General features: G+C 44.3%; 1 long non-coding RNA gene across 1 annotated transcript; it reads right to left on the bottom strand.

Annotated features, from left to right (window-relative positions):
• Positions 1-20,769: 20,769 nt before the first annotated feature.
• LOC310848476 lies at positions 20,770-65,887 on the bottom strand. Its single transcript, XR_014566438.1, has 2 exons — positions 65,856-65,887; positions 20,770-21,033 (listed from the first exon to the last, which is right to left on the bottom strand). It is a non-coding gene; the product is annotated as an uncharacterized lncRNA (long non-coding RNA).
• Between the last annotated feature and the right edge of the window lie 6,202 nt (positions 65,888-72,089).

The following is a 72,089-nucleotide window of genomic DNA, read 5'->3' as shown; positions in this document are numbered from 1 at the left end:
TGAACACCAGCAATTTACGCTCCTGTTTCTGTTGCAATTTCCAATATTCTTTGTCCTCCCAGAAAACTACTTACATTTTGCCACGTCTTGCTTACATCCTTCAAATCCCGCCTCAAAATCCACCTCTTCCACGAACCCCATCTTAATACATCTCGCCTACCTTAGTCCACACAAATTCAAAAAAAGCGTGTAACTGCATTTGTTGACATCCAGTGTCAGAGGTGAGCCTGCTGTAAATCAGGCTATGCAAGTTGGAGTTAACTCTTTATTGGTAAAAACATGACTGACACAGGAGTGTCAGTGTGATGGCCTGGGATTCCGATTCTGAGAGTGAACCGGAGGAATCCCAGCTGACACAGGAGCCCCCGCCTCCAGGGCCGGCTGAGCTGGGGCAGGGCCTTGATTCTGAGGAGCCTGCACCTGGGCCGGATCCTCAGGAGCAGGCACCAGGTGAATCCATTCTGGCCCCAGAGGTGGTTGAGGACTCAGTGCCTGCAGGTGAGTCTCCCCCTGGGCCCAGTAACCCTTCAGCCTCTCCTGATCTGCAGAGGCTTAGGGCAGAGAGGCGAAGGGAACTGGTTTCTCCCAGGAGGAGTGCTCGCCTTAAGGCCAGGGGAGGCGGGGCTCCTGGGGGCCGGGACCGCCCCTGGCCTCAGAGAAGATAAAGGCCAGTCAGCCCAGTCCCAGGTTGCGGGAGCAACGTCGTCATTGAAGAGCTGTTTCGGCCAGCATCCAGTCCTGTTCCTCCAGTGTTCCTGTTCCCCGCCCGGCTTCCTGCTTCTGATCTTCGAGTGTTCCTGTCCCCGCCCAGCTCCCTGCTTCGGACCTCGCCTCGCACCTTGTGGACTAATTCCAGGCTAGTGACTCAGGACTGAACTTTGTCTTCGGTAACAGTAACCTTCCCCCCGGGACCAGCACAGTCAGGCCTATTGAGCACAGCCACCCATCCCCAGTAGGTCTTACGTCCATGAAGCTGTTGCAGAGACTGAATGCCTCCCCATAGCTGCCTAAATCCCCTCCCTCACCAGAGTTATTTCCAAGCAATTGGAGACTGCGTCTGCACGTCACCAATCCTCCGCCCTCTTCAAGCCTCTTCTGGTTCTGGGAGACAAGCAGGGAGGGGAGCTTGTCGCAACAGGAGGGGGAGACACCTGTGACTCTTCATCAGCCTGACTCATCTCTGCCTCTTAGCTATCCTCCTCTCCTGCTTCACCTTCTGTCTCAGATTCTGGACTGCTCTCTGCCATAGATTCTCCCTGCTCACTAAGCCCTGTTACCTCTGCAGCTTCCGATAACTCCTCCTCCCAGTATGTTTCTGAGCAAAATTCAAAGTGTTGGTGCTGACCTTTAAAGCCATAAACAGCCTCAGTCCTGTATACCTGAAGGAGTGTCTCCACCCCCATCGTTCAGCCCGGACACTGAGATCCAGCGTCAAGGGCCTTCTGGCGGTTCCCTCATTGCAAGAAGTGAGGTTACAGGGAACCAGACCAGAGGGCCTTCTCGGTAGTGGCACCCGCCCTGTGGAACGCTCTCTCATCAGATGTCAAGGAAATAAGCAGCTATCCTATTTTTAAAAGACATCTGAAAGCAGCCCTATTTAGGGAAGTTTTTAATATTTAATGCTGTATTGTTTTTAACACTCAATTGGGAGCCACCCAGAGTGGCTGGGGAAACTCAGTCAGATGGGCGGGGTATAAATAATAAATTATTATTATTATTCTCCTTCTGACCACTCATCATTGTCCCACCACCATTCCCCAGACTCTGATCCCTCTTCCCTTGAGGGTCCCCTAGTGGTTCCTATCACCATTCCTCTGTGTCCAACCAGTCCATGACAACCAGCTTTGCTTCTTGAATTTCTCTCCTCTCTCTCTTGATACTCTGTCTCGCCTCTTCCTTTCCCCTCTCCATTTCCTTCACGGTCATCTTTCAGGTTATAAAACAAGCCTCTTGGGACAAGGACCTGTCTTTTTCATTTATGTAATTTGTAGCATGCGAACATAACAGCAATGGTGCTGTGATAATAACAGTAATTAGGGCTGAGCTGGAACTGCTCATAACTGTTTTCCAGGAAAAAGATCAACAATGCTAACAAAATCCCTCCTTCCTTTTCCAATGGTTGTTTATGCTCCTTATGCAAATGGAAGTTTGCATTTGTTTGCATTGTCCTTACTCTTCATTTGCCTCAATTGCTATCACTCGCCTTTAGTGCAGCAATATCTGATTGGCTACCTATTGTTTACAATGTGATCACTGATTGGGGATGGAATCATCCACATGACTAATGCAGGAATGAAGAAACAGAAGCACCTAGAAGATTGTGGTGCGGAGACTTGAGTAATATTTGCACAATCTAAGCGTTGGGTCCAGATTGATAATTTAGTTGAATTTAGAATACCATTTAAATCAATGAAACCACTTATGATCTGTTGATTTAAGTGGAAACTGAGTATAACTAATTTAGCCTGGATCCAACTCTAAGTATATAAGGGTAAAAATTGTCACAACTTTCAACATTTTAGCCTTGACTGAAAGAATCTAAGGTGAATAAGATTTTAAGCTGTTTGCCATAATAAACATTCATTCATTCATTCATTCATTCATTCATTTTAAGCAGTCCGTAAAATAGTGCTAGCCATAATTCGGATGTGTTATTATTTCTCTGAATTATGTTGTAAAACTTATTTCAGTTCAAGTAAGGATGCATCTAGGGACGTGGGTGGCTCTGTGGGTTAAACCACAGAGCCTAGGGCTTGCCGATCAGAAGGTCGGTGGTTCAAATCCCTGCGACGGGGTGAGCTCCCGTTGCTCAGGCCCTGCTCCTGCCAACCTAGCAGTTTGAAAGCACATCAAAGTGCAAGTAGATAAATAGGTACCGCTCTGGTGGGAAGGTAAACGGCGTTTCCGTGTGCTGCTCTGGTTCGCCAGAAGCGGCTTAGTCATGCTGGCCACATGACCCGGAAGCTGTAGGCCAGCTCCCTCTGCCAATAAAATGAGATGAGCGCCGCAACCCCAGAGTCAGTCACGACTGGGCCTAATGGTCAGGGGTCCCTTTACCCTTTTTAAGGATGCATCTATCATTCCCTGCATCTGAATCCCCACCCCGCTTCTAGATTGTGGAGTCCCAGCTGAGTTCTTGAGAACTCAGAGGTCCAAATTATTTGCAGAGTGATGCTGCTGGGTTAGCAAGAGGCCATTCTTCCATTTTTGACTTGTTCAGCCAACTTCACAGATGCGGCAGTTTTCAGTTCCCATCTCCCCCCTCCCCTTTGCAGGTTTCCATTGCTTACAAGAGATTCAATGGTCGTGCAAAAAGAATTCCTAATGTGATTGTGTAATCTGCACCCCCATTTTTTGTTTGTGACGTTTTAATCTATGAACATCAGTAGTTTTTAAAGGATAAAAAGGATGCACACTGTGCACATTCCAATTCCAAAATTAATTTTAGAATTTCTCTCAAGTTTAATCCAAAGGCAGGTGCATAGCTGTCAACCGTCCCTTATTTGGCAGGAAACTCCCTTACTCCAGCACCATGTCCTGCTGCTGTCCCTTATTGATGATGTCCCTTAAATTTCCCGGGTTTCAAAGGAAGCAGCTCCTGTCCCTCTCTCCTTGCCGGCCAGGGAGGCTCCAACTGTGTTGCTCACCCAATAAGGAGTCTAAGAACGACTGGGGGGATGGAGCTTGCATGCCTTGGGCCGATCAAATCGGCCGCATTGCCTGGGGACTCGCCTTTGCTCAGCGCTTCCCAGCGGAGAGGTGACAGTGGTTTTCCTTCCTGCATCCCCCTTGCTGGGTTGTTGCACTGTGGGAACCACCACTTGAGGCTTCATTTGGCTGCTGGCTGGGCTTTTCTGCCTTTGGCTCAGAGGGGCTCAGAAGTTGAACATACCTGTGCCTGGAAAATCCCTTATTTTGGCTGCTGATCCCTTATTTTCGAGGCTGCTGGTCCCTTACTTTCAAATCTGTAAGTTGACAGCTATGGGCAGGCGATGTGGGACAGAGTAAAGATCCTACTCATGGCATAACGGCAAAATGGAACTGGGGCCATCCCTCCACCCCCAGATTCATTCTCTTTCTGCCCTTGCTCTTGTACCTCAGCAACCTTGTTCTTTTGCCAGTTTGGAATATATATATATAATTGTTGCTGTCTTGTAAAAGCTGCTGGAAAGCAGGGGGAATTTAGCTGCCAGGTCTGAACGGCAGGGGTGGAATTGGCAGTAGTAAAAACCAAATAAAGATTCAGCAAATAAAAGATAATATAGATTGTCCCCCGTTGAGCTTGTTTTCAAATTGCTGTGTTCAAATGAACTTCTAGCACTGCAAACTGTCTTTAGTCTCTTGCTTGCTCCTGCCATCAGTGCCCTGTTTCCCATCCGTCTCCTCTCCTCCATTTTAGTCTCATGATACTCCAAACATTCATTTGTCTCTCCTAGTGACTTGAATGGGAGCAAATGCAATGTGCACCCTTTCCTGTTTTAGATGAAGCTCTATCAGAGTTTCTTACTATGGGAGCAATCAAGCAGAATGGCTTCATTAGGCTGAGGATGTGTTTATTTGTAAACTACTGGCACTAACTGAATTTGGGGTGGAAAATGCAAATATTTAGATAGTGGGGCCTTGTCTTATTTCCATTTTACAGTGGCACCTCAGGTTACATATGCTTCAGGTTACAGACTCCGCTAACCCAGAAATAGTGCTTCAGGTTAAGAACTTTGCTTCAGGATGAGAACAGAAATCGTGCTTCAGCGGCGCGAAAATGTGAACCCCCAACCCCAAGACCATTCCATTTTGTAACTATCCAACCTCCCAAAATTCCAACACCTGTTTAATGGTTTGGCCCCTTTCTGTACAGATTCTGCAAATACTTTCCATATCTCCTAAAAAATCATTTCTCCTGCATATTCCCAGTCTTACCTTAAAAGTACATGTTAATTTATCATTAATAGCTATATCCCACACCTCTTTATATCAATCTTCCATTTTATATTCCCCTTGCCCCTTCCACTTCCTAGCTATAATAACTCGTGCAGCTGTCAATAAATTTGTGAGCGAGTCGTTCATAGCCTGCGAACCTTCCACCCCATCGTAAATTGATAATAATGCTACCTCTGGACTTTTGGTCAGTTTGAACCCAGTGATTTCTGTTATCTCTTTAAACACCCTTTGCCAAAAAAGTGTACATATTTACACCCCCATGACATGTGAACATAAGTTCTAGTTTTCTTCTCATTTTACTTTTGTCTGGTGTCATGGACTTGTTAATGAATGCAACCTGTTTGGTTTCATTATTATTATTATTATTATTATTATTATTATTATTATTATTATTACCATAGGAATCAACTCCTAGGGGCCAAGGTCCCTTTGGGCCCCCAGTAGAATATTTGGGGGGGCAGTGCCCCCAAAGTTGATGGGCATTGCCATTCAAATGGTGTGTGCTCACCACATCTTGTGATCGATTATGCAGGGTGGGTTTTACCTGCCCCCCCCAATTTTATTCAAGTTTGCACCCCTGATTATTATTGTTACTGATTTCATCAGTATGGATGGGGTATAAATTTGTTCTGTTTGCATTTTAATGTGAACCTGCCTAATTTTCATTTCTCAAACCAATGAGGCAGCCAAAGCACATATATTGTTTGAATGTCAGTCTCCTCCCAATTTTGCAATGCAGTCCTTCACTCAAAAAGAGATTAGGGTAGCCAGTAGCAGTAGGAAGAGGTGCGTCCATCTTCAGCTTATGATATATATACAGAAGCTGCCAGGTGTACCCTTTAAACTCTCCTCATTTCATATATATTTCCTCAAATAATGAACCCTAAAATTACAACAATTAGCATGTGGAGGCTTTATGGATTTTTAAAAACGTTATAAAGGGGTCCTCATTCCCATAAAGGTTAGAAACCACTGGGCAGTGCCAGATTTATGTATAGGCTAAGTAAGCTGAAGCCTAGGGCCTCAAAATCTAGGGAATCTCGCCAGCCTGCCCGCTCCCCAGCAGGCAACCTCCCCTCTCCCAAAATTGCAAACTCAAGACTTCATGCAAGGGCAGGGCAACTCAGGCCCAGCAGCTATGAAACTCAGGGCTAGCCAGTGGGTAACCAGCAGGAAACACTTCAGCTCAACCTTTGCACTGTTGACTGAACACCCCTGCTGTGCAGATGATGGAGAAAGCTCGTAAATTGTATCCCTTCTGGCATCCTGGCCAACTCTATTATGGTGGTGTAAACCCTGGTGCACCAGGAGCCCAGAATAAGGTAAAGGTAAAGGTACCCCTGCCCGTACGGGCCAGTCTTGCCAGACTCTGGGGTTGTGCGCCCATCTCACTTAAGAGGCCAGGAGCCAGCGCTGTCCGGAGACACTTCCGGGTCACGTGGCCAGCGTGACATCGCTGCTCTGGCGAGCCAGAGCCGCACACGGAAACGCCGTTTACCTTCCCGCTGGTAAGCGGTCCCTATTTATCTACTTGCACCCGGAGGTGCTTTCGAACTGCTAGGTTGGCAGGCGCTGGGACCGAGCAGCGGGAGCGCACCCCGCCGCAGGGATTCGAACCGCCGACCTTTCGATCGGCAAGTCCTAGGTGCTGAGGCTTTAACCCACAGCGCCACCTGCGTCCCCCTGCCAGGAGCCCAGAATAGCAGCAAATAAAATCCGCTCACACGTCAGCGACTGATAAGACTTGTCAACCAGTTATTCCAAAGTCTTCCTAAATTATAAAGCTCCAAAATACAGGCCAAAAGAGAGCAGGTCTGGGAAGAGCAAGCCATACAATGGACACCACCAGTGAAAAGGCCCTGCTCTGTGTAGCTCCTGCCCTGTCATTTGATAGGGTGCCCACTTGCCCTCCTTCTTGACATGGAATGCTCTCTATTGGAGTCTCCAGGTCTAATATAAAGACCATAAGAAGGGAGAGCCGGGACTTTGAAGTTCCCAACAACTGTTAAGCAAGCAAGCAAGCAAGCAAGCAAGCAAGCAAGCAAGCAAGCAAGCACACAGGTCACCTTTGTTACAGAACGCCTTTGTCCTGGCCAGGCCTGCACCCAATCTTGTTTTTGTACAATCTTGTTTGTCCTCAGTAACCAAAATTATATTATCAACATATACAAGCAAGAAAGTTGTTTTCCTTAATTTGCAAGGAATCGTACAAAACAAAGTGGCACCAATAAAGAAAAGTTCCAGGGTGGCAACAGAAAGCAAACTAAAAATGCTTTTGCAGTTCATTAGAACTATCCAGCAATATCAAGTTATAGGAAAACTGGTGCTATTAACAGTAACCCTTCTAGTTGCTTAATTGATTTGGCAACTTCCATGCACATGACATCTGCTGCTAATTTTCCCCCAAAGAGTTAAATGATAACACATTAGAGGCAGCTACAGTTGCAAATGGAAACAAAATATCTGTGAAAGGAAGAGGAGCAGGTTTGCGCAAGTGTGTTGCAGGTAGAAATACTATTTGTAATGAAGTGAGAGCAGTAGTTGCTCGAATTAACAAATAAGAAATTTTTGAGAATTTACATGCTAGATTAAAATTGATTAATTCATTGAGAAGGGGATTGTAAGAACAACACTGAGGCCTAATTTGAATAGTAGAGTGCCTGGTATCTGGTGGGCAATCTCCTCCTTTATTTCCACACTGTGGCTGCAGACCAAATTACCTGTCAGGAGAGCTATGAGGTTCAGGTGAGGGTCATATGCCTTGTCAATCCCAACAGGTATATAACAGGAAGACCCGGCCTGCCCAGGCCTAGAGAATGAAAGAGGCATTCATGGTGAGTTCCGGCACCTCTTTTTCTAGAAAAATAGCACTGATAATAATAATTTTATTATTTTTACCACGCCCATCTGACTGGGTTGCCCCAGCCACTCTGGGCAGCTTCCAACATATGCAAAAGCATAATAAAACATGACACATTAATGTATAGGTTTGAACTTGGAGATGGTGGTTGTAATTAACATCCTGTTATAGAGAGGGCATGATTTGAGCTGATGTGTGTCCTATCCAAGCTATAAGCATAACCATGAAAGAAAATACATTTTTATCAAAGAATTTTTAAAGCCTCTGTTTGGGTTGAAATATGTGTCCTAAATGGATTCTGGAAGTATTCTTTACACATTGCTTTTTCGCTGAATGCAGAGCAGAGGGAACCAAAAAATGAAGTGCATAGATACAATAAAGAATTATATCCAATGAAAAGGTCTAAAGATAAATGATTCTGCGAGGCAGCTTCAGGATAAAAAGAAATGGGAAGATTTTATTCAGTCCCATCATCACCGATAGTATTGATGGATGGGATATAAAGAAGGTGATCGTTATGTGTGAATAGTAGACATTATATGATTTCAAATGAGTCTTACTCTGCGTTTCCTTGTGGATTGTGCTAGTGGAGAAGAAAAATGGGCAGCTTTATGTATAAAAAGAAAACATATTCACCTTTTGTTCTGCACTATGAAAAGGAGAGAATGAAAAGCCACAAATGAAAGCACCCCTATATCCTTCTCTCCAAATCCTGAAGATTGGGAAGTGTCAGCCAAGAAAAACATCCCAGCAGAAACAATAAATAAATAAATAAATCAGCCGTGCTAAAGTTGGGGAACTAGGTCTGGCTATCGCAGCAGCTGAAATAGTCACCGTCACATTGCCATTGAAATGAGGTGACCCTATGTGATGGCCACTTTCTTCTGGATGCCCCAAAATGAGAAGTCTGCTCACCTTTTCTGGTGTTGCGGCTGGGCATCCATGATCCAATAGTGATCCAGCGTGGGGGGCGGAGATTGACGCCCCCTTGCTCGCATTGCATTGGACACATCGTTGGTGCTGGGTGGGACCATGCAGGGCATGGTCCTGCTGGCCAATCAGTGCTGGTTGTGGGCATGGCTGCAGGAGATTTAACCGCGGCACTGCCAGGGACCTGTCTTTGTGGTTAGCTAGTGTCCCCCAAAGCCTCATTTGCGTCTCGAGGCCCCAAGACCCATCCCCAAAATAAATACACACAGACACTTATATTAGTTTAAGTTTTTGGGCAAAATTTTTGGCCACAACTTTACTGAAATACAATCATGTGAGTGGTATTGGCTTAGGCATTGACTCCCCACTATAACTGACTCCACTTCTCAGGGTGATCGTCAAATGGGGTAAACCAAATGAGGGAGCTAGGTCGATGAGGACCAACCTAAGCTCACCCCGGGGTTCCTGTGGTCCTGGCATGGCCCTAGCCCCTCAAGCGGACTACAGATGAGATCCAGGACCCCCAGATTCCTTTAAAGGAATACCCAGTTCCTGGAGGGGCAGGTGATGGCCACACCTCCCCTCCCCACAAACCAACTGAGCCAATGTCTAACTGCCACCTTACAAGTTGTGACGATTTGCTAAGGGGTAGGCGAAAACCAAATGGCTAATGCCAATCTGCCAAATGGAAAAATTCCTACCCAGCCCCTGTTCCAAAACAGGCGACCCAAACCAAAGCAAGGCCAAGCGACTCTACCTAAACTAGGGAGGGTGGGCGGGTGTTCAGCAATGTGAAGCAAGTGCATCACACAAGTGCACCTTGCATCACACTGCTGTTTTTAAAGCCCCTGGGATCATGCCACCCACTGGCTATTGGCTAAAATCGCCTGGTGTGATCCCAGGGGAATGGCCAGGTGAGCTCTTGGGTCCCGCGCGCAACCAGGACCCTCTGTTATGAGGATCCCATTTAGTTCACACTGCGGAAGGGGTCAGTTCACATTCACTGACTGCCCAGAGGTTACAATTTCCCAGGGAGGGTAGCAGCAAACAAAAGTGGAGACAATGCTGCACCCATCAGATGCCTGCCTGCATTCCTTCAGGATTCCAGTCTGGCAGAGTGTGTGTCTGCTTTGTGTCTCTAAAGGTGTTCCCCATTGCGGTGATAAGCCAGCAGTTCTACTTTCCCAGCTAGATACTGCAGCCTCCATACTATGGCCTGGAACAGCTCAAGAAAAGATCAGCAACCAGTCTCATGTTCACTACCCTCACTCACTACTAACTGCCCTGAGACCTCTGGGTATAGGGCGGTATATAAATTCAATGGAGGAGGAGGAGGAACTTTGGTTCCTCTCAATTTTCCCAACCTTAATGTTCATTTTTCCACATTTCTGTGTTGTTTCCTAATCCTCATCAACATTCACCTACGTTTCAGTCATCTTTACTTGTAATTTACAGTTTTCTATGCCATTTCATAAACACATTTTAGCCAGAAAGTCTCCCTGCCCCACCACTGCCAGTTACATGCATTTTTCTACAGAATATTTGGTTGGAATAACGTGTGCAGTTCTGGTTGCTTCATCTCAAAAAGGATATTATAGAGTTGGAAAGGGCTTCAGAAAACAATGGGATGGAGTGGCTTCCACATGGAGAAAGGTTGCAGCATTTGGGACTTTTCAGTTTTGAGAAAAGGCAAATAAGAAGTGGCATGATAGAAGTTTTTAAAAAACCATGTATGCTCTGGAGAAAGTACATAGAGAAAGGTTTTGTTAAGTATAATTGTTTAATTGACACTGAAATGGAAAATGCCTCTGTGTATCACTGAAGGCTTTAACATGGGGATTTTCCATGGGGCTATATTGAAGCCAAGACTCCCAGATGGGTTAATAATTAAAAAGCAGAGACATCACCTTGCCGACAAAGGTCCGTATAGTTAAAGCTATGGTTTTCCACGTAGTGATGTATGGAAGTGAGAGCTGGACCATAAAGAAGGCTGATTGCCGAAGAATTGATGCCTTTGAATTATGGTGCTGGAGGAGACTCGAGAGTTCCATGGACTGCAAGAAGATCAAACCTATCCATTCTTAAGTGATCACTGGAAGGACAGATCCTGAAGCTGAGGCTCCAATACTTTGGCCAGCTCATGAGAAGAGAAGACTCCCTGGAAAAGACCCTGATGTTGGGAAGGATTGAGGGCACAAGGAGAAGGAGACGACAGAGGATGAGATGGTTGGACAGTGTTCCCGAAGCTACCAGCATGAGTTTGAGCAAACTGCGGGAGGCAGTGAAAGACAGGAGTGCCTGGCGTGCTCTGGTCCATGGGGTCACGAAGAATCGGACACAACTAAATGATTAAACAACAACAATTCTGTGTTATTTCACATGAGAGCATTAATCTTAGATTGCATGAGAGCTATTGAATTGCAAATTTGCCATCTTGGAAGGGTGGTGGCTGAGTCTTTTGCACTTCACGTGCATTTGCAATGTCGAACACAACGGGAATGAAAAGGCCTGCAAGTTGTATACTACAATACAATGGTATATATTTGATGTTAGTCGCCCTGAGCCCAGTTTCAGCTGGGAAGGGAGGATTACAAATAAAAGTTGTTCTTGTTGTTGTTGTTTATTAGGCAGTTGTTTCTTCTTCTTCTTCTTCTTCTTCTTCTTCTTCTTCTTCTTCTTCTTCTTCTTCTTCTTCTTCTTCTTCCGAACCAGCAAGTAGACCATGGGGAGCCTTTAAGCTGTATTATTATTTTTTTTGACCTTTTAAAAGAATTCTTTAGTAGGTTATGCCAACTGCTGGGCAATTTGGTTGTGTGCCATCTTCCCTGTTGCAGTGCAGAGCAACATTCAATTACATTGTTTTGTGCGATCAGATGGTTCAACCTATCAATTTAACACTTGAATTGTTTTCTCTTCAACTCTCCAAGCCCATCTTCAGGTCAGTGGAAGTAACCATGTCTCTAAATCATAGGCCCACTTCTCTTGGTTCCTTCAGAAACTGATATGCAAGATGATGAAGTTTGGGACATGAGGGCTCCGCCAAGGTCCTAGAGTACACCTTCTCCTTCCCAAAGCCAGGCAAGCACTTAATGGGCTTTGAGAAGGAGAAAAGGAGGCTGTGAGAGCCTTGCTTAAGCTGGTGCCACAAGGGCTGGGAGGAAGGCATCAAATGGCCTTGCAGAGGGTGGCATATCACCAAGGTCCACCCCTCTCAATGTGCCTTCAAAAGTGTACTCCTGCGTGCGAATTACCTTCACTGCCTTGGAACAATTGTGCTAGCCACTTCTTGTTTTCTGCTTTCTCCCAAGTCATTGTACATATGGTGTAAACTCCAACAGACCCAAACTAATTGACTTGGGCAATTATGCTTTAGGCCAGTTCCCTTTCGCATTGTCGCCCAACAGGCAGTGAATGCCAGCAAACTATATCTATTTGACAAATGGAAATTGAGTGAGGCAGTGCTGGATAATTTCATTTGGTGTGCGTTTTTAAGGTAAACCAATCTCATTTACATTTCCCAAAAGCGTAATATGTGGATCAGAACGCACAGTTGTTTTAATTTTGCAATGCACTTCTTGGCTCATAAATGAGTACACATATGTACCATATTTTTCGCTCTATAGGATGCACTTTCCCCCCTCCAAAAATTAAGGGGAAATGTGCGTGCGTCCTATGGAGCGAATGCAGGCTCCTTGGCTTCAGCGATAGCAACGTGAATCCTCCGAAGCGCAGAGGGAGCGCTCCCTCCGTGCTCCGGAGGCTTCACATTGGTTTCCCTGAAGCCTGGAGAGCGAGAGGGGTTGGTGCACACCAACCCCTCTCGCTCTCCAGGCTGCAGGGATAGCTGCCTGAAGCCTTGGGAGCGCAGCACGAGTTCCCACTGCGCTCCGCAGGCTTCAGATTCCTTTTGCTGAAGCCAGGAGAGCAAGACTCTCCTGGCTTCAGCAGAGAGGGAGAGCTGCGCAGCGTCCCTTTAGCCAAGCGGGAGGAGAAATGGAAGGGACTCCGTTTCTCCTGCCGCTTCGCTGAAGGGGTGCTGAGCATTGAGGGGGAGAATATTTTTTTCTTGTTCTCCCCCTCTAAAACTATGTGCATCCTATGGTCTGGTGCGTCCTATAGAGCGAAAAATACGGTATATTTTAGGGAGAAATGTTTATGATTCCTGATTATCTGCAGGATCTTTTCATTACGTAATCTTCAGCTGCTAACACACTGGACACACTGGGGAAAGCATGCTTTGCTCTCTCCTATTTTTAATGGAGTGTCTTCATGAAGTTGTGGTCAAAACATCCTTCTCCTATGTTTTCCCTGTTCAGTTTCCTTTCACTTTCCAGAGATCAGAAAACTCAATGGAACAGCTGCACAATTTCACCAGGTGTATGTGTCCTGTGGGGGTTTGGCTAGGGTTGCCACCTTTGATTGGGCAAAATACGGGACAGGTCAGGCAAAATAAAGGACAGATCGGGGAGAACTGTGGAGCTAAAAATTACTTTACCTAGTGCAAAAAAATGACTTCAAAGCAATCCATTGCAATGATCAAATGGAAGCTATCAGTCAGTTGTGGAGCAAGCCAATCGGACTCCTTGGGCGGCGCGCGTGCCTTGCACCCAGGGGCGGGGCCAACCACCTGTGGGGGTGGGGCGAGCCAGAGCAGGATGCTCCATGGGGCCTCTGAGGAGTCTGCCTGCCTCCTCCCACTCAGCCGCCCCTAAAGCTGAGGGGAAGACGGTGGGCAGACTGTTTGGGGCAGTGTGGAGCCTGTGGGCGCCCAAGCCACAGTGTCACTCCCAGAAGAGACACTTGCTTGGGCATGCTGCAGGCCCCCTGGTGAGTGCCGCCCGGCATTTTGTCATCCCCTCAGCGGTGACACCCAGGACAGCCCCCCGACACACACACCCTTCCTTCACCCCTTTTATCAGTAACTGCAAATATTCCAAGAACAGTATTGAAAAGAAATCTTCACTACCTGCTGAATTTCTGCCTTCCGGAAGGATTATAATTGTAGAAACCCAGCCAAGGTAGGAAGGAAGGGAGAGAGGGAAAGGGAGAGAGAGTGCAACAAATTCTTAGTTTTGAAGGGGCTGAGGCTGCTTCTCCAGAAAACATTTCGCTCATCCTCTTAGAGCCATTGGCAAGAGCTCAGCTCAACCCAGAAGAATCTACCGGCTGGCAAGCTTTATTGGCTAGCCTGGAGCATCAAACAGCCAGCTTTGGAGGGAGGGCTTAACTTGCAAGGTGCCTAGCAAGCAAGTTAGGGTGAGGGAACTTTAATGCCAATTTTATTTTGTTATGACTTTGAAAATGGGACAAAAGGCATCCCAACTGGGACAGGGGACACTGCTGTTTGGAAATCCTAAATTTTAAGGGATGGGTGGCAACTTTAGTTTTGGCTGATTATGGCCTGTATAGATTGCTCTAGTTACTTAAGGATACAAGGCCATAAGATCAGCCTGCTGCCTCAGGCCACCAACTCATCTAGTCCACCATCCTGTTCCTGTCAGATGCCTCTAGAAAGCCCATAAGCAGGACCAGAGGACAAGAAGACTCTCTTCTCTGTGGCTTCCAGCAACTGATATTCAGAAGCACTACTGCCTCCAGTCGTGGAGACAGAGCATAGCCATTATGAAAAGCCATCCAAGTTGGTGGCACTTGTGGAAGCAGAGTTTATAGGGGTGCCTTACGTCTGGGTTTCTCCGGACACATCTAGGATTCAGGCAGCAAAATGGCGTCCAGGTGGATTTTTGCTGAATCAGCAAAATATCCAGGAAAACTGAATATTTGACTGGATTTTCACTTTTCGGAATATGGCAACCCTAAGAATGTATGGGACTGGAGTCTGCAAGGAGCTAGGCTTATAATAAGCCTGAACCTATACAGGTCTTATATTCATAAGGCCATGTCTCTTAGGGTACAAGTAGAAAGTTGACATGTAGGTGGGAGAGAAGGTGGAACAATGAAGTATGGAATGTCGAAGATTTGGACTTCAGAAATGCTGCTTTCCCCGTGAAACTAGTTTATTGTGCTTTCTTATCGACTCGGTTGTGAGAGTTTTGTGGTGACTATAGAAGGCTGTTAGCTCTGTAGGTAAGCAGAACACCTTAATGATCAGTTCAAAATAGATTCTGACTGATGGAGGTCTTCTCCAAAGCAATTGTCTTATCTTAATAAACAGAGCCTTCACCCTATACACATTGTGAAGGCTTGATTTTCTTCCACACGCTCATTGCCTCCTGTCGAGTGAGTTCCATAATTCCGTAGTACTTTATTTTATCTGACTTGAATCTTTCAATATTCATCTTCATTGAATGTCCCCCTGAATATGCTTGATTTGACTCAGGCCTTGGATGAATCTGGTGGACAACCTTACTAAATTGCAAGGTTGCCATATCTCAGAAAATGAAAATCAAGACAGAGTTGTTGAGTTTTTTCTTTTTCTTTTTGCCCGAAGTTGTGGAGATTGTTGCTGTTGTTGTTTTAGGGAAACCAAAGTTGTTGGGCTTTTTTAGTAAAAGCTACAAGAATTTTTTAGTTTTAGATCTTTTTAAAAATAAAATTTTAACCCCCTATGCCTATATTCCAGGACATTTGCCTGATTATGAAAGATAATCCAGGGCACCATTTTCAGAGGCAAATTCGAGGACATGTTCTGGAAAATCAGGACATATGGCAGCCCGTGGGGTGGGAAGAATATTTCACCTTCTCCCCATATTCTGTGGTACAAATGAAAATCCTTCTTCTAATATTTGTAGTTGAGGAAAGGTGGGCTGTCCACTTGGCTGCAGAATGATATTAGGATTCCAGAAGTCTGAAAGCTAAGTTGCTATTCTACTTCCTGCTCAAAGTAGAACAGCAATGATTAGGTGCTGCAAAATCACCCATGTCTGCAAGCTCCCTTAAATCTACCCCAACACCTTATCACATCTATGTGTTATGAGGAAAATAGAACCAATGCTATATTATTCTTCAAAGCAAGTGCTATTGCTTTTACAGCCTACCTCCTTTAATTGTTCGACAAAGTTAATTATTATTTTCTGCATAGTTCATCCACCCTCATATTATTGCTTTACAATGGAATGCTGCCTTTGTTGTTCCCTCTGGCAGACTTTCACATTTGGACGGCAGTTCTGAGCTTCTTGTATGAGAAGTTTTACATTTTCTTTTATTTTTCAGTGCGGAAATACTGCCAAATGAAAATCAGCAATTCTCTCTGCCCGCCACCCAATTGTTCTGAGCTGGCAGGTATGAGTCGACCAGGAAGTCTAAAAACCAATTGTCTATGGGCCTTCCTGTGGCTATCTAAATTAGTATTTTCTCCCCTCTTTCGAGATGGCGAGCTTTCTAAAATAGCAATAGCATTCATCAAATCTGAATAGCTATCCAAATGTAAGAGCATCATATAAAATGCCTGGGATACACCGGCCAAAACATGCAGTATTTATTGTTTAAAGAAAACAGTCAAGACACGATGATCTACTCCCTCTTTGCTGAAGGAAAACTGATGGCAGAGTAGGCAGCTCTAAGCCAGTTATATACTTTAGCCTTTTGTGTGTGTGAAGGTGAGGTCTTTGGAGATGAGATTGGTTCAAATATTGCAGGGCAGCCGGAGTCTTTTCATGGTGGAACAGTGGGCACACAAACTTTCTTTCACCATGATTATGTGATAATGAACCATTCAGATCCTCAGGGGCTAATCAGTCATTGTGGACAAGCCTTCCCCTCTGTAATGATTATATGGGGTTGCTCGTGCGTACGTTGCCACCACTCCTGGCTAGGTTGCCTGGTTAAACCTTTTCCTGGCTGGACAGCCCTTCACTTTGTGGCTGTTTCAGTCGCTAGCAGAATCCGTCAGTGGGCGTTTCTTGAACTTCTTCCAGCAAAGAAGTTCTTTGACGCCAAGTCTACGCCTACTTTCCCTGCGTGGAAGTCTTCTGTGCAGGGTGGGTGTGGGTAGCGGAGGACCTGTGCTCTCCCCGCTGGTCTCCGGTGAAGAGTCCTGGAGCCCCCTCACCGATTCCCCCATCTGCCCCCCTTTATCCCTGGTGTTACCCTGATTTCCTTCCCCAGCCAATGAGTTCCCTCTCTCCCTGCTAGGCCCTTCTCCGGCATCGCTTGGGAGCCTTGCCTCCACTTCTGGCTCCGATGTCAGTTCCCTGACACCCTCAAAATAAACCAAAATAAAATACAGGGATAGGGTGCAGCAGGTCAGCAGTGGGGGTGGCTGCACACCGCATGGGCATACTGGTGCTGCCAATCTGGTACAGTGGTACCTCGGGTTAAAAACCTAATTTGTTCTGGAGGTCCGTTCTTAACCTGAAACTGTTCTTAACCTGAAGCACCACTTTAGCCAATGGGGCCTCCCGCTGCCGCCACGCTGCCTCCACACAATTTCTGTTCTCATCCTGAAGCAAAGTTCTTAACCCGAGGTACTATTTCTGGGTCAGTGGAGTCTGTAACCTGAAGCATCTGTAACCCAAGGTACCACTGTACTCCTTGGTGCAGCCACACATCCCAAACCTCACCCTGACCTAGCCTTGCATAGTCCCAATAACTAGCTGATCCTTTTGGAAGCCCCATCTCTTAATCCTAGGTGTATAGATGTCTAAGGTTTTGTGGTGATGGAAAGGCTTCATTGTCTTCATTACAATTTTGCACATTTTTATGTGTTCATTTATACAGTGGTACCTCGGTTTTTGAATGTAATCTGTTCTGGAAGACCATTCGAGTTCCGAAACTTTTGAAAACCGGAAACTCAAAACGGAAGCCGAATGGCATGTTCAACTTCCGAAAAGTGTTTGAAAACTGAAGCATTTACTTCCAGGTTTTGGAAACCAAAACATTTGTCAGCAGAGACCTTCCTGCTGGAGTAGTACCTATTTATCTACTTGCACTTTTTGGCATGCTTTCGAATGGCTAGGTTGGCAGGAGCTGGGACCGAGAAACGGGAGCTCACCCAATCACGGGGATTCAAACCCCCGACCCTGTGATCGGCAAGCCCAAGAGGCTCAGTGGTTTAAGACCATGGCAAGCCTAATGTGACATGCAACATAACTGCCATCCAGGCTCCATAGACACAAATCTATCAATTAAACCAGAGATTTCCAAACTGTGTCTCGACACATATGTTGGCTGTGTTGTGCAGGTATGTCATGCTAATGCTCCCCACGCTCCTCCAGGGGGCTGGAAAGGGGTTAATTTAACTTCCGGTTTGCTACTAAAGCTGAATTGCTATGTCACAAAATGATGCATGTCTAAAAAAGTGTGTCACCAGTATGAAAAGTTTGGAAAACTCTGAGTTAAACAATCAGTTTTGTAAACTCTGAGTGAAGAGGTTTGCGGTTATGAATATCTGGCCGCAGCTTTAAACCCTCATTCAGGTTATGACACCTGGAATCAGCTGTGTTTTGTGTTAACACAGTAGCATAATCAGGGAAGACCCTCATATAGAGCTTTTCCTTGCTTCCTGAGAGCTTCCTTATACACGCTTGATGCTATATTAAAAGCATTCTTTGTAGAGGAGTTAAAATATTCCCTCTCAATGCAGGTTTAAATTCAGCAGTTGTTCAAAGGTTATTTCTCCTTCAAGAAGAGATTACCTCTGTTGATTTTTTTTTGTGGAGGGGGGGTTAGAAATGTATTTATTTGTTCATTTGCAGCTGACGGAAGAGTGGATAAGAAGCAGCAATCAAAATAGCTATGCTTAGGAAGAGGCAATTGCCCTGAAACCACTTGGGCTTTGTGAGTGGCTCAATCAAACTCTTGAAGAAGCTGCATGGAGCGTCTGCTTCTTCTTTCTTCCTGTTCCTCTACACCCAGGACTAAAAACGAATGCATGTTACCTTGGTGCTTCCCAAGAAAGTACCATTTTTTATTGCTGGGGATTATGCCTTGACTAGGGACGCAGGTGGTGCTGTGGGTTAAAACACAGAGCCTAGGACTTGCCGATCACAAGGTTGGCGGTTCGAATCCCCGCGACGGGGTGAGCTCCCGTTGCTCTGTCCCTGCTCCTGCCAACCTAGCAGTTTGAAAGCACGCCAAAGTGCAAGTAGATAAATAGGTACTACTCCGGTGGGAAAGTAAAAGGCGTTTCTGTGCACTGCTCTGGTTCGCCAGAAGCGGCTTAGTCATGCTGGCCACATGACCCAGAAGCTGTATGCCGGCTCCCTTGGCCAATAAAGCGAGATGAGCGCCGCAACCCCAGAGTTGGTCACGACTGGACCTAATGGTCAGGGGTCCCTTTACCCTTTACCTTTACCTGTGCCTTGACTATGTCCCATGATCCCCACTGGGAACGAACACTCCCATGATCCTTTACTGATCTATGGTGGGCTGTCACAGCTCACCACAGATAAGGAAGGCACACATCTAGTTAACTTTTTATTGGCAAGTGAAACACTTACAGCTGCTTCCAAGGTGCTCTGGAGACTAGGGTTGCCATGTGTCCTCTTTTTCCAGGACATGTCCTCTTTTTCAGGGGTAAAATTTCTGCCCGGGTGGATTTTTAAAATTTGCTGAAATGTCTCTGCCTATGCTTTCTGGATGAGACATGACTGGTGGCTGGAGACTTGCTTTCCTCTTCTCTTCTCCTGCCCCCCTCAACAATATATCACAATATATCCCAACTTCTATAGCCTATATTGAGTAGGGGTATTAAAATGAGAGGGACACGGGTGGCGCTGTGGTCTAAACCACATAGCCTAGGACTTGCCGATCAGAAGGTCGGCGGTTCGAATCCCCGTGACGGGGTGAGCTCCCGATGCTCGGTCCCTGCTCCTGCCAACCTAGCAGTTCGAAAGCACGAAGTGCAAGTAGATAAAAAGGTACCGCTCCGGCAGGAAGGTAAACGGCGTTTCCGTGTGCTGCTCTGGTTTGCCAGAGGTGGCTTAGTCATGCTGGCCACATGACCCGGAAGCTGTCTGCAGACAAACGCCGGCTCACTCAGCCTATAGAGCGAGATGAGCGCGCAACCCCAGAGTCGGTCACGACTGGACCTGATGGTCAGGGGTCCCTTTACCTTTATCTTTATTAAAATGAGAGCCGTCATTGCTCTTCAAAATATGGCAGCCCTGGGATACAAACACACACACACACACACACACACACACACACTGGGATTCTCTCTCTCTCTCTCTCTCTCTCTCACACACACACACACACACACACACACACACACACACACTTCTAGCCCTATGGCCCAATTGCACCAACAATGGGGCTCCTCTCTATGTTCTTGGGGCTTCATAGCCTCCATGACAGCCATGGGGCTGTCTCAAGTTGTCATTGGCCCCACTCCAGCTTTATCCACTGGAAAATCTCCCTGAATATCCAGGAATTCATGAGGTTCCATTACTCTGCAGGCATGGACCATAAACAAGTTCACAACTCTAGTAAGGGGTAAACAGTCACTATATGCCCAAAGCTCTCCAGGAAGTCGTCTGTCCATAATCACAGGGTCACACACCTCCATCTCTGGTTCATCCCTTTTGAGGCTTGGACCAGGCCCAAATTGACAATACATTAAAGAGTGTCTCATTCCCTACAGGGCGGATAGATCACTGGGATAATAAGGTTGTGTGTTTGGAGGTGCCTCATGCCCCCCAAATCCACTCTACTCAGAAGAGAGCATTCAGCAGAGCAGTCCCTGCATGACAGAACATCTTCTCTGTGGAAGTGCGGCTTGGATACCGACATTGTATGGATTTTGGCCTGTCATGAAAACATTCTTATTTCGCCAAGCATTTCCACGGCATTAATTTTATCTAGTCACTTTGATTACTCTGCCGTTTAATTTACGGTGCAAGCTATTCTGTGTTTTATTTTGCGGTAAATCAGTTAGATCTATGATTATGGGTGATTCACAAATATTTTAAATAAATAAACACATTACAGTTAATGAGTGGGATCTGTGCAAGAGCACAACAGTCCCCCCCCCCCCAATCTTATTTTGTGCACCAGACAGGCACATTTCTCCATGTCCTACAGGCTGTTAGGAAATTCACCGTTGGTTTCCCTTTTAGGGCATCATCTTTTCCCTCTTTTAAAAATGTGTTTTAATACTTCATGGGAAGTATTTATTGCATTGTATTGCACTCTTCAAGAGCCCCGAGCACTAATTGTACTTCATCGTGTTCTGCGAAAGGCCCCCCCCAGGTCATCATTGTCAGCAAGTCTCATTCATCATCTGTGCCATAAACAGTACTATTGGGTGAAATGGATGATGCTCAGCTCTCTTTGTCACTGATGAACTTTCCACATGTTTCCAGTGCACATGCCCCACTGAGCAGCCTCTTCATCAGCGGAAACAGGAGCTGTGCCAAAAAACAAATCCATTCAATTTTGCTGTTATTGGGGGCCAGGTGTCCTTTTCTGGATGTCCTTATAAGTATTCCAGGAAAACATTTCTGGGTGGAATTCAACGTTACCTGCAGTGCAAGCATTTCAGCCTCCCAGACGGAATGATCTCAGCACTCCCCTCCCTGCACTGTTCCTGGGGTTCTCCAACCCACCCGACACTAAGAAGGGGAAGGGGTAGTAAAAGCCCCATTGCACAAGCAGACATCTTTACACATGCCTTCTGCTGATGGGGCTCAAAGTGAATCCTTCTCTCTATTTCTTATTTTTTCTTTCACCCATGGCTTACACAATATAGGTAGCTGTTTCCTCAAAGCATGGTGTTTTCAGACTTCGGGGAAATATTCAGAGGTACACAAACAAAGGGGGCAGGTCCAGTAGCGACTGGTCGGGTGGCAAGGATGGGGTTGCATTGCTGATCTGGCTTTGCAAGACTGATGTCAGGGACTGGACTGAGGGGGACAAGACTGAGGAGGAATGGTGGAGACTGCCCCCCAAAACTTCCAGAGAAGAAGAAGGCAGTATTGAATTACAGCAGTGGTTTGAGGAAGCTCACAGCTTAGAGACAGGTGAACAGATGAGTTGGGAGGAGAAAAGGGGGAAACAAAGGCAGAGCAGCCAGCTGATACATTATCACTGGAGAGCATTTCTGACCCCCCTTCTCCCAGAACCTAGCGTGCATTGAAAGTGGAAGAGCAAAGGCCACAGAGACAATTGACCCTGATTGCCACCATAAAGGGAAGTGCTGTTGCTAGGAAGGAAGGGGGGAGGAGCTCAGTTGGAGCAATGCCATTAAGAGGCAGAGTACATGATCCTCTTGCTGTGAATTACTGAATAAAGACTCGATAAGAACTTCCTCGTCTACTTTCTTGGATGTCTGCTGTGAGAGGGGAGAGGGTCGGAATTCACTGAAGCCTGACAACTATGCATTGCAGCTGATTGACAAGAGGGAGGGTACAAGGAGAAGGGGACAACAGAGGACAAGATGGCTGTACAGTGTTCTTGAAGCTACGAACATGAGTTTGACCAAGCTGTGGGAGGCAGTGGGAGACCGGAATGCTTGGCATGCTCTGGTCCATGGGGTCATGAAGAGTCAGACACGACTAAACGACAACAACCAAGAGGGAGAGGGACAAAATACATGTTTAACCTCATACCAATGGGAATCCCAAGTCATTACTGGTGATCCTTTATACAGATCCTGCTATATTGCTTCCTGACCTATTTGTGTAAGGTTATCAAAACCTGCTCTCCATCTTTGACTGTGAATCGTCCACTCAGACATTGGCAAGGACCCTGCAGAGAATGCATAATAAGACACAGATACAAGATAGGCTAGCATTGGAACTAGGTTTCTGGAGACAGTGGCTCTCCAGATATCGGTGGGCTCCAATTCCCATCAGTCCCAGCCAACATGGCCAACAGTCAGGAATGATGATGATATGATGATGATTTATTGAATTTAAATTTCCAATACCCAGAGGTGTCAGGGTGGTTCACAGAACAAAATCAAAATATGAAACGAAAATACATAATCAAAATAAAAACAACAACAATCCAATAGCCACATTTTAAAAGGGCATAGGATGTCGATCAAAGGCCTGGTTGAAAAGGAACATTTTTGCCTGGCTCCTAAAGGTGTATAATGAAGGCGCCAGGCGAACCTCCCTGGGGAGAGCATTGCATAGATGGGGAGCTACTACAGACAAGGCTCGTTCTCATGTTGCCACCCTCCGGACCTCTCGAGGAGGAGGCACACGAAGGAGGGCCTGAAAAGATGATCTCAGGGACTGGGTAGGTTCATATGGGAAGAGGCGGTCCTTGAGGAATTGCAGTCCTGAGCCGTTTAAAGCTTTGTTGGTCAAAGCCAGCACTTTGAATTGGGCCTGGAAACTAATTGGTAGCCAGTGCAGTCAGACCAGGATCGGCGTAAGATGCTCAAACTGTCTTGCTCCACTGGAAGCTGCAGTCTAACAACTGGAGAGCTACATTGTCTTCACTCTAGCTGGGTAACACAAGGACATACATTTTAAACTGAAGGAGATAGGGATGAGGAGCACAGTTACCCAGGTCGAAGGGCAGGCTCTGCAGCAGGTGTCTGCAGGTGAATAGTTCTCTTCCGGTGATGACATTGCCCCAAGAAGGAGAAAGCTGCCATTGATACCACTGCTCCCTCATACTCCTTGCCATGTTCCACTTGCATTCCATGAGCAAGAGACGATGCAAGGTTTCTGCTGCAGCAGCAGGCAAGGCTGCCAGATGTGGGAGAAGAATGGAGCTCTCTAGCTAGGGATGGCCAAATCTGTCATTTTCAGTTCCCCCCAGTTTCTCCTTCTTCCAGTCATTCACATCAGCCAGTGATTTTTTAAATAATAATAAAAAATCACCAGCATTTCCATGCACATTTTTGCTTGTTATTTTCATGGACTCTTGCACTTTTAAAACACACACTTTATCCCCGTATATGCATTCATGTACATATTATTTGGCTTACGTGGCATTGCAAATTTCAAATAAGTGTGAATTTTAAAGGATGGCTGCCTTGTGGCTCACGTATTGTTTCAGAAAGCGCAAATTAGGGAGCTTCGCCTTGAGATGCGAAGCAAATTGAACCCAAAGTCACAAGGAGTGCATGGAAGCTTGGGTAAATGTGTTGCCTTGTTTAGAGTTGTGCCGTACGGCCCAGATAATAAAGGGGGAGGCCGAAGCATCAACATGACCCTCTCCACTTTCTAGCAAAACACTTGGAGCAATCTTTGCAGAAAGGTTAAATAACATCAGACAAATACTCTGTAATTTGGACTCAGCTGGTAACTTTGTCTGCTTCAGCTTACACTGCCTGGGCTGATAGCGTCCATATAATTTCTTCTGACAAAAAATTGCTACCCTTTGAGTTGATCCTTGTAACTGAAATCCATTTCCCCCACCTCAGCCCTTAACCACCACAACAACAAACCAGGCACAATACACCACTTTCCCAGGTGGGTAAGTTGTAATTTTAGTGCTGAGAGTGCACTGAGAGTATCTTCTCGGGATAGCATACTTTTGTCTAAGTTGTATGAGCAGGGTACTCATAGGTTTCCCTCTTCCTGCAGAGCCACTTTTCAAAAAACTGGAAGTTGGAGTTCAGAAAAGTAATGTTCCATTTTGGGACCTTGTTGACACGTTGTGGTTGCAGGTGTGCAGTTCTTAAGTCTCCCTTAAATACAAAGCAGCGCTGCAACTGTAGAATGGTAACCAATCACCTGCCACCACGCTGATAAGGGTGATGTTATTCCCGATTCCTCTTATATAAAAATGCAGATCATGCAGATGACAAAAACATAGGGTTTCTGGTCAGATGCTTTCAAGATGATCTTAACTCATAGGCTTTCGGTTGTCATTTTGTTTTTAAATTTGTGTGCATTTAAAAGCACCACCGTAGGCAAATGTTGGTTGCTACTGAAGGGGGAAGGAATGGGTTCTGTGCAGTCAGTCTGAAACTGGACCCCAAATCCTCATTTTTCCTTCTCCAAGGGAGCATTTCTAAAATGCATTAACTCTTGAGTCAATGTATAAACAGAAACCCAGCTGTATAAACAAGTGCTCAAAGCCCTCTCCTTTATCAGTCCGTGACGGCAATGGATGACCTTGCTAGTTCCGTGGAGCAGGGATGGCACGTCTGGGTCTTATCTTACATCCTGACCACAAAAAGATGCACAGATCCTGTCAGGTCTGACAAGAGACGTGGGAACGGTGCCAGGAGTGTTCTTAGAGTTGGTGACCTCCTGTCCCAAGATAAGAGTGTAGGAACAGGAACAACCTTTTATGGTCAAGAGTACTGGAACAGGAATACCTGTTTATGGCCATGGATGTCAGCTTGCGTGTATGAGCTGACGTGGTTGGATTCCTGGGGAAGGGGGGAGAGGGTGCCTGGAGGATATATATACTGCATGAAATTTCTCATTTCTTTGGACTTGCTGTGAACTGACCACGCAAGTGCCTTCTGCTATCCGGACAGCAGAATAAACTCTTTCTCTGAATCAACCTCGGTGTCATTTGACTCCTTCCTCCCTGTTCTGGGAGCAACACTCACCCTACCATCGGTAAAGTCTAATAAGGCTACACTACTGCTCTCAGGAGAGATGCTTGGGGTTCTTCTTGGGTGTTTTCTGGCTGTTCTCTCATTTTGAATTTATTTTAATGCCTTCCATCCATGAGCATTTTATTTGTCACCAGGTGTCATGAGGGTATCAGCTGTAATAAATGGCAGTCCATAGAATTCTCATGTAGAGGTCTATAATCCCAAATGGTGCTACCTAATCAAGGAAAGAAAGCACTTTCTATGCAATGGTGTCACACATTCATGTAAAATGTCTGAATAGAACATCACGGCTCCATCACACTTAATGAACACCCACTGGTTGATTTGACTGTGCTGATCTTTAATCTTACACCTGAAAATTCATTCCTCCCTTGCTCTTTTTATCTGCACTGTCATGTGATACGAGATCACATTTATTCCATTTATTTATAAATATATTTACTTATTTATAGTCTCCAGCAGGCCATGGGAAATGTGCAAACAACGACTGAATTTTGTACATTCTTTGGCCATCATGCATAATCCCCAATAGGCATCACAGAATGTGCATATCTCGGCTGAATTCCGTACGTTTAATTTTGATGGGAGAAAGTGGAGTGGTAAACAGCAAGAGGTGCAAAAGATTATTCTAATAAGCTGTGCCGAGCTAAATCCCTGCAAGTTTCTAACTGAACAGTTCAGTAGCCAAGGCTAGCCAAGTTTGCAAACTGTGGCTTTTGAGCAAACAGCAAACAAGAACAGAATCTTTAATAGTTAAACAGATACAATTTCCTCCAAAGAACAATTTAAAACGTACAGGGATTTAGCTTGGTGCTGCTTATTAAAATCATATTTTGCAGCAGTGTGTTCTGTTCTGTTCTGTTCTCTTTACACTTGCCAACTATTTATAGGACCATATTCCTGACCACACTCTTCAGGCAGACGCAAACCTTTGCGTATCCTCTCTAAATAAACAGGCAGGTTAGAGCCGAGTGAGTTGTGGAGCTGCATTTTGTCGGATGCTTCTGAGATGTGTTTTCTCTAAATGACCGTTAGTCCCTTGAGCATTGCAGCGCGAGGCAAGTCTTTTCCTCTTTGCTTGCATTTCTGGCTAAAGCATCCCTTTATCATTCCTTCCTGATATAGAATGCTTTCTTTCAGTTGTAAATATTGCATGAAGGCATGAAATATGAGGAGAGAGGCAAAGAGAAACCAAAGCCACCTCTGCAAACGCAAACCCGAAATGGAGTCTGCTTGTCTGACTTCCTTTATTATGGTCAGTGGAACACGGCCATCCTACACAGGTATCGATTATTTCTGCTCTTGAAGCTGGAGATATCATAGCTGCTGGAAATGTATGTGCTGTATAGAAGATCTCGGTTAATTCCAGGGTTTATAAGGTGCTCTATGTCATCATCATCACCACCTGTCAGTTCCCCCCTGTTAAGTGCTGCAATCCCATCTAATGGTAGGGCCAGTCCTGCCTCTGGCTTTACCTTTGCTTGTCGACCCTTGTCGACCTGAACTGGAGCCTGTTCTTTAGCCTGTGTCAGGGACTGGCTGGACATGAAGGAGTGGTGGGAGGTCCTAGCCAGAGAACCCCCTGTGGAAGCGTCAGAAGAGGAAGGCTCAGACTCAGGAGAGTGGTGATGGGTGACTTAAGATAGGGCAGGAGATGAAGGAGTTGTCAGGATGGTTGGATGCTGAGCCACAACAGACTTGAGTGAGCAAGAGGTGCAATCTACACACATGTAAAGAATGCTGTGAGAATGTTTTTTATTAAAAAACGTTTTGAAAAATACATTGCATTTGGCATAGCTCACCATCGCCATCTGGTGTCACATTAGTATATTTACAACAGATTTAAACGTTTTATTTGGAGCTGTATAGCTAGTCCAGAGAGGAAAAAGAAGCAGCTGAGGAGGAGGTAGTGTCAGAGACTGGGCAGAGGAGGAATGGTGGAGACCTCCTCTCCATCCTGATCCTTCCAGGGAGGAGGAAGAGGAAGACAATGTGTTGGAATTTCAAGCCCTTCTCACGAGAAGCTGGAGGCAGTCCAGGCACCCGGCTTGAATTCCTGCTGACCTCCCTGGCTGCATTCCCCAGCAGAAGCAGGCAAGGTCTCGACCGGCGATTCTTCTCAAACGTGAGAAGAACACACCCCTCTTTCCTGCCTCCCCCAGGCAGGGGAAAGAGATAGACAGAAACATATTTACATGCTTTTATTTCTGTCTTTGCAGCATTACAGAAAACGTGACTGCTCTCTCCATACTCCAGCAGTGTTGTTACAAAACACTCCCTGTACATCCTGTACAGCTCATATTACACTGTGAGGTAATTCCGGTGCTGTGCACTGTGAAATGACTGCCCCTCTGTTCCCACAGCAGTCCCAACATTCCCATCATGTTTACACTTCAAGCTAGGACTTTGCAGCTGCATTGCTTCATTATTGTAACACAATGTAGATTTACAACAGGGGTTTGGGGGAGGTCACAGCTCAGAGGCAGAGGAGGGGGAAAGTTGGGAAATCATGGGAGAGCCAGAGCAGCTGGCTGACATGTTGTTGCTAGAAAGCATTCCAGACCTACCATCTCCCAGAACCTGGCGAGCCTTAAAAGTAGGAGAGAAAAGACCTCAAAGACAGAGGGCAGGTAGTAGCACCTGTAGAAGTAATGGATGAGCAAGTGGGGAGATGGAGGGTGGAAATTCACTCGGGACAAAGCCATTATCCAAGAGTCTGGGTTCTATAGCCTCTCTCTGTAAAGTTTGAAATAGAAAAGGAGTGTATGAAACTTTTCCTTGTCTTTATACTTTCCTGGGCAATGAGCCAGGATCCGCTGACAACACCCTAACAGCAGAGAGCAATAGCCATTCCAATTACATACCTTCCAACCTTTCTTGAGAAAGGAAATGTGGTTGAATGAATCCGTCCCAAAGTCACCTCTAAAGTTGATTATTTAATGGGTACAGGGTTGCAAATGTATATTTATTGGCCTCAGCTTGATGGGTTACAAACTGGTAAACCAATCTAAAACTTTCCCCCAATAGTAAAAGTTAATATATCCCCCAAATAAAACTATTCATCATCTGTTATGGAGATCCATCTTGACAGTGCTGAGATGCTGTCTGACTGTTAACTGCTTTTGTGTGGTTTTTTTTAATAATATTTTTTATTGATTTACAACACAAACATACAATTTTATCTTTAACAAACAAATTCTCTCTTTTTGGACTTCCCTCAGCTTCTCTGTCAATCATCCATCTTTACGTCTTAGTTACGCATTCCTTCTCATTAAAGCATATCCTCTTTGTGACATCACACATGACATCAGAATGGCCAGTCATCACACATGACTATCTCCATGCCAACAGCAATGGCCAGTAGACTTCTGCAGCCAAGTAACCATCAGCCTGACTACCCAGTAGCTTCCATCTCAACTATTAGATTTTTATTTATTTTTTGCTCTCATAATCAAAGCCTGAGGAAGAGCTGTGCACAATCTGAAAACCTAAACACTCTTGGCCCAGTATACCTGAAGGAGCGTCTCCACCTCCATCACTCAGCCCAGATGCTGAGGTCCCGCTCCAAGGGCCTTCTGGCGGTTCCCTCCCTACCAGAAGTGAAGTTACAGGGAACCAGGCAGAGGGCCTTCTTGGTAGTGGCACCCACCCTGTGGAATGCCCTCCCATCAGATGTCAAAGAGATAAACTACTATTTGACTTTTAGAAGACATCTGAAGGTAGCCCTCTATAGGGAAGCCTTTTAATGTGTAATGTTTTATTATGTTTTTATATATGTTAGAGGCCACCCAGAGTGGCTGGAGCAACCCAGTCAAATGGGCAGGGTACAAATAATACAATTTATTGTTGTTGTTGTTGTTGTTGTTATTTGTTATACTCTTGCTTAGCTAGGGCAGAAATGCATTGGCAGTGCACAAGTGATGCAGCAGCCTGCCATTGGGACATATCCGACTGCCTTTGAACTTTCCCAGGGCAATTGATTGGACCCAAATGATGGTTCTGTAGACTGCATTTCCATTTTTGACAGATCTGCTGAACCTGCCACAGTTGCATCAAGAATGGTGGTTAAAGAGATCAGCTATCCCTGAGTACTTGACAACAATGGCTTCCTGCTTCAAAGTGCCTAATATGAGGAATACATTGAATGGGTTTATACTGGGACAGCATGCTAAGCGTGTCAGGAAAATGCTGGCAAAATGAGCAATTCCTTACCCATTCGGCTTATGAACCTGAACTAGTCTCAGTTTAGATTGTGAACATGATGAGCTAGGAAAACACACTAATAATAATAATAATAATAATAATAATAATAATAATAATAATAATAATAATTTTATTATTTATACCCAGCCCATCTGGCTGGGCTTCCCCAGCCACTCTGGGCGGCTTCCAAAAAAATATTAAAATACTATAATACATCAAACATTGAAAGCTTCCCTAAACGGCTGCCTTCAGATGTCTTCTAAAAGTCTAGTAGTTGTTGTTCTCTTTGACTTCTGGTGGGAGGGCATTCCACAGGGTGGGTGCCACTACCGAGAAGGCCCTCTGCCTGGTTCCCTGTAACTTGGCTTCGCGCAGCAAGGGAACTGCCAGAAGGCCCTCAGTGCTGGACCTCAGTGTCCGGGCAGAACAATGGGGGTGGAGACGCTCCTTCAGGTATACTGAACCGAGGCCGTTTAGGGCTTTAAAGGTCAGCACCAACACTTTGAATTGTGTTCGGAAACGTACTGGGAGCCAATGTAGCTCTTTCAAGACCGGTGTTATATGGTCTCAGCGGCTGCACCCAGTCACCAGTCTGGCTGCCACATTCTGGATTAGTTGTATTAAGCCCATTAAGAAGAAAGAAAACCACAGCGGCAACTGGGGGACCACCAGTGGCTACTTGAGAATGTTTAGGGGGATTTTAACCACTCCCCAAAAAACTTCCTGATTAAAATAACACAAAATGCTGGAGTCTCAGGGATTTCTTTGAAGTTTCTGCCACCTACGAAAGTGGCAAACTACTTTTGAGTTTAAATTGAAAATTGAACATGAAAACTGCCTCGCCTGTGACTGCAGCAGGAGCTTCTAAGGATCACCTTCCAGCTATATGCCTGGTTTCCCCGCATGAAGAATACAGCTTCATTAGATTGCAACTACAGAGAAGAATTGCAGCAGTTGAATTTTAACTGAGAGGTTGTTTCCGTCGTCCTGCCACTTGGTTTCTTAAAGATACAAAAATGTAATGATGCCTGCTCCCTTGGAATTTAAGCCTCTTTCCCGTTTATCTGAAACGGGTGCCTTGCCCTTTCTCATGGAAACTGGTGAAATGGAAAGTGCTTAACGTTTGCCGGATCGTGCCCCTGGTTCACAAAACAAACAAACAAATTAGCAGGGCCATCCAATACAATAGGACTATTCAGAAGTAAAGCATTAAATGGTACATACTGTTTTACATACGTTTTTATTGTACTGTGAAATTACTTTGAGATGCTTCATAGGAAGCGATTTGTAAATCAAATGAAGAATAGCAATGAATAATAATATAAGCTGATGATGATGATAATAATTAATAACAACTAGGGCTGCCATACATCTGGATTTTCGTGGACATTACTGGGATTTCAAAGGCAGAATTGACGTTTGGGGGGACTTTTTGGCGTGTTTTTTTGGGGGGGACCCTCAACAACTTTGGGGTTTGTCTAAAGAAAGTTCAACAACTTTGGGGGGTGTACTGGTTTTAACTTTTAGAAATATGACAATCCTCTAATAACTGGACATCCTTTCAAATAAGTATGCACAGGATTGGAGCCTAAATCAGAATACAGTGGTACCTCAGGTTACATACGCTTCAGGTTACATACGCTTCAGGTTACAGACTCCGCTAACCCACAAATAGTGCTTCAGGTTAAGAACTTTGCTTCAGGATGAGAACAGAAATCATGCTCCGGCGGCGCGGCAGCAGCAGGAGGCCCCATTAGCTAAAGTGGTGCTTCAGGTTAAGAACATTTTCAGGTTAAGAACGGACCTCCAGAATGAATTAAGTACTTAACCCGAGGTACCACTCTAGTTGTTGTCAGTTCAAGAGAGCTGAAGAACCACTGGGGCAGAATTACAGAAACCAGCAAGGGGATTGTATTAAGCAAATGTATTTGTAAAACTGGGTTCTTTTAAGCCAGCCCGTGTGCCAGACATGTGCAACCTGAATTAAATATATAGTGACTGCTTTTCTCAGAATCGATAATTGCAAGTGAGATGGCATGCTACTATGTTTTATTTCACAGACATACACCCCCACCCCACGTACAAAAAAAAATGGTTCTTAACAGCTTTCCTGAAGGCTATGCTTCAGCCACCTGCTGTTAAAGTTGTTGCCTTTATCTTAGGAAATTTCTTCTTGCGCAACATTAAAACAGACAAGCAGGCAGTAGGCTCACTTGGGGCTAGAATTTGTAGATATTTGAAAGGCAGATTTCCTGATGAAGGCTATAACTTTCTGCAAACATCCTTACAGCAAATGGAAATGTGGGGGAATCTTGCAGCCTATCTCTTTGGAAAGGGTCTCTTCCCTACCCACCAGCTTCTTGTCTGAAATCAGAACCGTCTGCTTTGGAGGCAAACCCAGTTGATATTGTTCTTTTGATAGACTAGTGCCTTGGCTGGTGGCCACGTGACTAGGATAAGAAGGGAGAAAGAGGGAGAAAGAAGGGAAGGAAGAGAAGTTGTCGAGGTGCTGGGAAAACAGTTATCTCTGTCATTTGCATTTAAATATGATCCGTCGGAATCCATCTCACCTGCATCAAACAATCTTCGATGAAGGCAGAGTGTGTGTTTATCCAATCCCAACTTTTCTGGGTTGGCGTGCAGACACCACAGATGGCAGTAGGCAATGGAGAGGCAAAAGGCAATACAGAATTACCGTATTTTTCGCTCTATAAGATGCACCAGACTGCAAGACGCATCTAGTTTTTGGAGGAGGAACACAAGAAAAAAAATATTCTGAATCTCAGAAGCCAGAACAGCAAGAGGGATTGCTGCGCAGTGAAAGCAGCAATCCCTCTTGCTGTTCTGGCTTCTGGGATAGCTGCGCAGCCTGCATTCGCTCCATAAGACACATACACATTTCCCCTTACTTTTTAGGAGGGGAAAAGTGAGTCTTATAGAGCAAAAAATACAGTAATACCTGCATCTGTCTTTGCCACACATAGTCTATCCTGCATCCTCTAAATTAGCTTCTGCCCTCAGGTGCAGTGGCAGATTTTGTCTAAATCCTCACCGTACATTTCAAGCAGTATCATATTCCTTGAACAGTCAGGGTTCCCCCCCCCACCCAAAGAATCCTGGGAACTGTAGTTTGCTAAAGCTTCTGGTGGTTGTTCAGAGATATCTATTCCCTCTTGAAACTAAGAACAAGACCCAGATAGCCCTACTATTCTAATGCCCCCCTTTTTTTGTTGCAAGAAAACATTTTGGTTTAGTGAGGTGAGAGGGCATTTCTACCCATCTAATCTTTTTCAGATGCTCTTGTTGGTAAAAACCCCTCAAGGGTTTGCAATGAATTTCGCAGGAAACTTTCAACAAATCTATTTAAAAACATTTCTATACTACTCAATATTTAAAAGTCTCTAAGTGGTACACTGAAATACAGCATAAAAACAATGTTTTTGTGGCAAGGGGGCGAGGCTTTACATATTGGAAGCGAGATGCTAGACTGGCTGGACCTGGGGTGCTGTAGCAAGGTTCTTTTTTAATGTTCTTAAGACGGGCTCTGAAATAGAGTAAAAATTATGTGACTGCTAGGAATCACAAATGAAGAGGGCGCTGCTTTTAGGCCAGTGTGGTGTAGTGGTTAAGAGTGGTGGACTCGTAATCTGGTGAACCGGGTTCGCGTCTCCACTCCTCCACATGCAGCTGCTGGGTGACCTTGGGCTAGTCACACTTCTTTGAAGTCTCTCAGCCCCACTCACTTCACAGAGTGTTTGCTGTGGGGGAGGAAGGGAAAGGAGAATGTTAGCCACTTTGAGACTCCTTAGGGTAGTGATAAAACAGGATATCAAATCCAAACTACTACTACTACTACTCTACTTCTTCTTCTTCTTCTTCTTCTTCTTCTTCTTCTTCTTCTTCTTCTTCTTCTTCTTCTTCTTCCTCTTCCCATGGGAATGTGATTGGCTACTGTGAGAACAGGTTGCTGGAATAGATGGAGACCCTCCAAGTGTCCCTGTTTTCCACGGACAGCCCCAGATTTACAGAAGCCACCCCAGTTTCTGAGTTGATCCCAGAATGTCCCACTTTTCCTTAGGACATCCCTATTTTCATTGGAGAAATGTTGGAGGACATGCATTCGCCTAACCCAGCAGGCTGTTCTTTGGTTCTTATATCTGTGGCCAAGGGAGCAGGTGGCGCTGTGGTTTAAACCAATGAGCTCTTGGGCTTGCAGATTGGAACGTCAGCAGTTCAAATCCCCATGACGGGGTGAGCTCCCATTGCTCTGTCCCAGCTCCTGCCAACCTAGCAGTTCAAAAGCACACCAGTGCAAGTAGATAAATAGGTACCATTCTGGTGGGAAGGTAAACGGCGTTTCCGTGCACTCTGGCACTCGTCACAGTGTTCCGTTGCACCAGAAGTGGTTTAGTCCTGCTGGCCACATGACCCGGAAAGCTGTCTGTGGACAAATGCCTGCTGCCTCGGCCTGAAAAGCAAGATGAGGGCTGCAACCCCAAAGTCACCATTGACTGGACTTAACCATTCAGGGGTCCTTTACCTTTTTTACCTTTTATATCTGAGCATAACCCCTCCTGACCTCTGCATAAATGCATTATGAACAAACAATGTGGAGACTTAAACCCAGTTATGAAGGGTCAAAATAGTGAACTTCCAATGTGTTACCTCCAATATTTGGACTGATTGGGTAGCTCATTTGCTTGCTGCTCCCGTGCCTTCCTTCCAAGGCAATCCTGCATGGCCAAAATACATTTTTACACTGAATACAAAATGTGAGTTTACATTCTTTCTCTTCTCTTTGTGCTGGGACATGTGCCAGCGCTAGCAAACCCCCAGGTTATCCATGCCTGTTTACCTTTGCCACGAGTTCAAATATTGCTCTGCTAACGACCCTCAATTTTGTGTTTCACAAGACCTCCTCAGTTGCCATTGAAATGACTTACACAGGCAGAAAGAGAATGGCATCTATTACCATGCTACAGACGTTGCAAAAACTGGACTATTTTTGGAGTAGAAGGCTTAAGGGGAAACAAAAACATGCAGTTACAAGTCCAAATTGATTTTTTAAATAAATATATATATATAATGCATCCCAAGTATGGTTCCTAAGAAGAATGTGAATTGAGGCTGACAGATTGTAGACCAGCATGCAGTTTGATTTAATTTCAAGTGGCCAAGATGATCTGAAGCATCCCTTGTTTACAAAACAAAAGAGAAAAACAGGGGAAGATGCTTGCAGATTGCCCTTGACGTCAAGCCACTGGGTGTGCTTGGGTTATTGTCAATACCACATCCACACAGACTCAGGGGATACCTTCTCTGAGGAAGAGGCATATGACCCACAGAGAACCCCAGTATAACTGAGAACCTAGAAGCCCCAGAAAGTGGCCTGAAGTGCTTTGGTTCATGGATGCTTCCCTGAACCCAGAAAAGTACATCCTGAGTCCTAACTTGATCTCCAGTTTTCCCCCTTTGCCACCTGGGTCTCATGTGGGGAGATGATAGCAACACTTCTCAGATGGCCAGAGTTAGGGCAGATCTACACTCATGGTTTTTAACGTTAAGGAAGGGTTTTCATAACGTATTTGGACATGTCGTCCAACTTTTAATGTTATTAGAATGTGACACCAGAGGGTGACGCAGAGCAACCAGCAACTGGCAGTAGGAAAACAGCGCTGGGAAGAGGTGAGGCCAGTGGAGTTTTAACTGCGGTACGGCTGGGCTGGACCTTTTTGCCAGATCTCCCAACCCACTCACTCTCTTTTTATGCTGTGCTGTGATATGACATTGCTATGGACAACTGTTGGCCATAACAACAACAACAACAATTTATCATTTATACCCCGCCCATCCGGCTGAGTGTTAAAAACAATTGAGTGTTAAAAACAATACAGCATTAAATATTAAAAACTTCCCTTACCAGGGCTGCCTTCAGATGTCTTTTTAAAAAAACCTGGCCATATTGTTGGGGCCAGGTAGGAATATTTTTTTCCTCTTGGCAAATTGGCACCAGCCATTTGGTCTTCACCTGCCTGGTAGCAATTGCCACAACTTTGTGAGAAGCACTGGGTAAGCCATTGTTTGGATGGAGAGGAGGTTGTAGCTCTCGCCTGCTCCTCCTCAATAAGGTATCCTGTTAAAGGGACCCAGGGGTGTAGATTCTGTCCAATTCCCAGATGTGGGCTAGGGCCATGTCACAACTCCAATGGGCCCCCCCCTCTTTGATGTAAGTCATAGGGCTCCCCCTATTGGTGGTTCACCCTGAGGTGGACTCCCTGCAGACGGGCTGGAGTTGTGATACAGCCTGGCTTCACCCAATGCCTAAGCCAAACTGCTCACATCTGTAACTAATAAAGTTGTGGCCTGTTTGAACCCATAAACCCATGTCCGTGTAATTATTGTCCATGAGGGAACTGTGGGTAACGCGGCCTTGGCACGCAAGTGGCAGGGCTGCACATGTATTGGTGACTTTGCCACTCTATAAGGCCTGGCAGTGACTGCAAAGTCTGGATCAATCCCAGGGTACATAATGTTGTACAGAATACTGAATTTCTTTCTTTCTGTCTTTTTATATAAGATTTTATTAAGACTTTTCATAATACATTACCAAAAAAACCAACCCAAACTAATCTAAACAAAAATAAAAACAGAAGAGAAAACAGAGGATACAAAGTCCTTTCTCTCGGGTAAATCATAACTTGGAATCCCACTTGGAAAGAGATAAATTCTCCCAGCTCTCACCTGGGAGCTTCCCTTTCTCCTCCCAGCCTCCCACCCTGGGAGATCTTCCCTTCCCTGCCTCTCACACAGTGTCCTTCATCAATCATCCATCACCTTCATCCAAATGCAGTCCAACAGAAAAAAAAAGAAAAGAAAAACAGGAAAACAAAGGAAGGAATGAAATGAAGAGAGAGAGAGAAAGAGAGAGAGAGAGAGAGAGAGAGAGAGAGAGAGAGAGAGAGAAGGTACTCCCCCTCCTCTATCTGCCAGTTATATAGGTAAAGGGACCCCTGACCATTAGGTCCAGTCACGGACGACTCTGGGGTTGCGGCGCTCATCTCGCTTTATTGGCCAAGGGAACTGGCGTAGAGCTTCCAGGTCATGGGGCCAGCATGACTAAGCCGCTTCTGGCGAACCAGAGCAGTGCACGGAAATGCTGTTTACCTTCCCGCCAGAGAAGTGTAAAGTTGTTTATTATTTTAGTTGGCTGGTTGGCATTTTACATAGTTCTTCGGAGAGACCCTGAAATAGGCATGATATCTATCTTTCGGTTGGTGTGACGCAAGCCAGCTCTTCAGAAAATGCCAATAGACTTGTGCACTTTAAATAATCTCCATATATATATATATATATATATATAGCCACTTTTCAATACAGTGATTCTTAAGGTAGAAAACAACAAATAAAAAAAGGTACAGAGAAAAACACTTAGATGTGCTTTCGAAATGCTAGGTTGGCAGGAGCAGGGACCGAGCAACGGGAGCTCACCCCGTCGCGGGGATTCGAACCGCTGACCTTCTGATCGGCAAGCCCTAGGTTCTGTGGTTTAACCCACAGTGCCACCTGTGTCCTATCATATATAATATAATGCATGTGTGTGTGTGTGTATGTATAATGCAGTTATTTCCAATATTTAGCATATACTCCTTGCCATCATTAATATCTCACTGAATAGTATTTCCTCAAAGAACCAATTTTTCTTGAAGTAGGGTGCCAGTCCATAGAATGGTCCAAAGGGCCTACAGAATATGTTTTACTAGCCAGTCCAATATTTTTCCTACATTGCTTACTTTTCTAGTTACACTTTACTGAGGGCTCTCGAGCAATTGCTGACCCAGCCATTTCTTCAGCCCCTGCCTAGCAAATGCGAGAGGTCTGTTAACTTTATTTGAAAAAAATTAAGAAAGGGGGCTCAGCAGTTAGTTCTGGAAGTAAAACATTCCTGCGGCTTCCAAGAGTTTCCTGCCTGTTGAGAATTTTTTTTATTGTGCTGTTTGTGATGATGCAGAGGAAATGTGCAACCACATAGTGTCTGGAAATTAAAAATAGCCCCATAAATGGATAATACAAAGCTACCCATCTTGTATCAAATAAATCCACTTTGAAAGCTGCAGCAAGAATGTTACAGTAAAATTTAGAGACAAAAGACTTCATTCGAGGTGAAAGTCATGATTTAGTCGGAACGCCAAGTGCCAGTTTGCAAGGAATTACAGTGCGTGAGAAAAAACTAATTTAATACCTAAGGTTCCTAGGTATGCCTTGAAACACATCAGAAAGTTCCGTGTGACTGAGGAATACCTGAGAAGACCTGAACTGCCATAAATTCCTTCAGAATTCTGAACATTTTCCAAGCAAACCTGAGAAAATATCATCAATTGCCCATTATTTATGGCAATTAGGAAGAAATCTGGTCTTTGGCCGAGGAGGGCTTTATCAAACAGCTTGAAATTTTGGAGAAGGCTAATGGGGCTCTTTGTCTTAAACATCTCTTGTTTTGGAACACATGGAGGTGGCATTAAATGTTACTTTCGTTGTATGAAGTCTGCTTTTCCATGAATATGAACATGTAAGCCTAAAGGAGCTGTCACAAAATCCTGGAAATCTGAAGGACCACTACAGGCTTTTAGTCAATGGCCAAATTTATGAAGCTATTGGAACTGCAAATTTCTGTGTTGATACAGTTGATGTGGGGTGGGTGGGTGGGGGTTACCGTAGTGGTGAGAACAAGAGCACAATGCGTCTCAGACATTTGGAACAATGTTTATCGGAGCTGATCACATGGATAGGGGCTGTCTGTGAAGATCACAAGTAGCTCCCATATGGCTAGGGCCATGTCGAAAAGATACTTGAGTGGTGAACACATAGATGCATTACATCCATACAAGAATTTATAGTTCTTGATTGCTGCATAGCTATAGCCCTGGATTAAGGACCTGTGACAATTTTTTCCATTTTCCAGCAAATACCAGGAATTTGTAATATCTTCATTGCCCCATTTTTTTATTGGAAAATACATATGGGAAGCTTTTGCTGTAACTTTTTAAAATAATAATACAGTCATACCTTGGATCCTGAATGCCCTGAAACTCGGATGTTTTGGCTCCCGAATGCCACAAACCCGGAAGTGAGTGTTCCAGTTTGTGAATGTTGTTTTGGAACCCAAATGTCTGATGGGGCTTCTGCAGCTTCTGATTGGCTGCAGGAGCTTCCTGCAACAAATCAGAAGCCACAATTTGGTTCTTGAACATTTTGGAAGTCGAATGGACTTTGGGAATGGATTCCGTTCGACTTCCAAGGTACGACTGTAATAATAATAATAATAATAATAATAATAATAATAATAATAATAATAATAATAATTCTATTATTTACACCCCGTCCATCTGGTTGGGTTTTCCCAAAGACTCTGGGAGGCTTTGTTGTTGTTGTTAAGTCGTTTAGTCGTGTCCAACTCTTTGAGACCCCATGCACCAGAGCACGCCAGGCACTCCTGTCTTCCACCGCCTCCCTCAGTTTGGTCAAACTCATGCTGGTAGCTTCGAGAACACTATCCAACCATCTTGTCCTCTGTCGTCCCCTTCTCCTTGTGCCCTCCATCTTTCCCAACATCAGGGTCTTTTCCAGGGAGTCTTCTCTTCTCATGAGGTGGCCAAAGTATTGGAGTCTCAGCTTCAGGATCTGTCCTTCCAGTGAGCACTCAGGGCTGATTTCCTTCAGAATGGAGAGGTTTGATCTTCTTGCAGTCCATGGGACTCTCAAGAGTCCATGGGCGGCTTACAGCATATCTAAAAACGTACAAAAACCATCAAGTCTTATAATCCCGATACAGGACTGCCTTCAGATGTCTTATAAAAGTTATATAATTCTTTATCTCCTTGACAGCTGAAGGGAGGGCGTTCCACCGGGAGGGTGCCACTACCGAGAATATTATACATTTGCCATCATTTTAAATAATTTGTGCGGTAGAACATGCTATTTTTCTATTGAAATTAATCTTGCCCTGTTCCTTGATGCAGAGTTCAAATTTAATGGCTCCATCATTTAATGTTCACTTTTTAAAAATGGTGTCATGTACATTTTGCTCTGATTCTTTACTGTGAATGGGTTTCTTTCCTCCCTATAAAGTTGTCACTCTTTTTACAAATGACTGTCAGATGCGTAGAGCTGAAGTCATTATGCAAATTTATTTAGACCCGTGTGCCACTGTATGGCTTAGTCTCTAGGTGGCACAGGACTTAGCTGTCTCTGGGTGAAGTCAGGAGCTTTCTATTGCTGGTGTTTGCTTGTTTCAGAACGACTAAGTGTCATATTCAGCTTTTTACTCATAATAGACCCATTTAAATTAATGGACCTAAGTTAGTCATGGTCATTAATGCCAGATGGTCTACTCTTAAGTAGCACTTAGCTGAATACAACCCAATAAAGTTCTCACCCAGCTTCTTGGCTGGTGTTCTTCAATACTTTCCATGGTAAGTTCTGTTGAAGTGAATGGCAGAAAGCTGACATTAAATCTTCACATTTCCTTTTCAGCTGCTTTGTTGTTCAAGCTGTTTGCCTGTTCTGTAGCCTGTTCCCATCACAGAAGCCTCGCAACTACTCAACATTTCTAGCCCACTAATCTTTCTCCCTTGTGTGGGGTTGTCATACAAACTTTTAATCCTTTCTGGATCCCCCAGAATAGCTCTAGAAATAGGTGCCTGTTTTATACAGAAGTTCTGCCAGTGGATGACACCTTCACAAAAATATGAATATGTCTAATGAATACAGGATGGAAGGGGTGTTGCTGAGAATATTTCTGACTTGCAAAGCAGTGTGCTCAAAGGAGAACAGAAAGAAAATGTACAAAATACCTTTTGTCCATAGGATTTTCCTGCACATTTCTTTTGCCCTCATCTTATCCCCTTGATTTTAGAGAGATGCTATATGTCCACAAACCAGAATCCACTTAAGCTCTCTGATTTGCATTGCAGTCAAATTAATCCCATTGAGATTTGCAACTACAAATGGGACTAAGATGTATTATTAAGTGCAAGTAGGCCTAGCTGAATGAACCACGGATTGCCTGGCACTCCATCTGGGATTTAGGGATTAACTTGACTAGCCAGTCCCTGATTGACCCTAGCTCATTAGTGTAAAGTTGTTTATTATTTTAGTTGGCTGGTTGGCATTTTACATAGTTCTTCGGAGAGACCCTGAAATAGGTATGATATCTATCTTTCGGTTGGTGTGACGCAAGCCAGCTCTTCAGAAAATGCCAATAGACTTGTGCACTTTAAATAATCTCCATATATATATATAGCCACTTTTCAATACAGTGATTCTTAAGGTAGAAAACAACAAAACAACAAATAAAACAAACTGAGCCCATCCATTAAATGTGTGTGCATGATAAAACCAAAAGGAACATATCCAAATAGATCAGTTGTCATTTTAAAAGGCCAAGATATTGAATCTGCTCAATCCCAGAACTTGGGGATTGGTGCCAAGAACACCTGCTCTGCAACAATATCCAACTTCAAAGATCAGGAATGGGGAACCTCAGGTCAAAAAGTCATCTCTCCAATTCTGGCCCTCCAATGCTCTCTGCCTGGCCTTGGGATTTCCCCCAGACCATCTCCCACCCCTGCCATCCCCCTCTCCCCAGACTGTTCCTGTGCCAACCATGCTGTGCACCCTTCCTGAGCATTTTTGCATAGGTGGACAGTGCCCTTGAACACTTGATTGCCGTGGATGGAGGCTGTGTGCGCAGAAACTAGCCTAGGTAAAGGTTGCATTGGTTGTTCTGCCCTCTTTGGCCTCCATACCGCCCAACAATTCTCTGAAGAAACTATGGTCATCCTAAATAATAATAATAATAATAATAATAATAATAATAATAATAATAATTATACCCCCACCCATCTCCCTGTGTTCCTTCAGCCACTTTGGATGCTTCCAACATACAGTTGTACCTTGGTTCTTGAATGCCTTGGTACATGTACGTTTTGGATCTCGAACCCAAAAACCCGGAAGTGAGTGTTCTGGTTTTCAAATGTTCTTTGGAAGTTGAATGTCCAACATGGCTCCCATGACTTCCGATTGAGTGCAGGAAGCTCCTGCAGCCAGTCAGAAGCAATGCCTTGGTTTTCAAACGGTTCTGGGAGTCAAATGGAATCCCAGAACGGATTAAGTTCAACAACCAAGTTACCACTGTATATAAAAACATAATGATAAAACATTGAGCTTTAAAACATCTTCCCCATACAGGGCTGCCTTCTTCTAAAGGTTGTATAGTTACTTATCTCCTTGGCTCAGGGGTCGCGTAACTCCATACCTGTAATGGTTCTAGGGGTTGCTCGTGCGTAAACCGGCGCCACACCTGGCTGGGTTGCCTGAGTGAACCTTTTCCGTCCGGACAGCCACTCGCCCGTGGCTGTCTCAATCGCTGGCAGAATCCGTCAGTGGGCGTTTCTGGAACTTCTTCCAGCAAAGAAGCTCTTTGACGCCTAGTCTCCGCCTACTCTCCCTGCGCGGAAGCCTACTGCGCAAGGAGGGTGTGGGCAGCGGAGGACCCTTACTCTCCCCGCTAGTCCCCGGCGAGGAGTCATGGGACTGCCTCGCCGATTCCCCCATCTGCCCCCCTTCTCCACTGGTGCTACGCTGATTCCCTTCCCCAGAAGATGGGCTGCCTCTCCCCATCCCGGGACACTCTCTGGAATCCCTCTGGAGCCTGCTCTCTCCCTCTGGCCCTGATGGCAGTTCCCTGACAATACCCTCCAACATTTCTCCAATGAAAATAGGGATGTCCTAAGGAAAAGAGGGTCATTCCGGGATCAAATCAGAAACTGGGATGGCTTCTGTAAATCTGAGGCTGTCCCTGGGAAATAGGGACACTAGAAAATGGGTGCCTAGAAGGCTACCCAGACAGGAACCTAACCCTGTGACTGAAAAAGCTTCCCCATCCCTGTTGTAGGTGATGGAACCACCGAAAGGTTATCTGCAGTGGATCTTAAAGAGAGACATATGGGAAGAGACACTCTCTCACGTTTCCAGTCCCCAGATCATAGAGAACTGAAATGTAAGCACCAGCATCCAAACATATAAGTGAGTTATATGGGTTTATTTGTTTCCCAAAGGCAATGCAAAGCTTCCTTTATGCTCCCTTATGGCAAGATTCTGTGATGGGTAGATCTCAGAGACTATTTCTAATTCAGTTCAGGAAAGGCAAAAATAGTCAGAGAGCGTACATTTTTCGATTTCATTTTGCTTTGGACTCTCTGTATAATGCTTCTGCCATGCCTCAGAGCATGCACTCCATAACTTTGAATTCCTTGCAGTTAGATGCTGCCAACTTTATTATAAAGCCTGGCCATCTGTAAGGAGATTAGTTTCTGTGGCAAATTACACTTTACCCCCACCTTCCCTAACACTGACTGGGGGAAAAAGGAGGCCCTGGGAGCACAGAACGTTTCTGCTTTGCATGCAGAGTTATTTATTACTTACAAATTCATTATTTGAATGAGAAGCATTCTGGTATCCAAAGCGTCCCCTGTTCACTTGATATTGTGCTATGACCTTTCCCCCTTTAATACTCAGCCAGTTTTCAAGTTCCTCTTTGCAAGCTCCCTTCTTTAAAACGCCCACTGCAAAGTAGTCAAATGTTAAAATGAAAATATGTGCCACAATGCAAAAGAATGCTTCTTTCCACCAGTCTTCAAAAGTTTTGTAAATCCAAGTTGTTGTTGTTGTTGTTTGCATGTGAGGTTGTTGCTGTTTGCATGTGTGTGTTGGAACACCCCTTCCCTTTTTCTTTCTTTTTTGTCTGAATTAATCTGACTTGTCTTTTTACAGAGCATGCCTAAGGCCACACAAAGTCTTGGTGTCAGCCAGAATTAGACCTTAGAAATGTGGGGCATTCATTCTCTTACACCAAGCTGCCTCTCGTGCTGCTTTTCTGACTCCATGTATGCCGTGGGCCAGATTACAAATTGATCTTTAAAACCAATAAAAAGCATAGTGACACTGGGAACCAAAATACCTTTCTTGTACCACTAGTGGTCAAATCCGTCACTTTCTTTTTCAGGCTTAAGGAATTGTACACGCACAGACACACATTTCACCCTGTACTTGCAAGCAGCATTTTTAAAGTTTTAGAAAATTCATAGCTGTCACTACACAGCGGCTGGGACAACCCAGCCAGATAGGCAGGGTATGGGGTTGCCATATGTCCTCTTTTTCCAGGACACGTCCTCTTTTCCATGGGTCATAGTGATCCATTGTTTAAAAGTTGAAGTCTTTTTCGCTCTTCAAAATATGGAAATCCTAAATATACTAATAGTAATCATCATCATCATCATCAGAGTAATCATCATGAAGAAAGAAAACATCAATTTTTATTTTCCATACATTCCGCATACAAGGAGTGCAACAGCAATAACAGTACTAACAACACACTAGCGGTGTATGCAGGGCTTTTTTTCAGCCGGAACCAGAGCTTTTTTTCTGGGGGTACGCAGGGGTATGCATACCCCGAAACATTTTGTGAATCTTTGTGCTTTTGTCCATGTACTGTATTTATTTCCCCCCAATTTGAACTATAAAATGGTGATTTTCTTGAGTCAAAATGAGAATACCCCTAAACATTTTTTAGGGGGGAGCACTGGCCGGAACTCTCCGGAACTCAGTTCCGACACTTCCCAGTTGGGTTCCATTGTTATTCTAAGACAACAAGGGAGGCGTTCATGGTGAGTTCTGGCACTTCTTTTCCTAGAAAAATAGCACTGGGTGTAGGGGTAAAATAAAAAAAAGCCTTTTCCTCACCCAAGGCTTTACATACACAGAAGCAAGGGAGGTTAGTAAAGGTAAAGGGACCCCTGACCACCGTGGCCGAATCTGGGGTTGTGGCACTCATCTCGCATTTCTGGCCAAGGGAGCCGGCGTACAGTTCCGGGTCATGTGGCCAGCATGACTAAGCCGCTTCTGGAGAACCAGAGCAGCACACAGAAATGCCATTTTCTTTCCCGCTGGAGCAGTACCTATTTATCTACTTGCACTTTGTGCTTTCGAACTGCTACGTTGGCAGGAGCAGGGACCAAGCAATGGGAGCTCACCCCGACGTGGTGATTTGAACCACCAACCTTTGAACTGCTATGTTGGCAGGAGCAGGGACTGAGCAAAGGGAGCTCACCCCATCGCGGGGATTTGAACTGCCGACCTTTTGATCAGCAAGCCCTAGGCTCTGTGGTTTAATGGTTTAATGTACATGAGGTTTAATGTACATGAGGGCAAATGGGGCACTGCCCCACCAACTTGTCTTATCCTCAACCAGATCCTACCTGCCTATTGTCTTCCTTGCAATCTGCTTCCGTGTGGCCCTTCCATGCCCAGGCTACACACTCCCAACCTCCCTAATCTGCATAGGAATAAAGGGCACAATACATCTTAAATGGAGTCAAATTAGGCCACAACTTTATTGACTACAGATGTAAGAGGTTTGGCATAAGTGTCGGGCAACCGTGAACTTCTGGTCAACCCAGCAGAGGAGGATTCTTACTACTTCAAATAGGGGGACCCCTGCACCTGAGGAAAGCCTACCTGCTCCATCAGACCCCCCCCCCAAGGTGAGCCCTGCACCCAAGCCTACCTGCCATTGGCCAATATCTCACAGACGCTCCAAGTGTCCCTATTTTCCAGGGACAGTTCCAGATTTACAGAAGCTGTCCTGGTTTCTGATGTCACCCTGGAATGTCCCACTTTTCCTTAGGATGTCCCTATTTTCATTGGATCAGTGTTGGGAGGTATGGCGTTATCTGACCCCAAAGTTGTCTGGCGGCAATCCTGCATATAGAAGGGGGTTTTTAAATATGTGTGTGTGTGTGTGTGTGTGTGTATATATATATATATATATATATATATATATATATATATATATATCTGCCCAGAGTGGCTAGCGCAACCTAACAAGATGTGTAGGGTAGAAATAGTAAAATTACCATTATGGAATGTGGTGTCCCTATTTTCATCGAAGAAATGTTGGAGGGTATGCTGTTTTGAAGCTTTCTTGAAGTGGGCAGCCTGTTGGGGAAACATATGGCCATCGGAAGCTACTGTTGTGATGTTGCATTAACAAATATGCACACTTCAGGATTTTGATAGCAGAGAGACTGGAGGAACAATCACATCAGGAGGACTCTGAATTATCATAATTAAGGAACAATGACGCTTTTCACTAAGGCTGTGCATGCACATTGTGGATAAACAGGCATCGGTCAATTTTCAATACCTGTGTCCTCTTATCCTTTGGGATCTGAATCCCTCCTTAGCCATTACCAGCAGCTGCCAGCCACTAGTTCCTTTGGGGGCTCCCTTACCATCTCACCACAGCATGCAATTACTCTTTACATACGCAACTGCATATACAATAACACCTGTTTTGAAATAGCTGTGCTGTGGGTGAAGCCCAGGAGAGCCAGAGAGCGCCAGGAGGCAGCAGCAGCAGCTGGGACCAGGAGGAAGCTGTGATCAACAGGTAGACGTAGGAGTCAAGTCTTGAGCTTGCAGTAGACCTTGAACTAGTGATCTGAGGGAACTCATGCTTTGTGTGTCTACCAATGTGTCTAAAACATTTCAAATGTTTTAACTGGTTTTACATTTGTGGGGTTTAAAATTTTGATTTCTCTGTTTTGTTTTTGTTGGGTTAAAGGTAAAGATAAAGGGACCCCTGACCATTAGGTCCAGTCACGGACGACTCTGGGGTTGCGGCGTTCATCTCGCTTTATTGGCCGAGGGAGCCGGCATACAGCTTCCGGGTCATGTGGCCAGCATGACTAAGCTGCTTCTGGCAAACCAGAGCAGCGCACGGAAACGGCGTTTACGTTCCCACCGGAGTGGTACCTATTTATCTACTTGCACTTTGACGTGCTTTTGAACTGCTAGGTTGGCAGGAGCAGGGACCGAGCAACGGGAGCTCACCCTGTCGCGGGGATTCGAACCGCCGACCTTCTAATCGGCAAGTCCTAGGCTCTGTGGTTTAACCCACAGCGCCACCATTGGGGTTGGTTAAATGTTTAGTTGGGGTTGGTGGTTACTTTAATTTGGGTATAACTAAACTTCTTCTTCTTCTTCTTCTTCTTCTTCTTCTTCTTCTTCTTCTTCTTCTTCTTCTTCTTCTTCTAGTTTCTATTGATTTATCGGTTTATTTATAGTCTGTATAAGATATTATGTTCTTTAATGTTTGATGTTTTATTATGTTTTTATATATGCTGTAAGCCACCCAGAGTGACCATGGAAACCCAGCTAGGTGGGCAGGATATAAATAATAAAATCATTATTATTATTAAGTCACTGCTAAAGGAAAGATCTTCAGCAATATCAGCCACATAGCTAAGAGAGCTTCTGTTGCTAATGGGCCCAAGCCAGTAAGATAATACTCCTTGACCTCTATAAAAACTCATTGATCTTAAAAATCTGAAGAGTTCAGGAGGCATACAGCTAAGTTTTTCTCAGAGCATTATTAATGGACCCAACTTAGTCATGTTCATCAATTTCAATGGTCTGCTCTGAATACCTACCCTTGCTCTTGTTGACTACATCTTGGTTTTGCCTTTACTCCACCCCCTGCTGCATGGAAAGCAAGTGCAAAAACATGACACACCGTTACCTCAGGGACATGCCTTCTTGGGAAGGACCATAGCTCAGTGGTTGAACAACTGTTTTGCATGCAAAAGGTCCTGGGTTCAAATCCTTAGCGTAGGATGTTCTGGACCTCTAGAGAGCCACCACCAATCACTATATATGATACTCCTTCAGAAGACTAGGTATTATTCCTATTAATATTAGTTCTAGCCATCCATGCAGAATCCTATTTTGCATTAATATATATGTTATATATAATTAATATACCCCTCATGAGCAATACCACATGCTTGGACTAGATATTGGAAGGGGCCTTGTTCCCTGACTATAAGCTCTGCATCAAATGCTCCACAGAAGATCTAATAAGCACAGGAATGATCTCCTCAGTGAAATGTCCACACCCAATGGACCTTTATAAATATGATTTGTTTTGTAATAGAAGGAGTCGGAGTGGGAAGGTCCGCAGCTCAGTGGTAGAGAATGTACTTTGCATGCAAAAGGCCTCAGTCCCAATCTATGGCATCTCTAGGTAGGGATGGGAAAGTGTGTAAAGACATTGAGAGCTCCAGTGTAGACCATGGTCCAATGGTCTGGCTTTGCGTGAGGCAGCTTCCTCTGTTCCTGAGGTAGCCATCTTTGCTACTGAGGCAGCCATTTTGAAGCAGATTTTTTTAAAAAAAACACACACACAATAACAACAACACCTTTTTGATACCACAGACATTCGTGTGGCAGTATCAGGCCTTGGGCAGAATCTTTAGCCTATCTTACCTAAATGGGGGAGGGTGTGCAGCGGTGACCCACGCCCCCTCCTCTTTGCGGCGGCGATACCAGGGTTCCCCGTTAAAGGGGTTGTTTGAGGGGAGGCTTTGGCCGTACGCCTAGAGGTTGTCATTGCTCTCCCCTGTGATTGCAGCGTAACGGGGGTGGGCTCTCTCTGCTTGAACATATGTTCTCCAGATCCAGCCCATCCCCCCCCCCCGTATAACTCTGATGTTCCCCAGATCCCTGGCAGGGGACTGGGAGGGATAAACGCCCAATGCCTGAGCCAAGATCTACCCACATCTGAAACATAATAAAGTTGTAGCCAATTTTAATCCCATAGCATGTTGTCTTGAGTTGTTATTCCACACGGGGGCCGCCCAGGGTTTGGGGGACTCCGTCTGTCCATGCAATAGTTGGGTGCTGACTACAATATCCCTCAAAACTGGAAGAGGAGGAGAAAGCTGTACATCATAGCACCCTTTTTTGAAGTTGAAAGTTGGTGCCCTCAAAATCTTGTCCATTGATGTGACACACTCACTTATGACTCAATGAGCTGGTGTCATGGGGGAAGCCATAAAACGAGGATGTGAATTAGTATTCAGAGCACCATAATGGATTGCACTATGAGAGAGGGAGAGAAAGTGTATGTGTATATCATATATCATACATTAAATTCCAGTGACTTTGTCTTGGGGTCTCCTAACTATTTTGTATCATCATGCACCAGCAGAAAGCACAGGAAGTCTCTTTTGATAAGTTAGCTTTCATTTACCAATGTAATTCTGCAACGAGCCGAACTTTTTGAAAGGAGCGACTTATTAAACATCTACATTATTCTAACAGTCTTAAGAGCCACCCATTAAGCGCAGGGCTGTATGGAGCTATAAATTGTGCAAACAGCAGAGATTCTGTAGCCCTTGCTGTCTAAAAGATAGTTCAATAAAACTGAGGTGCCTAGGGACATAGCAGCTCCTCTTTCAATGCCACAGGGGGTGGTAGGGTAGAAATGCAGCCATTTCATATTCTCTACAGGGAATCCAAACACAAGCTGGTATATACTGACTTTCTCTCCATTATTGGCAAGGTGGGACCTACACACATATAAAAAACCCGCTCTGAAAATGCTTTTTATAATAATAATAATTAATAATAATAATAATAATAATAATAATAATACATTGAATTTTCCATAAGGCTCACCATCGCCATCCAGTGTCATGCTGTATATTGCACTTAAGACACACTCAAAACGCTTTATTTGCAGCTGTATAGCTGAGTCCCAACCGTATTAGAGCTACAAAAGCAAGGAGCATTTCACTGAAAGCAAATTTTCAGGCTTCCTGATTCCACCCCTCTGCTGGGATACCCAACTGAAACGGTTTTAAGAAGCTTTAATGGCTGCCATTTCTCCACTTCTTTCCCTTGCTACCTTTCGCTCTCTCCTCTCCTCTCTCATTCCCCCCCCCCCATTGCCTACTTTATAATGTAAGTTCTTTCGAAGATGGGGAACTGCAGACGGTGGCCTAGGCTGGGCTGCCAACGCTCACCTGAACTCCTGACAGCTGAGACACTGCTTACAGGGCAGGAAAGGGGGAGGTGAGGAAATGGGGCATTTGTGCAGTGCAGATGCTCTCATGGAGTACATCCCCGGTTCCTGCTGTTGCATTTGAACACCACTGACATCCCTACCAGCTCACCCTGGCAAGCAGCAACGACTCAGCTGTCAGGGAAAGAAGTTCAGGGGAGTGCTGGCACTGCCATCTCCTACTGCGGATCTGTCTATATTTCATTTCATTTTGCCTCTGAAAGGCAGCATGTACCCCAATCTCACTGTATAAATAAAATAATAATTATAATGCCAACAGAGACCGCGAGATATATATGCATCCATTCGTGCTCTGAACTGTAAGCCTTTTGGCATCCTGTTAGATTGCTCTTCTAATTGCTTTGGGCAAAGCACGATGTGAGGGCTTGTAGTTAAGACCTGTACGCGGCGCGAACTCCCAGAATCCTCTGCTGCTTAGCTTCTCGAATGTGTCAATTAGTATGCCCCAGCAGCTCTTCCCAGTTTGCAAAAGAGGACAGTCCGTGCTAGATGCACATCGTCGCTACTGCATATTAATATGTGTGCTGAATCTGCGATTGGGAAACCTGTAAAAGTTTAAATACCTCTTCAAGTAAACACAGCCGCTACCCTGCCTGCTGTAATAAATCTTTCTAAATCATTGTCATTGCTGGCTGTGGACTTTGTTTACTTGGCGTGCCAGGAATCCTTCCACTAAGGCTTCTATCTGACCCATTTTCATCTCCTTTTGATTGCTGATTTTTAACAGAGAGAACTCTCTGTACTGATCCGTGACCCCCTGTTGTTCTTTCTGTTGAATTTCTATAGGAATTGGCAACTGTATGGCCAAAGAAGGTTACACAGAGTCCTAGCATCCCTTGTAAGATGACTTTAAGAAGCGTTCTCACCTCATCACTGCCTTCAGTTGGGAAGGAGCCAAATTGCTCACCATTATATTGAGCACAGGGTAGCCATCAATCTTCCCAGAGCAGGTCTATTCAGCTATTCTTTGAGGCCGGTGCCAACTTTGGAACAAAATGGTATCTTAAAGTGTCAGCCAAATTTCTTCCAGTCTTTCTTTTATTGTCTTGTGCGCGTACACACAGTGAGAGAGATTTTACAGCCCTCACAGCTTTAATGATGATAACAGAAACCCAAATTTGCATGTTAGGAGCAGGCTTAGTGAACAATTCTACATGCATTCATGATACTTCTTCTCTGGAACAATAAGTTACATTATTAGGTTGTGGGATGTGTGTGTTTCTTTTTACAGAGTAAAATTCAGCGATGTGCTTTTCGGAGAGAGGGGAAACACAAAACAGTCACTGTTTAGTTTTAAAGGGAAATGTAATGGTGGGTTTCTCTGAGTCACTCGATGCAGACTTTTGTCTGTGCATTGAGAGAGTCTAGCTGTTAAACAAATGAAACCCAGTAATCTGTGTGTTCTCTTTCTCTCTAGTATTCTCTCCAGGCAGATTCCCACCTTATCCTTGCAGTTGCTTGCTGCAGGGTTCTCCAGCCTCATTGCTGCCAAACCGTGTGATAAGCCATTTATGTGTAATAGTGCCTACTTTTTTTATCTGAGTTGCAGACAAACTCCCCTCCTCCCCAAATCTGTTCCTTTTCTTCCCCTCAGCAAGCACCTGGCAGTGGACCTTGGGAAAGCTACATTTCCCACCTGGTACTTGTGCATGGCACATGATGCCACAAAATGAATGCTAAACACCAGAGGAAGGGAATGATCTTTTTTCCATTCCTTCCTCCCACTGGCTACTACTGGTGCATTAAGAAGCCAGGTAAGCATAATCGCTTGTTAACATGCATTGCTTTCCTTTCATAGGGGAAAAAAGGATTTAGTTCAACCACTCCCAGTTCAACATTGTTGACTGGGCATTTGAACTGGAAATTACATAATAAGCACTTATTACAAGCTGCAATCTAAATTTGCCAGTATTTAAGGGATGATAGGGCATCTGGGGATATGCAAGCCATAAGCTCACTTGCCTTTGCGAAAGGACCAGGCCTGCCATATTAGATAATTTGCCCGTAACATCCTGCTGGCTAGATGCATGCAAAAGAATACTTACGTCCTCGGGAAAACATCGTAGGAGTCTTGAGCCAGAAGTGGCATTCTGTAAATCAGGGCAGTCCAGCATTTCATACCAAGTGTGTTGTTAGGACATGTCGACACGGAAGCTGTGGGCTGCACACAGAGACGTCTTTCCAATAGGGCTTAGAGGTGCATCGCGCTATGGCGTTGGCCTCTCAGGGCGTCCTGGCGAAGCAGGGAGTTGCGCAACTTTGCTGGAGGTCTCCCCTTTCCTGCACGCCCACCAGCTGTGCCCCACCAACTATATGGCTGGCAGGCTTGCAGCTTCCCTCCCAAGCCTCCTCGAGAGGAGAGCAATCCCCACAGAGGCTTAGGATGGAAACTGTGACCCACCAAACATATGGCTGGCAGGCACACAGCTTCCCTCCCAAGCCTCTGTGAGGATTGCTCTCCTGCAGTGGCATGGGGGAGTGTTGCACCCCCCCATGGCTGGCAGTGCACAGCTTTGCCCCCGCGCCCACTATCCGTGGTAATTTGGAGGCACTGGGCAGATATTTGCACCCCGGCGCCACATCTGCTAAAGACGGCCCTGGCAGCACACTGCCTTGTTGCACGACGGGAAGGGAGGGAATCCAAAATTTGACACCCACCATGCAATCCTCATGCTGCCTTCCCAAAGCCAGATAAGTGAGGCACTGGGCTTTGGGAAGGAGGCATGGGGCTCTGGCAGCGTCCTAGAGCCTTCCCACCTTCTTCCCAAAGCTGGGCATGGAGGCTGCTTCACTGAAGCAGTTGACTAGGTGACTTGGGATTTGCAAAGGGATTGTGGGATTGTGGCAACAAAATAAGGCCTGTGATTGAGCTCCCACAATCTTCTGCAGGAAAATGGTCTTAAAATGCCACTGTGCAGAATAGGAACCTGTCTCTTGGAGCATACATTACACACACACACACACACACACACACGTATGTATTTTTATTTTGTACTTTTCAAGTTTATGCGTTTCACTGATTTTATACATTTCACTAATTTTACAATCATTTTGACATTTCAAAACATGACTTCCTCCCCCCCTCTTTCTGCTGTTCCTTAAATTTATTTTTAATATCTTCTGCATATCCAAATTAGCTTAATTTGCTCATTTATTCCTCTTCTTTAAATATATACTCTAATAAAACTGCAGCTTATTACAATAACCCTGCCAATGTTTTTATTTTATCTGTAAATATTCAATATTCAATCTGTTTTTATAATTAATCTGTAAATATTCAATAAACCATTTCCATTCTTTCATTTAAAAATTGATTTCTTATTCTTCTGGTAACGTTCACCATTTCTGCATACTCCATAAGTTTTCGTATCCATTCTTCCTTTGCTGGGACTTCTGCTTCTTTCCATTTGGGGGCAGGTAACATTCTTGCCACTGCAGTAGCATACATGAATAAATTTCTATACATTTTAGGTAGTGCTGTCCCTATAACTCCCCAAAGAGAAGGTTTTTTTATTCTTTTACATTCCTTTAGTAGCCAAATATCTGCACCCACAAGAAGTTTATTTTCCCTCGCAAGCCACTCTGGTTTCCTTCAAAGCAAAAACCCCATCCAGGCATTTGAGGGAACGGGTGAGTGCTTTGGCTGCAGAGGGGAAACGATCGTGTCCATGTAAGTAAGCTGTGTCCCCAACCCCATGTTCCTATGCATCCTGGTTCCACTTCAGACCTTCATGCATGAAATGGTCCAAAGCTGACTTTCTAAGTGTGTTTAACTCCCTGCAGTCAGGAATCCTGCCTGAATAGTGCAAAAGAGCCAAGGCCATTTAATTGCACAGCAAACTCTTCAACATGATATGAAAGGATGACACTTGTTTGCCTTCTGCACCAACTATTTATGGCTATCTGCATCCAAAGGGATAAAACATGTAGGGCACTTAAGCCAGGGGAGAAAGAGGCTATCAATCCCAGAGGCCAAATGCAGCCATGCAAGCTTCTCTTATCTGACCCTTGGAACTGTCCCTGGGTCTCGTGGTTCTCCATGACATCAGCTCGCCACCAGCAGTAGCAGCTCTTCTCTGCCCTTGAGCTATGCTAATGCCTCTCGCCTGGTTGGGTGGAGGGTGGAGAGATGCGAGAGCATAGAACTCTCTGGCTTTTGCAAAGCTGGAACACAGCCTACAAGACAAAGGTTAGAATCACATCTCTGCCTACATTTGCCCCAACCACCACTGGTATACAGTACCCTAAAGGTTACCCATAAAGAATGTGACCTTGGGGGAGACAAAAGTGACAAACATACTTTTGGGGGGTGGGGAGGAATACACTTAATTAACATGCACCAGGGGCAAGTAAAACAGTCGGCATAGCTTTTCTGGTGCATCATAAGAAACGGGCTCTAGAGCTGAAGCTCAGAGGGTCATTGGTGTTTTTCAAAATATCTTATTTGGGTACTCTTTATTCTCAATGCAACGTTTCAAATGTGTGTTTTAAATGTGGAGTTTTACCTTGCAATCCAAAATCTGAGTGGCCTGAAGTCCTGGTACCTCTAGGTTAATTTGGCTGGCATCATATATGAAAGCTCATACGGTGCCCTTTGTCAAAGTAAAGGTAAAGGTAAAGGGACCCCTGACCATTAGGTCCAGTCTTGGCCAACTCTGGGGTTGCGGCGCTCATATCACTTTACTGGCCAAGGGAGCCGGTGTACAGCTTCCGAGTCATGTGGCCAGCATGACTAAGCCGCTTCTGGTGAACCAGAGCAGTGCATGGAAAAGCCATTTACCTTCCCGCCAGAGGAAGGTAATTTACCTATTTATCTACTTGCACTTTGAAAGCACGGCAACTGCTAGGTTGGCAGGAGCTGCTAGGTTTGTCAAAGTACTGTTAAATAATCTCATGTGCTGCCGTATCATGCTAATCACCATAGATCTGTCAAAGACAAGTAGAGCTATCAAAACTCCCAATTTTCTGAGTTGTGGGGCACAGGGAAGGGCAGGTGAGATGAAGTGGAAGAGGTATCCCTCTGTTGGGATCTGCTAGTGAGGCAGCTTACCACAAAGGAGCAGCCCAGTGCTGTTATCTCCCCTAACAGTAGCCAGCTCAATGCACGCAGCCCCCATGGGTCCTACATCAATCTTGCGGTCATCACATGATGGCAACAGGCCTGATCTGGGTCTCCACTGCACCAGCATGGTAACTGGGGTAACAAAGAGGCATTTTCCCTGCTCCCCACCTTTCGCTCTGGCTGGCGTGAGCAGCAGGGGTTGTTCCATTTGGCCTGCCATTTCTATCCACGGAGTTTCAATTGTGACTTAAATGCCTGCCAACCATCAAATGTTGTCGGGTGTGAACCGCAATGGCATGCCACTTCTCAAAAACCGAAATTGAATTATCAGTCAAGTATCTAGTCTCACACGATATCGAACACAGATGTCCACTTACGAAATAGTTGGCCAATGTTTGATCTCACACAAGCGTTGGATATTTTTCAGCACTGGGGTTTTCAGAGATAAATCTGAGGGGAATTTTGGGGGACAAATCAATCTCAGCCCTTGAAAATGCAATCTTCTGACAAGTAGCTTAATGGGTGGCCTTGATTCTTCAGCGAGAGGAATTACATGACATTGAGAAGTTCATGGATACTTGGGGAACCATTGTTCTAACCACTCATAAGAAGAGGTTAAAAGCAAGCTAAATTACTATGTCTCTCTGTCGTAATTATACAGCAAGTCAAGAAGTCCCACCACTGACCCTCCGCCTCCTGTGTCGCAAGGCTATCGAGGAGTTAAAAAAATGAAGTGTTCGCTGGCATCTTAGCAATTTTCATATATTTTGCCACAGCAGATGTGACTTTTCAGATTAGCAACAGCCTTTCAGGGACAAGCTCAGACTGGCACACACAGAATGCTTCTAAGGCCAACCTATTTAAACAGGGGGAAATGTGCCATTCATCCATCTTGAAAAAGGCTTCTTTAGTGCACTGTGTGTCTCTCAAAATATACGGCCGGCAAGCCAGTACTCCACTGTGGGAAAACAAAGAAAAGTCGGGGTATCACTGCTACGGCAAGATCCAGTGACATGGGCAAACAAGAGAGATGCCACTGAATTGAGGAGGCTGGGAAGTTGCCAGATAGCAGGCAAATATACAGAAGTCTTGCCTAAAGTAACAATTTTTCCTACCACTAGTTCGGTGGCATGCACTGGTGTCAGAGGTGGGGATGTGTTTGTGGTTGCCATAGTGAGGAAATCGCCTTGAAGAGGTAACCTCCCCTCAGATTAGTTCTTAACAGCATTTGGATTTCTCCTCTTCCTTTCTTAACCCTTTAGTCCCATTACTGGTAGCTGCCTGGATGCATATTGCTTCTGTAGCATCACCTACTGAGAACATGAGCAAGAGACTAGATGATGCAAGGAAGAAACACCAGAACCAAGAGAATAATTTTTTAAAAGATAATTGGACACAGGGGGAATGCTTTCAGAGAGACAAAGAATGCAGTTTTCTGGATCTCAGTCGCTATGCATGTCTGCATCTGTGAACACACCACAACAGCATCCAGGTCAATGATGTCAGGTGGGGGGAAGAGTGAGAAAGCTCTATTTCATTCCTCATCAGCAAGATTTAAAGAGAGTTGCTTTATTTTGATTGATGGGTGGCACCTACTCCTCATACTCTGAGCAGGATAACTCATAGTGCCAACCCAAATTGTTGGACGGTATGTGGGGGGCTAATATATATAGTGAGGACTTGCCTAGCAATTGATGAGTTTTTGAAGGAAGGTTTTCATGAGCTCCAATAGGGCAGCTGTTGACACAGATCCACTTCTGGCACTGTTGCCCCTTTTTGAAGATGGAGACGAAAATATACTTTATGAGCTCACTGCTTCCCTTTTTTCATTGTGGCCTCTTTGGTTGCAGCCTGAAATTAGAAATTAGTAACAGCTAATTAGACGGAGGAGTGGAATTCTCAGATTTGGTTTTATGGAAAGACTTGCTTGTCAATTGTCAACTTTATTTTACTAAATAAACTGTTTCAGTCAAAGAGTATGACTGGCTTCTTCCATCAACTCATGTGGTTTATGTAATGATATTATAGACTGAGTTGTTTTTATTTCTTTATGTTTGGCTAGTTCATTTGGCGAGACAGCACACAGTGAACATTGCAGTATGTCTTTCTGTAGGGTAGCAACGAGAGCATTGTTATATCCCAAGACCTGAACTGGGCAGCCAGTTATCATAACCTACAGTATCACCGCAATCAAGTATACCACTTATGAATACGATTGGACAAAATTACACTTTGAAATGCAAATTTAGGGCTGTTAGGTCATATTTATCTTAAAGAACCTGAGTGGCAGACAAATCCTGCTGGATTGCTGAGATCTAGAAAGGAACACATTTTGACACACACCCCTCCCGGCAAACGTTCTTCTCCCTCCCTCTTAACACCCCCTCTTTCAGCAAGAGACAAAAAAAAAAAAAAAAAAAAAAACTGCAGCAGCATAGCTAAAACTTAAGATGCCTGTTAAGCCAAGTTGAGCTCACATCATTTGCATCCAGGATTTCTGTATTCAATTAACTCTTAAACCATTTGATTATCACTCGGCCGTTTTTCTTCCTCCTGATAAATGAAGCACATTCACTGGAATGTGCTAATTAATTCATTTGCATTCAGTGCTCTTAATGAAGAGGAGGAGGCCAAGAAACGGCTATCTTAAGTCCGTCTGGACGTCTGCATCACACATGGGGTTTGCAGAATACAGCTCCCAAGGCAAAGAGGCAGACAAGCCAGCCTCCCAGCCAGAATCAGGGGGATTATCTTCCCACATGAAGGCTTGTCTTGATTTTCCAGAAGAAAAACAAATATTATCTCTTGTCCCTAGACTGCCAGGAAGGATTTCACGTGCAATTCCCATCTGCCAAACACGCACATATAAATTTGTTTGGTGGATTTGGTCAAGCTATGTTTCAGCTGTTCTGTTCCTAATTAAGTTAACTAGTGAGATGTGCGGCATAATTTGGCAACAAAACCTGCTATTGTGGCACTGATTCTTCCATCACAAAAGCAGGACCTTACGGCGATTCCTGTAAAAGCCAAGAATTGATCAACTGCCTTTGAAGCCATTCCTACTTCCAAGCCATTCCAACTACACCTTAGAAACATGGAAATGGTAATGGCATTCCCTCCGACATTCTTCAGATGAAAATAGGGACACCCCCCTCCAAATGACCTTTCTCAATCCCCCATTTTTGTCCCCCCCCTTGCAGAGCATTTCCTATCAGAAGAAGGGCGAGTGCCATCACCACTTCATCAATGGGACCCATGCCCTCCATTGTCCTGAGAAAACCCCTTAATCCCGATTTTATTTTATTTTACTCTTTGGCAGATTTACAAAAAGAAAAACACACACCAAAAATATATATTTTAGAAAGGGGCAAGATTGAACAAAGCATGGATGCACAACACACACACACACATTTATATGGGACACAGGTGGCGCTGTGGGTTAAACCACAGAGCCTAGGACTTGCTGATCAGAAGGTTGGTGGTTCGAATCCCTGCGATGGGGTGAGCTCCCGTTGCTCGGTCCCTGCTCCTGCCAACCTAGCAGTTTGATTCCGTGCGCTGCTCTGGTTCGCCAGAAGCGGCTTAGTCATGCTGGCCACATGACCCGGAAGCTGTACACTGGCTCCCTTGGCCAATAAAGCGAGATGAGCGTCGCAACCCCAGAGTCGGCCACGACTGGACCTAATGGTCAGGGGTCCATTTACATACACACACACACACACACACACACACACAGACATGCATACATATATATATATATACACATACACACACACACACACACACACATATACACAAGACTCCTTGGTCTACACTCCCTCTTTCTTTCTGCCCAGGGTGGCCCTGCCCTCTGTCTGTCCATCAGAGCTGGTGTGTCACATGGAGCTGGGCCTTGGTGTGGCAGCCTCTCCTCCTCCTTACCTGCTCTCCAGCATCCACTGCAAGCTGCACAAGGAAGAAGGCTGGCAGCAGCGGCCACAGAGAAGTCATGGAGAGCAACGGGATGCTCCCTCGCAGCCTCCACCACCACTTGGGACAAGCTCCAGCTCATCCTCCTCCCTGAGCTCGGAGGCTGAATTTTCCATTTCCATATTTTAGAGTTCCACTCGTGTTGACTCTGATATTAGCATTTGATGGGTTTGTAAGCGGTGCGCCTACATATCACTGGTAAACACCATCTCAAACTCCTTGAAAGAATCCACCAACGGTGTCTCCGAAAATTTTTATACATCACTTGGAAATACAAGCAAACTAATGCCAGTGTATAGTGGTACCTTGGGTTAAGTACTTAATTCGTTCCAGAGGTCTGTTATTAACCTGAAACTGTTCTTAACCTGAAGCACCACTTTAGTTAATGGGGCCTCCCGCTGCTGCCGCACCACTGGAGCACGATTTCTGTTCTCACCCTGAAGCAAAGTTCTTAACCCGAGGTACTATTTCTGCGTTAGTGGAGTCTGTAACCTGAAGCGTATCTAACCTGAAGCATATGTAACCTGAGGTACCACTGTATTGGAAGAAGCAAAGATCACCAGTGTCAAAGCAATGATTCTTCAGCATCAACTTTGTTGGACAGGTCATGTTGTTTGGATGCTTGATTATCGTCTTCCAAAGCAACTACTCTATTCCCAACTCAAGAATGGAAAGCATAATGCTGGTGGTCAACAAAAGAGGTTTAAAGACTTTCTCAAGGCAAATCTTTAAAAATGTAGTATAAACATTGACAACTGGGAAACACTGGCCTCTGAGCACTCCAACTGGAGAACAGCCTTTACCAAAGGTGTCATGGGTGAAAAGGAGAAATGAGCTAAGAGGAAGGCACATTTGGCAAACCCTCACCATGATCAACTCCTGCCCAGAAAACTATGTCCCCACTGTGGAAGGACGTGGGGATCCAGAATTGGCCTCCATAGTCACTTACGGACTCACTGCTAAGACAGTGTTCATGGAAGACAATCTTACTCGGCTACGAGTGATCACCGAAGAAGACGACGACATATCACTGGTACATTGATTTATAGTGTCTCTGTGCCTAGCAAGATTGATTCAATCATTTTTCGTATGTTTTCACATAGAGTTTGCTTAAAAAATAATAATCATGGCCATCCCGCGGCCCAACTCTATCATATGGGAACAAAATACCTTGCCGCCAAGTCTGAATCAAGCCTATCACTATCATCACACCAAGAATAAAATCTATGGGCTGTTTTGTTTTCGGTGTATGAAAGGACCTTGCTAATGCAATTTTCAGCATCAATAAGCAATCTTTGTCGCAGTTACATCAATAGGATTTTTAAGTATGGTGGTAAACAATAATTATTTAAATCAACAGATTGCTTGATTCGGATATTTTAGACAACTACAGTGATTGCCCACTTCTGTCTTAACCAAAGGCAATTCTCCAAAGCAGAACTTAAGGTTACAATTTAGAGGTGCTCAGGTTGTCTTTGATGGATGTATTCCACATGTATAATATGATTTTTAGGCAGGCAGGGAAGTTTCATTATAATGCAAATTAAACCTTTCATGGGTGTCATTTGTGCCACCCATACCGACAGGATAGGGACATTTTGCTACCATATCACTTTTTCACTCTTTCCAACCAAATTGAATGTTGGATCATGCCAGGAAGCTTAGCACATGTATTAATTATTTTAGAGATTAACAGAGCTTGTACCTCCTAGAGAAAAAGTGAAATGTTCTGTCTTAGCCAGTCAAAGTTAAACATGCTTTTAAGTGACCCTGGTTTCACTGGGAGAGTTAAGCGTGTCCTCAGCTTCATCCCACTGAAATCTATAAGGTTTTGAAATGCTTGATTTTGGATTACACTTATAGTTTGCTTTTTTTCTAATGGGCTTTAAGGCTGCTGACCAGTCAGTGGCCAAAACTGCTCCAATTTTTTCAATGTATGCATCAGAGTCTACAGGAGTTTTTTTTGGCCTTCAGACCTTTTGCTTCCTTTGCTCCCTGCCACATGCCATCTTTGCTGGGTTAGATTCACTGTCAGAATACTCAGAATAACTTTCACTAGTTTTTTAATTAGTACAAAGCCGAAGTATTTTAGCAGAGTTCCAGAAATGTGCCCCTTGTGTTACATTAGCAATGGTTTTGATGAAAAAGATTGTTGAGGGCTGTATATCCTGTGATCTACTCAGTGGGTAGCAGAGCCTTGACACTAGGGACTCAGCTACATTAGCAAAAACAACTATTGAATGTGCTATTATAAACTTGCAACACCAGATGGCAACAGAGAGCAGGGAATTTTTACACGTTTTTCCATAGGTTTTTTTGTGTGTTTTTTAATAAAATTGTTATAATAATCTAATTCCAGACTTATTTATAGCGTTTTTCCCTTGTGTGTAGATCCACCCTAGGTCACTGTTATGATAATAGACAAGCTACAGCCCCTTCATAGTTTGTGATTTGAATCTGAAACAGCTATTTTGGTATTTTAGGATTGATATCTGTTACTTCATTTCCATCCCATAATTGTAAATATTTTTGTTTTCCACTTCTGAAAATGCACAAAAGCCAATGTAGATGACCACTTTATCACATACATAGATCTGGCACACTTGGCATAGCTGTCAATGTTTTCCTTTTTTTAAGGGAAATTCTCTTATTCTGAGTAGGATTCCTCGCAAGAAAAGGGAAAAGTTGACAGCTATGACACTTGGAGGGCCAAGAGATCTCAGGGTGAGGAAGCTAGTTTTGAGCTAGCTTTGTTAATTTGTATGTGCTCAACATTTCAGTTTAGCATTGGGTGGCAAAATCAGAATTCTGCCAAAAAATCTCAGCTCTTGTGATACCTACTGACAGATCAAATAATTGTCCCCACAGAGGGTGGGGTTCACCTAAATAATTGCACTTGTGCAAGGATTACTGCTAGTGCAATGGAACTTTCCCCCCACTCCATGTGCCCCACATCATCCCCAAATCTGCTCTGGAGCTTGGGGAAAACCACAGAACAGATTTATGGGACACACAGTGGGAGAAGAGGGAGAGAATATTCCACTGCACAATGATAAATTCTTGTGCTGATGGACTATTCCCTTAATGTTACACTGAAAACAATTCAGAGTTGCTGAAGTCCTGTGCTAGCATTATGCTTAAATAGAGAATGTAAACACAGGTAAGGGAAATTGTGATATGCCCACATTGTCTCTGTGGGCACTGGTCCTTGCATGCACAATGAGCAGGCCACAAAATGGCATCTGAGCAGATTTTTTTATGTTGAATCAGCAAAATGTCTGGATTTTCATTTTGGGGAATATGGCAACCCTAGAGAATTGAAGCTTGTTTAACTACTCAGTGCTATCAGGATACCTGATTGGGCAGATGCTTCTAAGCACATTCAGTCAAATGATCTTAGAAGCCCCTTCAGACCATCTCATGCAATGTGGGACTGAGTGTGTGGGGACATTGAACCATAACACAACTACAGAGCATGTTTCCTAGGCTCTGCGGACTTGGGCAGGGAGGTGCAGCCATTAATGGTGCATGTCTAATGCATGTTCCCCCCTGCCCAAGTGGTTTGGAGACATGTGCCCCCTTCACAGAATGAGACTCAGATTTTAATCCCAATTTTCAAAGTGAGTTTAAACCCATCTGCTAGTTCAAATGCAAAGCTCTGTATCACAACAAAGCCAGCCATTACAACGATCGTGTATGGAAGTGCCATATCAATTTGAAATTGTTCTCCAAGAAGAATCAGGAGATATTTAAAAAGTGAAGAACTTCCAGACTTCTGAGCATTTTTCAATTGCAGATTATGTATGCTTCAGTACGTCAGCACCAGAACTCTTTGATATGTTTGTGCTATTGTGCTACTATTATAATTCAGATTGGACAATTTTATATAAGTGCCTTCAATTGCCATGTTTGATTCTGAATTCTAGTATAGTTTAAGCAAGCACTTACTTCACTGTTGTTCAGTATATGCGATGCTAATGACCAATACCAAGATGAAGGTCTACCCGGCTTGCTTTTTTTTTTAACCAGGCTTGCATGTTGAGCACACTGCTTTATGTATTTACGTTGTGAGCAACTTCCAACCGTCAAGAGCAACACCTCATTGCCTTCCACCTCAATGCCTTCCACATCAGGAAGACTCTGGGCATCACATAACAGGACAGAATCTCAAACAAAGATGTGCTCTTCCAACACCACATTCCCTGCATGTTTACACTCCTGTAAACCATGGAATGGAAGTTAGCAGGAGTCCTGAGGATGTGCTCTTTGGGGAGCTAGTTTCCAACTCAGATCTAAGCAACTACATGGAGATATTATTTTGCACAGTTGCATACTGTGGAGCCATGTATGGTTCCATATTTTTCTGCTGCTATTTTTCCAGGTCTCTTGGGTCCAGATGCTGGGTATCAAAGTTGGATAGAGTGCTATTGTGTTCTGGTCCTGCATGCAAGCTTCCCATAGGCCTCTTTTCCCACTGTGAAAACAATTCTGGAACAGGTAAGCCTTTGGTCTGACCAACAGATGCTCTAGTTATGTTCTTGCACTCCTATGCTACAGGGGCTGTAATGAAGTTACAGTACAGAAAGATCAGCTTCCTATCAAGGAACTATTATTGTAGGTAGGTTTATGTGACCAAGCCATTTATAGACCATGTACTTTGTTCTTCATTGCAGCTGAAAATCGTGAAGGTTGGAGCCAGCAATGTGTGTTAGAAGATTGTGAACATGCAGTTTGACTGTAGAAGAAAGTGCATCCAAACATGTACAGAATACATTCCCCCCAAACACTAACCACAGAAAAAGGCACTAATAATAATAATAATAATAATAATAATAATAATAATAATAATAATTTTATTTATTTGTATCCTGCCCTCCCTGGCCGAGGCCGGACTCAGAGCGGCTAATATCATAAAAACAACACAATATGCATAAAAACAGACATCAGTTAATTAAAATACATCTTAACATTAATTCAGACAAGTTAAAATTTGGGCAGGTGGCAATTATCAGGTTGGAATTGAAAGTGGTTAATACTTGCCAGGGTCAACTGTTTCCACAACGACCTGTGTGTGGGTTGGGGGCTTGTTTTATACAAAGGAAAGTAAGTCAAACTGCATCATGCCCAAAGGTCTGACGGAACAGCTCCATCTTGCAGGCCCTGTGGAAAGATTTGAAATCCCGCAGGGCCCTGGTCTCTTGTGACAGAGCGTTCCATCAGATTGAAAGATGGGGCTTCCACTTCTGAAGATGGAAGATTTGGATTATGCTTGGTCCCAGAGCAATGCAGCTCATCTCCTGACCAGATGTTCATCTGAAGTCTTTGCTCATAGCTCTTAGCTGACTGGACTGATCTGATAGCTTAGTCTGTGGGGCATGAGATCCCACATTAGATAAAAAGTTTCTGCAGTGCAGGGAGTTGTACTAAGATGACCTCTGTGGTCCCTTTTAACGCTACAATTTTATGATTCTATGGAATAGAACCTGATAGCCACACACAAGATTTTCTTTTTAAAGGAGTCGAAAGACTTCTATGGGTTTCTCTTCCCCGTGCCTCACAGTCACACAGTGCAAAAAAATTAGTACCATGAGAAGTGGATCGAAATAGTCATTTACACATCTTTGATGTTGCTGTTTTCAATCAGCAATAATAAAGATCAAACGCTTGCAGCATCAAAGATAAAGGCTGATCTACCTTTTAGCAATTCAGAATTATGTGGATATAGCACATGTTGCTTTTAGTGAGGCCTACAAAAAAAGAAAAGAAAAGAGGGGGAAATTGCAGTGCCACAAGGTAGTAACAGGGAGTGGTGGTCTGTTTGTTTATTTATAATTTTTTCGACTGCTTTTGGAAAGATGCCGGCCAAGAGGAACTCTGACTGAAGAGGACAGACATGGAGGGAATGAAAGATGCCTTTAAGAGATTTAAGAATGCCAAGAAGATGGAAAGGGACCTGTGAAACGACTGTATAAAGGAAAATTACCAGTGGGTAGTAAACACAATATTCTTACATGGATAAAGACTTTTAAATAATAATCTTGGCATATGTTTTAATCCTCTAACTAGGGGTCATTCTTCACTTAAAGTTTATAGTGGTATAGTTGCTAGAGGTTTTTTTGTGAATTTTTGCCATTCTGCCACATGTCATAGTCATTATCCAGTTAATATTTCAGAATAATGTACTTAAGAACCTTCATTTTCTTCTACCACAAAATGCCTGACTTTTGCTAAAGATCTAGAATGGCTCCTCAATATTTTCCTTTGTGTGGCATATGTAGAAGCATCATTTTGGCTTCTGGGTTGAGGGCTGATAGGCATGGTTTGGGAGAAATCTGTTTTGTGCCACATTCCTCTGTCAGTCTGCAAACTCAGTTCAGAGGAGAGAGATATCAAGATAGAGATGATAGTACTGAGTCCAAGTAGTGCCCATGACAGCGATCATTAGCTACAGACCAGTGGTTCTCAACTTGTGAGTCCCCAGATGTTGCTGGACTACAACTCCCATCATCCCTGAGCTCTGGCCTTGCTAGCTAGGGGTGATGGGAGTTGTAGTTCAACATCTGAGGACCCACAGGTTAAGAAGGCTGCTATAGACAAAAATTCATCACAACAACAAAATTCACCATAGCTGAGTTCCTCTTCTAATCTCCTATATTCCCATACATACACTCATAACTCCAACATTTACCGGCAAGAGGAACATGAGGGTGTGTAAGGGGTGTGACTACAACCTTGGAACACATCTCAGTTTGGGAACAACCCCTGCTCCCAACTAGCTTTGAATTTTGCTTTCCCCCAAACTTCAGTGGCAATGCTTGCTGCAACGGATTCTAGAATAACTTCCTTGGAATCTGCCAACAAGTCTTTGGCCTTTGTCCGCAAACTCAGTTTTCACTACACTTCTGAGCAGCTCCATCATTTCATCCCCATCCCAGTTTCAGAGAAGATGGGTAGTTGTCAGTGACTGTGCAGAGGAGGAGGAATAGTGGAGACTGCCTCCTCATCCTGACCCTTCCAGGGAGGAAGAAGAGGAAGACAAGGGTTTGCGGAAGGTCACAGCTCAGAGGCAGATGAGGGGGGAAATTGGGAAATCATGGGAGAGTCAGAACAACACCCGGCTGACACCTTGTCCTTAGAAAGCATTCCAGACCCTCCATCTCCCAGGACCTGGCGAGCCTTAAAAGTAGGAGAGCGAAGAGCTTAAAGACAGAGGGCACATATTCCTCGTTCCTTATCTTCTCCTTCTTGGTTATTTTTTCAGATACAGAGAAAAACCTGCTATAGAGTGGAAAAAGGAAATGTGGTTGTATGAATCAGTCCCAAAGTCACACATAAAGTTGATTATTTGATGGGTGCAGGGTTGTGAATGTATACATATATTGGCCTCAACTTGATGGGTTACAAACTGACAAACCAATCTAAAACTTTCCCCCAATAGTAAAAGTTAATATATCCCCCAAATAAAATTATTCATTACCTATTATGGAGATCCATCTTGACAAGGCTGAGATGCAGCCTGACTGTTAACTGCTTTTGGCTTTACCAAGACTTAAAGCATATCCTCTTTGTGACATCACACATGACATCAGAATGGTATGTTTGCATTCAACCTAGACTATCTCCATGCCGACAGCAATGGCTAGTAAACTTCTGCAACCAAGTAACCATCAGCCTGACTACACATTTGTTTCTATCTAGACTATTGGATGTTTATTTTTTGCTCTCATAATCAAAGCCTAAAGAAGAGCTGTGTATACGGTAATCTGAAAATCTGCTTCCACTGTTAAAGAAAACTAATTGTCCGGGACTGGGCAGAGGAGGAATGGTGGAGACCATCTCCCAATCCTCACCCTTCCAGGGAGGAGGGAGAGGAAGACAATTTAGATTTACAACAAGGGTTTGAGGGAGGTCGCAGCTCAGAGGCAGAGGAGGGGGAAAGTTGGGAAATCATGGGAGAGTCAGAACAACACCCAGCTGACACGTTGTCATTAGGAAGCATTCCAGGCCCTCCATCTCCCAGAACCCAGCGAGCCTTAAAAGTAGGAGAGCAAAGAGCTCAAAGACAGAGGGCACCCGTAGAAGAGACAAATGAGGAAGTGGGAGAGATGGGAGGTGGAGATTTACTTGGGACATTTCCTTGTCTTTATACTTTCCTGGGCAACCAGCTGGGAGCCACTGACAGCATCCTGACAGTAGTGGATCTAAACTGATCGAGCTGGTAAGATTTGCACATACAATACAGTGGTACCTCAGGTTACAGATGCTTCAGGTTACAGATGCTTCAGGTTACAGACTCCGCTAACCCAGAAATAGTACCTCGGGTTAAGAACTTTGCTTCAGGATGAGAACAGAAATCGTGTGGCAGTGGCAGTGCAGCAGCAGCGGGAGGCCCCATTAGCTAAAGTGGTGCTTCAGGTTAAGAACAGTTTCAGGTTAAGAATGGACCTCCAGAATGAATTAAGTTATTAACCCGAGGTCCCTCTGTACAAATCTTTTCTCCAAAGAGCTCAAGAGTGGTGTCCATGGGTCTAGTCTCATTTTATTTTGACAATGAACCTCTGAGTTGACATGGTGAGTGGTGAGCTGTGTGGCCAGCTGGGTATTTAAATCCAGGTCTCCTATAACTGTTTTCAACCATATGCTACTTACTACAGCAGCTTTGCTGCCTGGAAATTAGAGGAGATAATGGGGAAATGTAACGTGAACAACAGAACTAACATAGTAATTGCTGAAATAATGTGGAAAGGACATTTTCATTTATTACATTCCATTCCAAAGGCCAGGCAAAATAGCACCCTTGACAGCTTCAAGGATCAGAAATTTTGCATCCTGAACGGAAACAGCTTCAATTTATTGTTATGGAACCTTAGTTTGTTCAAGCATGACAATATCAGTCAGGATTTTTTGAACTATTTAAAGTTTCCTCAGATTTTATAGTGGTGCCCATCTGTTACCCAAATGCCAAATTAAGCTTGCAATTTATTGTTATTATTTTGAATGACGCTTTGAGAATGTGCCTGTTTTTCAAATGTATTGCATTTTACAGCTGACTGACATCTGTAGTTTTAATGCACGTAGGATCAATAATGCGAGGACACTACTTTGTCATTGGTTTCTTACTGCTTAGAATAACATCCCATCAATAGGTGGCAACTAATTCATATTAGAAAACCAACGCCATTTGAACAAAACTTGATAAGAGGTGATAGTGTACATGATAGTGTACATTGGGTTATGTTGTACTGTTTCAAGAGTAGTAGGTGTGTTGGCCTCTTGCATTAAAAACAAAGAGTATTGTGGTTCCTTTAAAGTTGGTTGCTGGTGAGTAGATGCTTTAGGTTGGGGTGATCTGTAAGCATATAATAAATGTGTTAGTCTTTAAGTTTCCACAGGACTTGGTTTTTGTTGGAGAGAGGCTTGGAAGAGAGATTCTTACCCTCTTTTAGCAGAGTTAAGCACAATGGCTGTTGCTCCAAACACATTAAAACTTGGTTAACTTTACATATACTCTCATCCACCATTAAACAAACATTCCCCACAAAAATACTTAGGTTAGAATAAATCACAGACACTTAGCTTTCCAAATAAGTAAAGATTTTCACTCACAAGTCTCCATCTGCTATCAATAAACAAAGATGTGAAAAACATTCCAAACGACTTACAAAGAAAGGTACTTTGTTTCCTTATGAAAAAGATCATGCAATCTTTAGATTAGGAAAGATGCAGACTTTTTTGAGAGATTTGGTTCAGTTGCAGCATTTGCTGAGTTAGGAGCTCATACCAGGAACCACAAAAAGAAAAAGGGGTGGGCTACTGAGAGCCTATTAAGCCATGCCCACATTGGCAACTTGAGCTCAGGGCTCAGGTTAACCCTTTCATGCATGCAGGTGTGAGTCAGTAAATATATATTACAACAATTTTAAGGTGCATGGCAAACATGGCTACACCTCTGGAAATTGCTACAATGAAAGGCATCAGATTTTGACATATGGAGTGAAGAATCTGGAGTGAGATACACAGAGACAGACAGATATTATCATTATAACCAACGCAAACAGCAAGATCTTCATTCCTAAGTGATGGAAGGTGGAAAAAATAGAGTCAAATCTATACAGTGCCTGGACTATGGTGAGGGACTGCTGCTGTCTCCAAAATACTGAACTATCAGATCAGCATCCTCTATAGTAAACAGAAAAAGATAAAGAGTAAAATCTTGGATCTGGAACCGGTTGCAAAGAACTAACATTATGCACCAGGGGTGGGGAACTGTATTCAGCCACTGGGCTGGCTCCTTTCTTCCCCCAATTTTGATAGTTGGGTTGGGGTGCCCACCTGTCATTCATATGACATAACTTGAAAGGGGATTACCTCTGAAGTCTGTGGTTTCAATATAAACCATTTGAAAGTGGACTTCAAGGTGATGATAGCCACGCTTTTACCTGCCTTACTCCTGGCAACACATCTAACACCAGGGTGGGACAAGTAGGCATGGTCTGAGGCAAATGTGCTCTATGCCCAATTAGGACCCTTGCGGAACCCAGAGATTCTCCATCCTGTTCTACACAGCCATACACTTGGCAGATATTCTCCAAAACAAAGCAAGTAGTTTATTATACAAACTCCTTGGAGATATATTTTATTAAGCTGTAATCTTGCTAAATAACAATAAATATTCACAATTCAAATGAGTTCATTCTTTCATCAACAATTACTTTAACATTGGGAAGAAGATTTCTGTTCGGATCAATAGCTCTGCCAGGAGTACTTTCTCAGCTCCACAGCATGCCAACATCTTCATGGCTGACTTATAACAATGCTTTCTCAGCTCTTGTCTCTCAAAGCCTGATTAAATCTTCATCATCAGGAGTCATGGGCAAAGGACTTTTGAGCAGTTCCACCAGATAGCAATAACTGTTGCCCTACTAATCAACCAGACCATGTAAGAGGTTCACTTTCCGATGCAGGAGGCGCTGTTGTCTAAACCACTGAGCCTCTTGGGCTTGCTGATTGGAAGGTCAGCAGTTGGAATCCCTGCAATGGGGGGAGCTCCCATTGCTCTGTCCCAGCTCCTGCCAACCTAGCAGTTAAAAAGCAACCAGTGCGAGTAGATAAATAGGAAGCAGTTTATTCACGCTGGCCACATGACCCAGAAAGCTGTCTGGACAAACGCTGGCCTGAAAGCGAGATGAACACCACAACCCCATAGTCACCTTTGACTGGACTTGACCATCCAGGGGTCCTGTACCTTTACCTATTGGGAACTGACCAACTACTACACCTATTTTCATGCCTCACCACAAAATCCATTGTCTACAGCCAGGGCATTCCCCTCCCCCCCCAGCCACAACTTGCCAGAAGTCAGTTCCAGCACCTTTCTGGTGGGCGCCTTTGCCATTCTAACGGAACAAGTTAGGTGTTCACGGTGACCTCTCCTTATAGAAAAATGGCACTGTCCATAGCCAGGTCCACAGCCACATCTGATCAGACTCCTAGGGCAGACGTAAGAATTTACACCAGGCATTCCACAAACTCAAACTACCATCTAGCAAAGCGGAAGGCCAGACTGGTAACCAGGAGCAATCTACCAGAGGAGAGATCTAGAAGGGAAAACATTAAAACACCACTTGCGGTCACTTCCCACCTCAAACCATTCAAAGATATCATCAATGACCTGCAGTCCATCCTGGATAATGGCACATTCCCCGACCATGCCTTCAGTGGTAGGTGTATAATTGCTTACAGACAGCCCCCTACCCCAATGAAAACAGTCAACTGCAAGCAGTGACTGGCCACCCAACAGAGAAACCCACACAGGGACCAGTCTCTGAATAGATGAATACCTTTGCTCTCTTTCGGATCACTTGCCCTAAAAAGCACTGAAATGCTTTTTTTTGTTAGCCTTTTTAGCTTGGCCCCAAGAACTCATGCTCTTTCAACACCAAGGACATAACTTGAATGAATTGGGCACAGCAGCCCTTTGAATTTCTTCAACATTGTGATTTTTTTAAAAATAAAAAATCTATAGCCACCTCTCATCATTTAAACACATTTTACAACATTTACAGTAAGTGAATACTGATAAACCTCATACTTGAGTCAAAGTGAGTCAGGGCCATGGGTGTGCTTTTTTTTTTTTTTTAGTTTTGCAAAGTGTTTTCAGAGTTAAGATGTTCTTTCTGGTGGAGTACAGCAACCTTGTTGCAAACAGGTTACATGCGGCTGCTTGTGAAAAACAGAAGCATCACAGTAATGGAAGGAAGGTGCTTTTCTTAGCATCTGAAGCAACAACCTTTGCCACACTTTCATGATAAACCCAAATTTGTACAAAACAAAGAAGACAGGCCTTCTTTGCATGTGACATTTTGTGCCTGATGCCCTTGAGGAAAATGTTATGCTTTTAAGTTTCAGTTCTGAAGGATGCATGTATGATTCAGAATATTTTATTTTCCTTTTGTAGATTCAATCATTTAACACATGCAGCTTCCCTCAGTTTTATCCAAGTGCATCCTTATACATATCTCAAATGCACAGGCATTTTGCATTTGTAGTTAGTGTTAAAGAAAACGACTTTCTGATGAAATCCATAGACTATTCAGAGGCTGTACAAACTGCCTAATTCATCTAACACCTGCAATTCCTAATTGGTATGGGCATTTTCCACCCGTGAATCAAGTTCAGATTTCATCTTTGGGTTAGTGAAGGATGTACTCTCTGAGAGTTGCCTTCTCTGTAATCAAAACTCTGTAAGACCAATTGCATTGCAACTTTGAGGGCTTAGATCCAAAAATGCACTGTCAATCAAAACAAACCACTCTTCCAAATACAGTGGTACCTCTAGATACGAACGGGATCCATTCCGGAGCCCCGTTCGCATCTAGAGGTAAATGTAACTAGTGACAGCACGTCTGCACACGCGCACGTCGCTTTTTGCCACTTATGCGCATGACGTCATTCTGAGCGTCTGCGCATGCGCAAGCGGCAAAACCCGGAAGTAACACGCTCCGTTACTTCCGGGTTGCTGCGGAGCACAACTCGAACACGCTAAACTCGAAGCGTATTCAACCTGAGGTATGACTGTACTCAAAAGCATTCATGTTCTTTGAATGAATCGCTTACTCTGATTTCAACGGTCAGAGGTGCATGTCATTGCTTACATAGCGAAAACAGCACAGTATCCCCGTACGAGAGGGAACCAATGACCGGTTTAGAAAACCCCAATGTTTGCAGAAGTGAAAAACAGATCCTCAAACTTTGAGGAGGGGGAATGGTTCAAAAAACGTCCAATGAGGATCGATCATGCGCAGCAGCCACAGAATACTGGCTGACTATTGGGGAGCGGGGGAGGCGGGGTAATGAGAAACAAAGTGGGCAGGGAATAGACTGTAGCATCCTGGAATGTAGGCATGAGTGACCGGCTGAAACCCCGGACAGGTTGCAGGTCCCATTTGTTCTGTTCCGCTTTCAAGAACAGCTCTTGGCTCTAACGTGAGATGGTTGTGTAAAAAAACAAACCCCCAAACAATAAATAAATAAATAAAACCCAACTTCATTAATAATTAATGGAGTATCGATTAGCTTTGTCCAAGAAGCCTATGTTCTCCCAAGTGGCCAATTTGGAAGGAGACCAGCAAACATCATCCTGTGATGCTGGAAGATAGAACTGAAATTACTAGTAGCCAGGCACTGTGCGCTGAAATCTTTCAAAGCAGGG

This window comes from Podarcis gaigeae, assembly GCF_964106915.1.
Source record: "Podarcis gaigeae genome assembly, chromosome: 7".
Lineage (NCBI taxonomy): Eukaryota > Metazoa > Chordata > Lepidosauria > Squamata > Lacertidae > Podarcis > Podarcis gaigeae.
This window is presented reverse-complemented; position numbering and strand designations above follow the sequence as displayed.